Here is a 72,089-nt window from a genome sequence, read left to right as displayed (position 1 = left end):
GGGTGCAGCTTTTTTCGAATCCCCATCACTTTTAAATCGTTGCGCGAATTTAAGTTATCCTTTGTCTTTCCCTTCATATTCAATAAAGTTCCAATAATACTCTCGCAAATGTTTTTCTCAATATGCATCATATCCAAATTGTGGCGCAATAATAAAGTCTGCAACATAGCAAATTACATTAAATTAATACAAAGAAAGCTGTTAATGTATAATATGCAGCATATAAGTGGTGGATGTACTGTGTGAAAGAGAAGAAAAATAAACTGCTAGTTTAATATAAATAAAGCTTTCAATGTATAATATACAGCATTCTACCAATAACATACAGTAACCATATTTTGGAAACACTTTCAAAGTACATTGCTCTACTATGTAACAAGACGTTGCTCTCTCCTTTCAAAGTACATTTTAGTACATTTCAGTAACCATACTCTTTTATAAAATTGGATTGGTAGGTTAGATTAATACAAAGAAAGATATTATTCAGCACTACCATAAACTACACTATAAAAAAGCACAATATCAGCAAGGATTATTTGAAAATTAGATGACAGTAAATAAATTTTACCTCCCAATATGGCAACTCAAAGAATATTGACTTCTTCTTCCATCTCTTTGAAAGTTTTGTAGGATCATCACTATCATACTCATCACCGCTACCATCAATATCATCAGCAAAATCATCAATCACTTCATTCACAACTGATCTTTCACCTTCAGTTCTTTTCCTTTTTCTACCTTCATCTTTGTCAACTTTTTTTCTCTTTTTCTTGGTGCAAGCTTTGTTCTTCTTACCCCAATTATTTTTAATACCCTTCACCACCTGAAATACTTCTGAACCAGTCAACTTTCTAGGCCTCACTCTATCTTCAACAGTACCATCAAACCAAGCCTTATTCTGCCGATATGGATGATCGTGTGCAAGAAATCTCCTATGGCACATGTAAACATGTTTTCGTCCATTTGGCAGCCATTTGGAGGATGTTTGAACACCACATACCGGACAAGCTTTCTTTCCCTTTGTTGAATATCCGGACAGATTTCCATAAGCAGGGAAATCATTTATTGTCCACATCAATACAGCTTTCAAATTGAATACAGACTTGGTAAACGCATCATAAGCACTTACCCCATGGATCCATAGTTCTCTCAGATCTTCAATGAGTGGTTCTAAATACACATCTATGTCATTCCCAGGTTGCTTAGGACCTGGGATGAGCAATGTCAGCATCAAATTTTCCTTGGACATGCACAAAGAGGGAGGGAGGTTATATGCAACCAAAACCACAGGCCAGCAACTATATCTAGAACTAAGATCACCAAAGGGATTAAATCCATCTGATGAAAGACCAAGTCTAAGGTTACGAGGAGCTTTTGCAAATTCAGGCCACTTACTATCAATCTTCTTCCATGCAAGCGAGTCAACAGGATGCCGCATTTTGCCATCCTGACTTCTGTGAGTTTCATGCCAAGTAAGTTGTTCCGCCTTCTCAGCATCCCTAAACATTCTCCTAAATCTAGGGATAATTGGAAAGTACCTCAAGACCTTAGCAGGAACACCTTTCTCAATCTTTTGGGTGAGCTTATTAGCTTTCCATCGAGAGGCACCACATTTCGGACAACTTTCCTTGTGCTCTAGATCCTTTCTAAATAAACAACAATCATTCACACACGCATGAATCTTCTCATAGCCTAGATCAAATGCTTTGAGTAATTTTTTTGTTGAGTATAAGGAACTTGGAAGGATGTTATCTGGAGGTAAAAGACTGCCAACCATCTCAAGAAGTTCATCATAACCATTGTCAGATAGACCATATCTAGCCTTAAACTTGAAAAACTTAATTGTTGCTAACATTTTTGTGGAAGGACAACCCTTATATAGAGGAAGTTCTGCTTCATTTACTAAATGTGTGACATCAGATTCTATATTTTCAGGTGCAGATTCCATGAAATCATCATTTAGCTGTGCATCTATATACATTCTATATGTCTCCAAGTTTTCAAAGTTTTCTATGGTTTCTTCCTGTACAGTAGTTCTTGGCTCATCTCCATGAAATGTCCAATTAATATAACTCTCATATATCCCATTTGAGGTCAGATGATCTAATACAGTACGAGGTGGATAAGACCATACGTTTATGCAACTACTACATGGGCACTGGATCTTTTCAGGATACCCCTTACTTGCATGAATGCTATTAACAAACTTTTTTGCTCCATCATAAAAGGTTCTAGGATTGCTAATAACAAACAACAACAACAACATAAAAGAGTTTACAATACATTTATGAATTATATCATCATAACCTTACAGTTTCTAGTTTTAGATGTAACCTGCTTTTACAATAAGCCCATTCTTTATCCATATTCTTTCAGCTTTGTTTTCCTGGAGCTACTTTTGACCTTATATTTAGACACCAAACATATTGCAATTTAGGTATTATAAATGCAATCAAATAGATTCTTACATCAGAGGTGCAAAAACAAAGAAAATTGGTAGCAAGCAAAAATATCTTCACAAGGAGGTAAACACTCAAGTGATACAAAGGTATATATCATAGAACCATGAACAACAAACAAAGCACAGAAATATAATACATCAGTATTAGGCAGATCTCAAAAAGTTTCATGGAATAAGAAAGAATAAAATTGGTCGAGAAATTCATACCAAGAGTGAGAAGCAGGGTCGTAAGACATGGGATGCAAGTTCAGGTAATAAACCAACCAGTCTCAACTATGAACAACTGGTTTCAGCATCCAATTTATCTATTTTGATCAAATGCAATGATCACCAAACTAGTTAAATAAAACCAAGTTCTGAAATAGATCGACTGAAAGAGTCATAGGCACTGGAGGATGCAGAAATATTTGTCAATGGGGGCTGGGGGAGGACTTTCAATGTGCCAAGAGGTGATAATATCTTGCCATTTGAAATAGATACAAAAAAAGAAAAACAAAAGCAGTACCCCCATCAATACTCTATTGCTATTCAGATGGACTTGAAATTCAAACAACTGTCCCTGAGGAACACCATAGTTGTCAAAGCAGCAGCTAATCTGCAAATAAAAAAGCTCCAGAAAATCAAACAGATCTTAGCACCCCAAAACACACACCAATGTACATCTTGACCTCTAGCAAAAGCTAGACACTACTTTAATTATATTGGCAGTCTCAAAGCTCCAGAGTCCAAACATCGATCTCTAATATGAATTGATTTTGCAAAAACAAATAGTGAGATTGTAAAGCAAACAACAAATACAGATAACAATACCTGGTATGATATCCAAACTTCCTTTAGACCATGGGTGGCAGCAATTATTGTCAACTCTGCACACCTTTCTAATGACACAGGCTTCTGTCAAAACAAATAAGATAACAAGAAATGAACAAAAAGGTAACAAGAAATGTTTTACAAGAGATGTTTAAAGCTCTTTTGACTGCTCAACTACCCCGGATAAAAACAATAAAGCGGTAAGAAAAGGAATGCCCTAGAGATAACATGCACGGCCACACTAAACTACAGATACCACCCCAAGTTATCAAAAAGATGAAATTCATGGGCATGATTGTAAGGAACAGATTTGATACACACACAACATCATTGTAAGAAACTAACCTCAGAAGAAGCTTTATTCTCTGAGATTGCTGCTCCTGTACCATTTGATGTTTCTATTGGACCAGGACAAACAATGGTCACCCCAATTCCTTTATGATAGAGCTGCATTAAAAAAGATAAATTAACACCATTAGGGGAAGCAGAAATTATAGTTGTATCAACAATTTTATCTTGTCTTGATATATTAACTGCTTTACTAAACATGCAATTATTCTTAGTATCTTAAATTTTTATAATTAAGTCTCAATATGATGGAAAACTTTAATTAGTGAGAAATGGAAAACAGCAAATTGCGGCAACAGACTTATACACATTCCTTTTACTCTGGAGATTGGAAAGAAGTTATAATTCTTACCTAGGAACGCAAGGTGTGAAAGTACCCATTTAAGGCATGTTTAGAGGCAAGGTGTGAAAGTACGCAAGGTGTGAAACCACAATTTCAGACAACCCATACAAACCCAAACCAAACACTCACCTCTTTTCCTGCTGAAAACTATCCCCCAAACTCAATCAAATTTCCAGTTTATGCAAAAACATGAAACTTAGTTCCAATCCCCTTATCAAAACATTGAAACTTTACCGAGTTTCTTCCTTTATCTATACATGTCATACAACAATACAGGAATCACTTGCCAATGACCCAAAACAACGACAACAATGACAAAGAAAATCTTCATCTAAAACTCAAATCCATCAACAAGTTCAATACTTGATCAAAGTTTGGAATTCAGAATTCTCACACATTTTCATAAACCAACCGCACAACACAAAATTCAACACTTTTGATTCCTCCATGCTTCTCTTCCCTCAACAACAAACATATACAAAACGATCAATAAGTAAAACAAGTCACAATAGCAAAAGGTGCATCCAAATACAAACTCAGAAAACATGATAAACATAAAAAAAAAAAAATTTCAGGGTCTTTATGAAAACAAACAGAGAGAACAGTATTCAAAAAGAAGAAAGATCCCACCTTTGGTGTGCTCAGATGGTTTTGGGAATTGGGTTTTCACTAAGAGTGTTGGATTGAAGTGAGAAAAGTGAAGCCGGCTATGGTTTCGCACAAGAAGAAAGGCCTGAGTTAGCAGTTAACAGCAGAAGGCATGCACATAGGAAGAAAGCGCTCTGGCTATTTTCAACTTCAAGACCCAGATTCCGGTGGCCCGAATCTCCGAGAGCGGTGATCACTTCAATGTTCTTTAATTTGGAGCTCAATCGATCCACGAAATCTCGATGACAGGAGCAGAAAACGTGGTGGCCGGTGGTGGGAGGTGGCCGGTGACTCGGCAGTGGAGCAAATCCACTGAACGGCGACTCAGCGGTGGGAAGAGACGTGGGGAAGAGATAGGGAAGAGATGGAAAACTGAGGTCTATCGGGGAGAGAGAAAACTTTTGTTTTATGAAATGAAAAAAAATAGAATTAATTAGAAAGTGTAGAAGAAAAAGATGGAGGGAAATAAAATTTTGGTGAAAATTTCGCGCCTTTCAGTTTTACGGCACACATCAATGTAGGCTGTAAAAGACCATATTAAAAACCACATTAACGGCGCACATACTTGCATGCTGTAAAAGACCAAACGAAAATAGACATTAACGGCGTGTATTAATGCATGCCGTAAAAGACCAAACGAAAATAGGCATTAACGGCGTGTATTAGATGCATGCCGTAAAAGACCATATCAAAAAGTATATTAACGGCATGCCTTAAAAGTGCGCCGTAAATGCATGTCTATTACGGCATGCATTGATGCACGCCGTAAAATGTGCGCGGTAAAAGAGTCATTTTCTTGTAGTGTGGGTAATGTAAGGCCATTAGGCACTTTTCATATATATCTCTAAATCTAGATCCCCATAGAGATATGCAGTAACCACATCCATGAGCTGCATTTCCAGTCCTTCGGAAATTACTAAGCTAACTAAGTAGCGGAACGTTATAACGTCCATTATGGGAGAGTATGTCTCCTCGTAGTCAATTCCAGGGCGTTGTGAGAAACCTTGCGCCACAAGGCTAGCCTTGTACCTCAGGACTTCATTCTTCTCATTACGCTTTCTGACAAAGACTTATTTATGTCCTACAGGCTTTACACTTGGTGGGGTTAGCACTACCTGACCAAATACCTGTCTCTTTGTCAAAGAATCTAATTCTACCTGGATTGATTCTTTCCATTTAGGCCAATCTGCTCTTTGTTGACATTTTTCAACAGAGCGTGGTTAGATGTCATCGTGCTCTATGATTCCTTGAGCAACAGTATATATCATCAATGTGTATGGAAGATCTTTCTATCAACTCATACGTACTCTCGCAGTCCTTTGAGATTTCTTTGTTCTCTGGAATCATTTCAAACATCGGAGCGTCCTCCAGTATTGATTCATGGACATAACTATAATCAGAGACAATCTCATGAGAGGGATTCTATACATTGATGATTGGTTTGTGCCTTACTCACCCTCTTCTTCCTTGGGTGAGTGTCAATCGAACCAAGTGACCTCCCCCTCTTCCTTGGGGAGCCACGGCCTCAACCACACCTCCACTAAGTGCGGTTGCAGTGCCTCTATCTGTGGCACCATGCCCCTTGTTAGGGACTTCTAACCTTGCAGGCACATTTGCAGCTGGTATATGTGATCTCGTCACTTTTACGATATTAGTAAACGCATCAGGCATCGAATCTGCTACATTTTGAAGATTGATTATTCTTTTCACTTCACTTTCACTTTATGAAGTGCGAGGATCAAGATGAGACAGAGTGGGGACAAACCACGACAATTCCTGTCGTTCCCTTGGAAAATCCTTTTTCCTATCTCCCCCTAACGACGGGAAGACTGTCTCATCAAAGTGAAAATCCGCAGATCTAGCGGTAGAGAGATCGCCTGTCAAGGGTTCCAAATAGTGGATAATTGTTGGGGATTCGTATCCAACATAAATACTTAATCGTCTCTGAGGACCCATTTTGGTGCGCTGTGGGGGTGCAATAGGCACATATACTGCTCAACCAAATATGCGTAAGTGTGAAGTGTCAGGCTCATATCTAGTTACCAACTGGTATGCAGAAAATGGTTGGCTAGCTGTGGGTCTTAAACGAACAAGTAAAGCTGCGTGCAATATTGCATAACCCCATGCAGATATAGGTAGGTTGGTGCGCATAACCAATGCCCTAGCCACCATCTGTAGCTTTATGATGGTGGCTTCTGCGAGACCATTTTGTGTATGCACATGGGGTATAGGATGCTCTACATCAATCCAAATAGATATGCAATAATCATCAAATCCTTTTGATGTAAACTCTCCAGCATTATCAAGCCTTATAGACTTGATAGGGTGATCAGGGTGGTGAGCCCTTAAACGTATAATCTGTGCTATGAGTATTGCAGCATTTCTTGTGGACAATAAAACGACATGTGACCAGATTGTCGAAGCATCCACCAGAACCATAAAGTACTTGAATGGTCCGCATTCTGGATGGATAGATCCACAGACATCTCTTTGTATCCTTTGTAAGAATGGAATGTTTTGTTTTGTATCTTTAGCATAGGAAGGTCTCGATACTGTTTTTGCTAAAGAGCAGGCTTTGCAAAACAAGTGATGTGCCTTTGAAATAGTCAATGAGGCATAATGGGAGGGAGGTAGTGCTTCTGGTACTTTAGAAAGCAATGACTGCATTTGAGCAATCCTAGAACCGACACCTTGCAGTGTGGCGGATTTTTCTCCCATTTTTCACTCGAAAGAAGGGATGTCTGTGTGAGTTCTTGAAAAAATACGGATCATCATGTCACGACCTCGGTGCCATAGGCGGTCATGCAAAAGCCTGTATGAGTCAGTGTCCCACATTTCATTGTTGGTGACAATATAGGATTCAATGATCCAAATCGTAGTGAGGTACAGTCCACTAAAATGACTCATAAGTTTCTCTAAGATGTGTTTCCTTCCACAGCCATTAGGTGTATTATCAAGGTATTCAGTTCCATTCTCACGGTGTGTTTTTACATGATAACCGTTGGCACAAATTGCTTTGAAACATTAACAAGGTTCGATTAGCTCTTGGTGCATACAGAGTGTTTTTGACTTTAAATATATCTCAGATTCTTTAGAGTAATTTTATTTTAGTAGAATGATAATCTTTTCATTCTAATAATAATTTTTCTCTAGATGTATTGCTTTACATCTTTATATTGCAATTTCGAACCATGTAAGTATGTGTAGGAAATAAATTAGAATAAATTCAGTGCTCAAGAATAAAATTCGAAATTTATTAATGAGCCAACGATAATCAAATCAAGGTCTTGTTCTAATTCATCAAACCATTATTGAAATAACTTTAAGACCAAGTAATTAAATAGTCTAATTAAGAATGAGGCATTATGCCTTCACAACTGTTTTTGGAAAATAAAGTAAATAAAGCAGATCAGTCAAAATCTGGGGCATCGGTTGACTGAGCAAGTTCCTTGTTGCCATTAAAGTCTGCAATTGTGAGGTTGACATCTGGGTCATGACCTCCTTCTTCCATATAGTGAGCCTCTTGTTCTTTAGACTCCCTATACCTCTTGTAATTGGCTGCTACTCTGTTGCTTGCTTGGCAGTTCTTGTACCAATGCCCAATGACTCCACACCTATAGCATGGTTCATTGCCAACTCTATTCTGTTTGACTAAAGGGTTCTTAGGTGCCCTTTGCACCTTGTTTCCATGACCACTAGGGCCATCACCACCATCTCTGCGCCATACATTGGGAGGGCCTCCACGGCCCATATCATGACCCCCATGTCCCTTGCCACGTGGTGCATTTTTGCCACGTGGGTAGGGATCAGCACGTCCAACCCCCTTTGCACTGGGGTTCTGTCCACCTTGCACTTTGCCATAATTAGCCTCAGGAATTTTCTTTGTCCCAAAATGCCTGGCATTGTTGTTCAAAAGAACCTCATTATGCCTCTCAGCCACTTGCAGTAGGTTGATCAGCTTGTTGAAGGTTGTGATTCTTTTGTTATCGTACTCCAGCCTATACTAGTTCGCTAGTATAATTGCTGAAGTAGGAAAAGTGGAAAGAGTCTTTTGGATCATATCATCTTCTGTGAGTTCCTTTCCACAGAAATTTAGACGTGCTTTTAGGCGCAACATATCCTTGTTGAAGTCATTTACCCTTTTATAGTCAAGCAAGAGGATTTTATTCCACTGAACGGTCAGTTCTGGGAGCAATGTGTCATGAATGTTCCCAAAACGTCCCTTAAGAGCATCCCACAGTTCTTTGGGTGTCTTTAACTGAAGGTATTCCCAACGGAGGGTAGGATCAATGTGTCGCCTCAGAAACATTAAGGCATTTGCTTTCACCTTGTCAAACGGTCCATCGTCTTTGGGGTCAGTGGGAGTTTTGATGGTGGCAGTGTATTCTCTTGCCACAAAAGCAGTTTCTACATCGGAAACCCAACGGTGATACTCAAGTCCGTCTGAGTCCAAAATGTCAAACTCAGGTCGAGTTAGATCAGCCATCTACATAAATAAGAGAGAAGAAATAAATTACGCAGTCATAAAGACATCCACGTGAATTATTTTCCAAACGTATGAATTAGATTTCAAGACCAAGATTCGTAATGGTCACATTTTTTCGATGCTATGTGAAAATACTTTATCACAGTAAGTGTGTGTATAATGCGCATGAATTTTCATTATCATGGCCAAACGATATTGATATGTTGCATTAAAAATAATCATAGCACATTTAAATATAGCATATATAAAAAATAAACTACATGGCATGCTCAAATTTCACAAATATACAACAAATTATATACTACACATAATAATAGCAATAATATAGCATGCGTAAAATAAAATATAAATAATAGCATAATTAAAGGCATGCTTAGGGATAACTATATAAGCGTAAATAAAATTCACAAAACATGCTCAGAATTGCATAAATAATATATAACAAAATATATATGGCATGTTCAAAATAAAGTATAAACTATAGCATAATTGAAACATGCTTAAACATAATTATGTAAAACATAAATAACAAAACATGCTTAAAAAGATCAAAATTATCTAACTAAACATGCTCAAAAGTTCTAATTATAAATAATGAAAATATGCCATAGTATGAAAATAAATAAAAGAGAACATACTTGGTCGTGAGAAAATAAAACAATCCTAGCGCACGCGCGTGTTGATGCAGGCGTGCGTAGCGATGTTTTTGAGGGTGAGAAAAACTTGGCTGCTTCCCTTTTTTTTCAACAGTGGGCCTTGTTTTTTTTTTTCTTCTTCTGTTGCTTTTTTTTTTCTGGGCTGCAAGCCTTTTTTCTTTTTTTCTTGTCTGGGCCGCAGGGCCTCTTTTTTTTTTTTTTGTTTGCGTCTTCTTCCTCAATCTGTTCTTCTTCTTTCTGCTTCTGGTTTGCAGATGGGGGTATCTGCAGCGGTGGAGCTCCTTGGGTAGTTTGGAGGTTGGGCCGAGGTTGGGATGATAGGTCGCCTGTGTGAGGTGCAAGGTTGCTGGGACCGGTGGCTGCTGGGAGGACAGGCCGGTCTGGCTGGTCTGGGATCGAGTGCTGCTGGGATCTTCTTCCTCCTCCGTCTGATTGCAGATGGGACTCTGGTGCTGCAGGCAGTGGCGGATTCGAGGTCGAGATCGGGTCTCAAGTGCAGCGCCTGTCAGAGGAGATCAGTTTGGGTGACTTGCGGCCGGTGAGGGGAGCGCCGGTGAGGTGGACGGGGAAGAACTGGGTAGATCGAGGCTGGGTAGCAAGGTCTCCGGCGTGCAGGGCTTCGTGGCTGGGGCCGGTGCTGGGTGCTGCTGCTGTGTGTAGTGGTGAGGCCGGTCTAGCCGGCTGGACGGAAATTTTTTTTTTGTTTTTTTTTTTGTTGAGAATTGTTGTTGTTTGTGGCGGCAGAAAAAGAAATTTTTTTTTTCTTCTAGGGTTTTGATTTGTTTTTCGACAGGAAGAAGAATGAAACTAGAAAATTAGATTTCTTTGGCTATTGGCTCTGAGCGTGCTGATAACGTGTTAAAGTAAAAATGGATTGGAATTGGTCCACTCATTTTATTTCATAACCCCTTTATATAGGGAGAGAATTACAATGGAAAGAACAATTACAATGATGACATTAACTACTGATTGGTTCGTAATCCATGTTGATTGATGTTAATCGGTAATTGCTTGATTCCCTCTCCGTCAATCACTTTGACGAAGATACACAATATGTTTTTCCTTTAACAATATATATATATATATATATATATATATAAGGGTCATCGACGATGCACAAACAAACACTGACTCCTCTTACAAAAACATAAAATAAAAATAAAAATAGATGCTCTTGTTCGAAATAAAAAGTACAATTAAAATTTTTTCCAACTACAATGTACGTACACAAGCCCAAACAACTATGAGTTTATTCATGACACCGTTGAAGACATGAAACCCTAAAGTTTATGCAACCAACGACGGTCTGGTACCGCCCATACCATCATCCTCATCATCTCCTCCTAGGGACAACCAGCTGTATCATCAACTACAATAAGATCAGTTATCTCGGATACTACAGTGTTGTTCATTATACTAGGTTTTTTCAACATGGGCCGGCATCTACTTCAAAGCTGAGTCTGCATATTCTTTTGACCTTAACAATCATAAGCCAGAATGTTCATCATTAAATAGTTTTTTTTTTAATTAAATAAACAACTTATATACAACTAGTATATTGTGAGTCGAACTCATGACCTCCCACTTATAAAGGGGAGACTTATGCCACTAGACCAAATAATATTGGGCATTGAATAGTAATTTCAGAAAATCAAAACTCAAAATTAAAGGATCGAAAACGCCCATTTAAACACCCCAAACTCTACATTGGCTGTTGAAATTATAGTATATGAGAAGAGATATGCAGATCATACCACAGTTTGGTAAATCATTGATCCGATTGAAGATTGCACGTCGATAATTTCTTATGATCTTTAAACAAAATATTCTAACAGTGTTGCTGTAAAAAAAAAATAAATAAATAAATAAACTGTTACAAAGAGAATAAGTAATCCAAGCTCTTATGCCATGGAGAAATGAAATTAGCATCTTACAATTTGGTAGACGTTATGGAATTGAAAACTCGTCACAATTTTTGAGAAAATTGGACGGTGAACTCAAAACCCTCTCGAGTGGCAATTGTTATCACTTGAGGAAATCTAATGGTTGATTAAACAAAAAATTCAATTTCATTTATAGCGAGAATTTTAGTGTCATTATAGAATGTAATTATTACTGTATCCGTTATTGAGATTTATATTACATTATAATAACGGAGTTTATAAATTTAGCTGGATATGAATTCATGTTTTTTTGTTTTTTAGAATGAAAAACCTTTTATTTCAAGATACTAAGACTACATAAGACAGAAATGACCGGTGGTGGACATAAGTTCCCACTTCCCTCCCTAAGAACAACCTCAGTTACGAGTCCGTCAACAACCATGACATCCATTAGCCAAATCGGCCCAACCCCTAACCAAACTAATCGCCCACTTTCTCGGGCTACATAACAATTACCAATCCAGAAGTTTCCATACCTCCCCATAGCCAATCTCAAGAAGAAAAGGACTCCCTTTAACATCGTGACCCAAAAACGCAAGACCACGTGCAAGAGCTCTTCCCCAATAGCTCGACCGTAAGTTGATACCGAGAATAAATCTGATAATCCCTAGGAGTGACACCATAAAAATAACATAACCATACCACTAAGAACACCAAACCCTAGCTCAAGAGACTAGGGACTCAAAAGACCTAGCCAAAAAACTAAAGACAGAAACCTTAAAAAAAAAAAAATAAATAAAAAAATAAAAAGTAACAAGAGATGCCTCTGCTAGCCTTCATCTTCCACAACCAAAGCTTTGACTCCAGCCAGAAAGAAAACCACATAGTGAGGTTGGTGCCCATAATCACATAACCACAAAGCCTTGCCCAAAGGCAAAGGCTGCCGTTGTTGTACGAAAACCTTTCACACATCCACTCCAATAGCAGACCACCATGCACAGCTTGAAGATACCAGACCAAACCAACAATTGTAGACCACGGCGCTGTACACCGCCAACTGCTGTGACATGACCCACCCTGAATTCCACCCTGGAATCAAAAGTGGCCCTGCGGGACCCACCTTTAAAGGAGGTTTACCAAAAAATTTCGGCATAACCTCCCTTAAAAAATGGATAAACCAAAATCCTGCGGAAAACCAAAATTCACTTCTAATAATCCAACCACAACTCCTGGAGCCACCCTGCTCCCATAATTCAACCAATCCCATCTCAAAGCTAATAATATCATACATAATCTCCAAAAGGTAAAAGTTACTACAATCACCAAAGTTAGGTCATAGACCTCAAATATAATTCATACAAGTCTGGGTCACATATCCCGTAGTAATCAGAGCATTCTAGGAATATAAATGGACAAGGAGTGCAGTAGGTTAAATAGGTAACCTACAGAATGTGATGGCGGAAGCAGGTGCGGTCACTATGGCTCACACTCGTACACCGAGCAGCAATACTGCAATCTGGGCATTTGAAACCGAAGGGCCCAGGGAAAAGTATATGAAAACGTTAGCGTGAGTGGACAAAAATAAATAATTGAAAGGAAAAAGGAGTTTATACTTTTCCACATTTATATCAATAAAACTCCCGATGCATGTAATAATTAAGAAAACCACAAGAAGCTCCGCTCAAGCAAAACCGACTAGCCCCGCTAGTCAAGAACAACAACAAAAGGATATGGGGAAAAGAGTTCACCATACGGGAATGGAGCCCCTCAGGCTCTACCTACCCTCGACTGCCACTCACACATAGATTGTGCGAGGAGGAGAACTAATAACCTTAACTACCACTCACACATAGATTGTGCGAGGAGGAGAACATTACCTCGATTACCACCCACGTGAGGAGGAGAAAGCTACCTCAACTGCCACTCACAAACACAAAGTAAGTGAGGAGGAGACCTAATCACATGACCCGCGTATGGTGAGGAAGAAGATCGTCGAAAACCATTAAATCTGTATAGTTTCCCCCACATTTCTCACGAGATAAGAATCTAAGTGTGCAAAGACATGACCCCGCACGCCAAGATCATCTCAAGTTCAAAATAAATAGGATATAAATAAATATAAAGTTTTACTTCATTGAAATCTCATTATAATCTCAATTCGCCGAATATAAATATAATATAAATAGTATAAATTGTGAATCCGCATAAATCAAAGTAATATTAGAAATCAATCATAAATTCGGAAACGTAATACGATAAACAATTTATCATTCATAAGCAATAAATGATTGCATGCATCAATCCTTGAAAATAAAAGTCCACTCACAGTATGCGGTCAATCCTGACGTCGCTCGTGATTTTCCTCGTATGGAGACTCCTCTCGTCCTGTACGAATAGCATTCATAAATATATATATTTCACAAGACGGAAATTTTAACTTTACGATACTTAGAAATGGAAATTCAAAACATCCCCCTTCCAAAAATCCAACTCCTCAACTCTCCACAATATCCATCCTTAATACTCCAACAATAATCTTTCATCGATGTAATATCTAAAGTGAATTCGAAAGAAATTCGGCGATCGAACTCACGAAAATCGATAATTAATCATTTAAACTCAATTCGTAATTCCTCCGATTTCCACCAAACTTCATGTATCAAATTCTACAATCATTATAGGATTTATAGAACTAAAATTACAATTAAAACGCAGCTCTACGCGCCACCACGCGCCACCTACAGTGGCAGCGCGTGGGGTCCACGCGCCGGCGACCACTACCTCCGATGACCACCAAATTCCGGCAATAGCATCAACACAACAGACCCAACAATTTTCCCAACAGCAACACATTCCAATTTTACCTTGAAGTAGTCGAATCAAGCCGGTGAAGAAAAGCCCTGAAACCTCAAGAACTCTAGAAATGCAAAATCGTTAATTCGACCTCTACAATGCAAATTGGAATGAACTACTTTAGGGGAAATGATCTCCATCAAAAACCGAACCTTCGACGTTAACTTGGTGGCCGGAGGTGGCCGGAATTGCCGGAAATCGGCGAAATCCCAAAACTGCAACTAAAGCGAACCTTGCTTCGATCTGGACTTTCACGGCCAAAACTCCAAAATCCCAGGTCACTAGGGTAAAGAGAGGGATGAGGCGCTCCTGTGGTGGCCGGCTGCACGCCGGTTGGTGGCCGGAAAGTGGGGAATCGAAGGGAGGAAGAAAAACCCGAAGGGAAGGGAGAAGAGTCGGGGGAGAGGAGAGAGAGAAAGGGGTGGGTTTCCGGTTTTGGAAACCTACCCGGTAACTTTCCATATTTATCTAAATTTTTACCATGAATAGTAACTTCCGTATTTCACTCATAACTTTTGCATACGAACTCCGATTTTTACGTACCACATATGCACGCGCTCGGTTTAACGTCCTCTACAACTTTCATGAAGGAAATTTTCTCCAATTGTTAACCCATAAAAAGTCAATTTTTAGTCACTCCCCTAAACGTTAAAATTATAACCGTGAATGGTAAACATACAGAAATTCGTGTAACTCAGTAAAAAGGGTACATCAGATGTGGGGTGTAACACGCTGTGCTTACCGTTGCCAATTCTAGTATCCCTTTCTCTCATTAACCCAGCCATTGAAGATTGTCCCTAATTATACAAACCTAGATCCACCCAAAATCATAGAGATTGACCTGATCTGACTCAGATACTAATAAACCTTCAACCATGGCCTAACAATCTGCCATAGAACACCAGACCACCACCACGATCTCTCTGAAGCTACCATCGATTTTGCCTGAGAAGAAAAGAGAAAGCGGCACTGCATCTCCCACCAAGGACTTCGAACCAACAACACCATAGACCGTCCAGCTACACCCATCTCACTTTGACTAGGCAAAGAGCCGTCGTCGTCATGAGGGTGCCGCCGAACAAGTACCACGAGATACTCAGTTTTATCCAAACTCTAAAATGCTCTGACTTGTGCGGAGCTAGTCCCTAACTATTCGAAAGTTCAATACAAATTCATGTTTTACTATGTCCATTGATATTTAAATTAAATTATAATTATAGAGTTTATAAATTTATGAATTAATTTTTTACCTTATCCATTGAGATTTTTATTAAGTAATAATTAGAGAGTTGTTCAAGTAAACCCTAATTTGTGTTTGACCCAAACTCTAGGTTACTTGCTCTAGTGGTAATAGGGTTAAATTAGAAGGATTTAGATTCTTATTCAATGTACGATTACTTTCCTTGTATGATTGAGATTCTATGCATTGTAATCCTCTATATAAATAGACCTATTATCAATAAGAATGCACAGCGATTTCCTCTCAATTTCAGTTTCTCTACAACACGTTATCAGCACGAAGCCCTAACCCTGAAAGAAATAGCCAAACCCTGATTTAAGAAGCTAAAAACCTTGAATCCGAATATAAAACCATGAACCCTTTTCTGCCTCCACCTCACACATTGAAGAAATAGATCCCAAGAGTCCAGAACCGGCGGCCCTACCCTAAGAACTGGCCGGAAACCTACCGAACCAGCCACCGGAAGCTCTATACAACTCGCAACAAATATTCCACCGGTTCACCATCTTCCGGACCTCTAATTTCCACCAAATTTTGGTAGCAGAAGCCGATTGATCTGAAGTTTCAGGAACCGGAAGAAAAAGCAAAAACCGACCTAAAAAGGAGTGAACCGGCCACCTGAGCAGCTGCATCTTGAACCGACAGAAAAGAAGAAGAGAAGAAAAAAAAAAAAAAAAGGGAGAGAGCAAAAGAAGCCCAGAAGGCCAGAAGCCCAAGCCCACTAACTCATACACACCGCCACGTCAGCACCCCGACTGACTACCACGTCAGCACAGGTCAATAGTCAACGGTCAACCCTCTGGTCAACAATTTTCTGGTGACTTTTTCGGCCACTTTTTCTTGTCAAGATTTCCGGCAATTTTTCAAGGTAAACTTTTCTAAAAGCTCCTGTTTTTGAAATTTTTATTACTTTTCTCTTCTTTTTATCGGGGACTTCCAACATCCCTTCTTCTACCCCCATTTCTTCTTCATAGGGGAGACCAAAAAGCCGAACTGTGGGGGGTTCGTGCTCACTCCAAGCTTGGAGCCTGTAGAGTCCTCCAAACTTAGAGTTTGTTGAGAAGAGAACGATCGACCGCAAACATCATTGTTTCGATCTAATCCAACCCCTCTTGGAATCGAATTTCTTGGAAGCGACTACGCTCAGAAATTTTATTTGTTTTTGTGGTAGTCTTTTTCGCTCTGAAACTAACCATAATTTCTTGTTCTCTTTCAGGATGAGTAACCTGAAAAAATTGGACTTTGCTTCATTGGGAACAACTGGCTCTGAATATCACAGGTGGGTTCGTGATATCCTCCAGCATCTCAAGGCCGATGGAATCTTGGATACGATTCTCGAGCCTAGCTAGGACGTGCTAACTATTGAGCAAGTTCAAGCTTTGGAAGCAAATAGAGCAGCCTTAGAGGCAAATAAGGCGAAAGCCATCATCCTAATAACTCATCATATGGATGATTCGCTCCAGTATGAGTGTATGAATGAAGAAGACCCCAAAAGGCTATGGGTTTCACTCGAAGATAGATTTGGCAACGTCCGTGACTCCCTGCTTCCTGACCTAGAAGTGAGATGGCATAGCCTCCGCTTCTGTGATTTCAAGTCAGTTCTTGACTACAACTGGGAAGCACTTCACATTAAATCCTTAATGGAATTCTGTGGTAAAGATATCACAAATGCGATGTTGATTGAGAAGACTCTCTACTTTCCCCATCTCTGCATTGATGGTTGCTAAGAACTATCATGTTATTGCAAGACGAATCACAAGGTTTCATGAGCTCATTAGAGCTATGAATGTCACTGAAAAGCATGACAACATCTTTGTGAAGAACTATAATTCGAGATCCGTGGGAATAGAGCATATTCCGGAATCCAATTACAGTCGCGCCCCAAAGAGAGGGCGCCAAGAGCGAAACCCTAATCTTAGGAATACATTTGGACATTCTGGCCCATATAATCGCTCTACTTGGGAAGGTAATCGCCAAAATAGGCGAACACGGAACCGAAGAGGTAAACGTGGAAAGAGAGAGGGAGGCAACGCCTTTGGCCATGTTGGTGGCACCACTAACACTAAGAGCCATTTAAATGACGCTTTCAAAGCACCTCAATCAATGGAGTTTGAGCAAAGAGATGTATGTTCTCGATGTGGAGTGTCTGATCATTGGGCACACATTTGTAGAGCTCGTGAAGAAATTGTCACCGCCTGCAAAGCATATTGTGAAGCAAGAGAAGCTCACTATATGGAACAAGAAGATCAAGAAGATGATCTAGAGTGAAGGGCTAAAGACTACAAATCTGGCTGGGATCAATAGATCGCCAATTCTGTTTAAGTCTTTATTTTTCCAAGAGATGTAATAGGCAATTACCATATATTTTTTGTAGTAAATGCCAATGGTTTAGCTTTTCTTCAAAGTAGGCTCACTCAAAGTAAGTTTGATGTCTAGGAAGGTTCTGAGATCAGTGGTACTTAAGCGAGCCTTGCTCCACCGACATCTCTCTACTCACCTGGTCACATTTATTTTGGAATTATTGAAAGAAGTTAGATGACTACCATTGTTTTGCATTAGCTATCATCTAGGATTAGATTTTGTTTAGTCAAAGAGACAATGATGTAACTTTGTTGGCTTATGAATAAAATTTTGAGTTCTCTATCACTCCATTTTTCTGAGCATATGACTTTTGTGACAACGATGTCTGGGCCATCAGTATTAATTCAAGGACATGGAATAACCCAAGTTCCACTTGCCAAATGGTACCTTAATTACTATCACAGAAACTCTCTACGCTTCTAGGGCCAATCGCACCTATGAATAGCCAACAGATTCCATGCGAAATCGCATGTAGAGAACGGAAATGAGTTCCTTTGCAATATCTCTAAGGATTGCGAACAAAGGCGCATCTTAGAGAAGTTTATGTGTCTCTCTAGTGGATTCTATGTCACTATTCGAGCTATTAATCCAATAAAGTTATGAGAGAAGATCTCTTGGATTTAGACACATATTAGCTTTGTCACGATAGGATAGATCATCCTAGTCATGATATGATGATCCGTCTACTAAAGACTTCACATGGACATCATTCCTTTCGAGCGAAACGAAGCATGAATCAAAAGTTGATTTCTGGACTAAGTGTGACCGACGTTGCTGCCTAGGGCACCGCCTCCGTCCACCACCAGCCTGGGGCTGGCACAGTCCCTATCCATGACACCATGGATAGCATCCATCATGGTAATGGCACCCCAGGTGACGCTGCAATCACCAACTTGCTTCAAATAGCATTTCAGATGCTCAGGCCTAACCAAATTTCTCATTGGTTGCTTCCAATGCCTCTCGCTCGTTTTACAAAACCTGTTCCTTAGGGAAATTAGGACTAAGACCGTCCTATGCAAAGGAAATGAACATACTCATTTTGTTCTTACATAAAATCCATGGGGATTCTGTGGATTGATTCAACCAACTTGCGGACGCTTATATATTTCATGATGTTGGTTGACATGCAAACACGCTGATCACGTTTTGTGCCATTGTCCACCTATAAATGTTGTTTATGCTACACTCCTAGCACATATCATATGACAACGGGCTCACTCCCCATATCATCCTATTCAGTCAATTGGATTTGACTATGCTAGAGAGTTTACATCGAAAGACTTTCAATGGATATTGCAATGGGACTGATGTTGGACATCATGTTCCCATGTACACACCCAAATGGTCTTGTGGAAACGACTACGATAATAGTCCAGACATTGGTAATGCGCACCAATCTCCTTATATCCGCTTGGGGTGATGCAATATCGCATGCAGCTATGCTAATTCGTCTACAACCTACCACCACTCAATGTACCTTTGCGTTACAGCTAGTGATTGGGTACAAGTATGGTACTTAAGCATATTTGAGTGAGTCATTTGTGTGCCAATTGGGCCGCCACAGCGCTCTATGATGGGTCCTTACAGACGAATGGGCAACTATGTTGGATTGGAGAGAGAAGAAGAAATCAGCGCCAGCAGAGAGAGAGAGAGAAGAGATCGGCGCTAGAATGGAGAGAGAAGAAGAGGTCGGGGCCAGAATGGAGAGAGAAGAAGGAGTCGGCGCCTGTTGAGCAAAAATTGTAAATAAATATACTCAACACAATCTCACTCTATTTCATTAACGGAAATAGAGTTTTATTATGTTAAGTTCGGACCCATTCGAGATAAAGAACATCCCTTAATTACAATCCCTTGCTTCAAGGGAAGACCCTTTGATTCCAAATATGAAGACAAAAATTCCATGGAGAGGAATGTGTTTGTTTGATTTTGCGGCTGTACCCAGAGTGTTTATCAGGCTGCCTACGTACCCCAGAAAGGATCAAGCCACTCGTAGTTCAGATTTTTGGGAAGGTTTGGATGCTTCGATGAGTAAATGACCCACCAAAGAATTTTGGTTAAGTGTTTGGGTGACTTTAAGGTCATTTGAATAAGGAAATTTGGATGACCTTTGTGGTCACAAAGATTTGATGAATTTGGTCTAGAGAAAACCAGGGATTCGGTTAAGGTCGCGGTTGCATCCAGATTTAAATCTAGACTGCCTACATACCCCGTGAAGGGATCAAACCACTGTAGTTCAACGTTTGGGATTTTCGGTTTTGTACCAATTTTTACTCAACGGGTATGTATTTTGAACTCGTCGAGAAAACATATTTTGGTGAACACTCAATAGAGTGTCCACTGATTTGAATTGGGCACCCGAGTGTGCCGAGCTTCATAATAGGCCCTGAAATCTTAAAATGGGCTTTGTGTCGCTTTTTGCTTGTCGATGAATAATTCAGCCGGGCCCGCATTTCTGACTTGGAGTGGGCCTTGTAGAGCTTCGAAACTTGTGGACAAGTGATTTAAGAGAGCCCAAAAGAAAAATCTGCAGCACATAGATTGGTTCAGCCCATTTGATTTACTTTTGCACCCCATAGAGCCCAAAAAGCCTTCACATCGTGAGTTCGGATCTGAACTCTCATGACTTTGAAACTCCGTTGGTGTCTTCCCCCATCTAAAATTCCAGAAGCCAGACGTAATCCCCCTTCTTGGCTGACTTGATAAACCTCGAATCCTTCGGATAATATCTTAGCGTGATCATCAGATTGTGATAGAGATGATATTTAGGATGAAGCTTGGTTCTTATAGTCCAATTCGGAGAAGAAGTCTGGACCTTGGACTCTGTATAAATAGGAACACCCCCCACCTTGATTCTGCATTCTTCACCAAGAATCGTGCATTGGGTAAGGCTTCTTTGACTCAAGGAAATAATTTTCTTTCTTTGAATCAACTCTCTTTATCGCAAATTTGGGCCTCCTTGTTCTTCCCCTCTTTTGTCTCTGCGGTGATTTTTTTTACTGGGTAACTGGTGATTGCATTTGTCTTGTTGCTTCCAGCTCACATGAACCCCCAGTACCTAATTGAGAATTCCTTTTGTGCAGGCATCTCGAGTCGAATTGGACGTGGCTTCTCCCTGGGTTTTGATTAACTGTCTCTGCTGGGATTTTTTTACTCGGTATCTTACATAGATCTTGTTGTCTTGTAGCTACCAGCTCACATGAATCCCCAATATCTAATTGAGACTTCTTTTTTGTGCAGTCATCTTGAGTTGAATTTGGACGTGGCTTCACCTCGAGGTAACTAGCTGCCATACCAGGGAACTTCAATTGTTTATAATTTTATGACAAAAACACCGACTGACTTTTGTGGTTTGAATTACAACCACAAATTTGCTGAATTGCATGTAGCATTTTTTTGTCTTGATGTGCACTAATCGGTTTGTCACCGCCACAGTTACTTTGTTTGTGCAGAGGTCATTTTGAATATTGATTGTAGCTAGACTTTGCTTCTTGGTGTCTGCTCCTTTGTTGTTTAAACTATTTTCAAAAGAAGCTTGCTGGAAACCATACTTTTAATCATGCTTTTTAGGCTTTTGTCTTTAGTTCCCAGAAACAAAGCTACAGATATGCTTTTATTAAACTTGCATTAATTATGTATGTTGGTTTGACTTGCAGCAAACGTGTCCACTCACACATTTTAGAAGCTTTCATTTTGACAAGCTTATGTGTGAAGTTAATTGTAATCATCTCCATGTTTGAGACATTCCTCCACCGTAAAGCTTCGTGGCTGCTTGAGGAGTGATTTCTACTTCTTTAATTAAATGTAATTGCTGCATGCTTCTTGGTCTTTTGTTTTTGGCTTGTTCCGAAAAAGACTTGCAACATAGCTGCCTCAATTATGCATATTCTAAAGCTTTTACTTCTGCTGCAAATGAGTGGAATTAAGCTTCCATTTTTCTCTTTGTGTAGCCGTGACCATGAAACCAAAAGCAAGGACTTCATTCTTCTTTCTTGCTGATCATGAGATTGCTTTTCCATCTTGCAGACACAGTTTTGAAGAAGAGCATCACAGACACCATTTGAACCATCACTCGACAGAGGTAGTCTTAACTTCGCAAGATGTTGCACGTATTTGTCTAGGAGTGAAAAGGCATGGAGCCATTTGTTACCGAAGTTGATCTATGTCTCCACTATTTCTGCCACTATCTTATGCCAGGTAACAAGAATCATACGGCTCCCATCTCTCTTGCGTTTTTGTGGCTGTAACTTAGTGATCGAAGGTGAGCTGAGTGAATGCTGCAAACTCTCTGATCAAGGGTGAGCTAAGTCAAAAACTCTTCCGTAAAAGTAGCAACCTTCGCCTTGTGTGACACCATTTTGATGATAGCTTTGCTGCAGGTGGAGTGATTTCTTCCTTTGGTGTTGAAACTCTGCACGGGGATCATCTTGGAGCAGCTTCCCCACTATTGTGAACCCAAGAACTTTGCAGATTTGTCCTTGGCGTGAACCAACAGCCCGAGGCTTTCACTTGACACTCATCTTTGCCACCCATATGCAGGACGCACCGCAATACAGGCATCAAAGACAAGTGTAGTGAAACTTGGGAACTTCGTAGAGCCGTACTTGGTGTGAACTGGCAGCCCCCCGGGCATTCACTTGACACTCATCTTTGCCACCCATATGCAGGACACACCGCGATACAGGCATCAAAAACAAGTGTAGTGAACCCCTCTGTTTCTCTTCTTTTGCCTTCAGAAAGTTGTCGAAATCCCTTCTCATCTTTGCACGTGCTTCTTTCATTCTCTGAACCTGCACTTGTCGTCAACATAAAAGGTATTTCGAAAATGTTTTCTGGTTGTTGTTTTATGTCCTGATTTCTGGTGGGCAGCAGTAGAGTTTTGGGGTTTTGTGGCTTTTTGGTTGGTGTATTTGGCTTTGGGGATTTCGAGGCTTTTTAGCACGGAGGATTTGTTATCGGTGCTGTTTTGGAAGGGTTATAAAACCCATGTGGAAATAAACAGAGGAAGAACTTTCTGCACTCATGAACCCATCAGCAACAATACAGGAAAAGTACCAATAAAAGACCATGGAGAAATGACCAGCAGGATACCTGAACTTGATGCTCTCCTGTCGTCGGGTTGTAGTCTCCAGGTAACTAAGCACTGTGCACTATTTCTTTCTCTTGAATGCAGCCTCACTCTGATGCACCAATATAACTCACCCTTCTCTCTATTTCTCTCCGTCCCTTTCTTATGCAGCCTTGTGTTTCTTATATAGGGGGCAGTGAAGATTCTAGACGGCGGGATAAACATTTGTTTGAAATTTGAATCTCCCGAAGCTCACGAAGATAAGCTGTTGATCGGAGACTTCGTCTTTGACTTTGAGATTGAACTTGGACGCCCTCTGCCACTTTGTTCTTATCACAATTTGAATGCTTTCTTCTGTTTCTTTTTTTCCGTAGCTTATCCCCACCCAAGCTTGGTCAACCTTTGAATTTGAGAAACAGATAATTTGTAAATAAATATTTGTTTAACTGCTGTCATTATCCTCTTCTCTTTTTTTTTTTTGAATAATTGTGACAGCTACATGCTTTGTACATTGTGGGTATTTTTTTATTATTCAACAGCGCCGGAAGAAAGAGGGAGAAGAAGAAGAAGTCGGCAGAGAGAGAGAGAGAGGGGGAGGAGAGAGAGATTGATGATGAGAGAGAGTGAGAGCCCACAATCGTCATTTAGCTGTTAAATTGGATTAGTAGGAATAAAAATCTCTTGGCGGTGTAAGTGGGCTAAATTTATCTCATTTTAGTGTTATGGGTCAAGTAAAGAGAAATTTATTAAGAATATAAATAAATCAGATCGTAATTCGATCATAATCTTATTTTGTGGTTTTGGATCACATGATACACACCAAAGATATGGTAAATCACGACTTATTCAAAAAATTCAAAAAAAAAGGTACAATCACGACTCAAGGCTTCTTGAATTATTGCCAGCTAGCAAGGACTTTTGCTTCACGGTTTGAATTGGATCACTTCAGGCAAAACCTTCCTAGTTACCCATCTTTCTTGACACAAACTTGAACCGCTGGGTGTCCAGAGATTGATCTGTAGCAGCAGATGCACTTGGACTCGGACTAGGAGGCAAAGGTGCAGAGGCAAAATAAATTGCGAACTTTTGCCCATTCGCGCAGTGCTGACCAAAGCTGCACGTGAAGTAAATTGTGCCACTCACCTCAACTGTAACTCCCCCTGGATTTGGGAACTGAAACAAGGGATTCTTCATGTTGCAGGCGTCGAAGTCTTCCTTGGTTAGTACAGTGATGTCATGCATTCCTTCTTCAAAGTTAAACACTGCAAGCAGAAAGAAACAAGCATGCTTGATCATTACCAAGAAACTAAAAAATAAAATGGAAGAACAATTATTTCAGAGAAATGAAGCACTACTTCACCTAGAGTGTCGTTCTCCACAAAAGAATACTTGGAAACCCATGAAGCATAATAGTCGGGAGTGGGAGGAACCATCCAACCCATGTCGTCTCCTACAGTGTACTCGGCGCCTTCTGCGATTGCTACAATTGCTATGACAAGCACGATCATATACTTCATACTCATCATGGTTTGATTTGGTTAATTAACTTCCAATCCTTCCAATCCTTATGTTTTGTGTAGAAATGGTAAGTTGAATGAGTTTAGATGTGGCAGTGTCCGCGAATTTATTCATGGAGAACTCTTGGATTTTAGGAAGTGGTTCACTGACACCTAGCCAAATTTCACATAGATATCATCCTAAGATGTATGCTTTGTGTTTGACATCCGGCCTGCCGGAAATTGCAGGCTCTGCCTGTATATAAATTAATGTTGTGCATTACTAGATTCAAAATTAATTATATATATGATCTTAATAGCATTGATATTAGTTATGTCAAAAAAGTAACCCATACTAAGTTGGCTAGTATTTTGTAGGGATAATGACCACTTATCCATAGAATACCAAATACAACCTCATACACTCCACCAACTTATTTTCAACCTCACTCACACAAAAGTTTTCTCTTTTTCTCCCAACTATTCTTTTCACTTAATGATTATCCCATTAATACCCCTCTCTCTTGTTTTTACTATTATGGTTTCCTTTAATTTTCCTTTGATGAAACGTGGTGGGCCCATCTCAAAATTATTTATCTAGATATAATTGCAGCTGAATTGCATCCTCTACTCGACGGTAAACAGTAAACTTTACTATTCATAATTTCGATCGTTGACAGACTAGAATTAGTTGCTATTTGTAAGAATACTAGCAAAGAATTGAAAAAAAGAAAAAGAAAAATTGAAAAAACTGAAAGACTAGAGAGATAGTCTTAACAGAGAAACTCCCAACTACTGGGATATCATTTATAGACTCCAAACTAGGATCTATAAAATAGAAGAAGATATCGATAATCTTCTATATGTTCTAGAAATAGAACAACAACCACTTGATTATTTGAGCATTGGTTAGATCCGCACATCACTGGTATCAGAGCCTGTAAATTAGCTCAAAGGAGAACCCCTCCTTAATGGGGACAATGTCAGAATTGTTATTAGAGAAAATAAATTCTCTACTCAAAACTTCTGATGAGAAATATCAGAAGCTGCTACTAGAAATATCTAGATGTCAAACTCATCTGGAAAAATTACCTGCTACAATCCACCAATTGGAAAGATTGGAAAACAAACTGGATTATATCAAGGAACTTCCAAAACGGAAGAAGAAAAGCTGACAGTTGTCAGTAGAAAAATCAATGAACAGCAAAAAACGCTGGACTCTATGAAAAATATACTGAAGGACAAGAAAATGCCTACAGTAAAAAAGAAAACTAATGGATTCAAACCATTAGAAAAACCAGACACAAATCGTGTTCCAAACATGATTTTTCTGGAACCATCTACTAGTCAGAATAGTATCCGGTATGAAAACCTCGAAAAAAGAGAAATGAAGATGTTAAGCATCTTTGGAAAAAAGAAAGGAGTACAACTCCTAAATGCTGAAGAATTTGAGTTCAATGAGATTGAACAAGAAGTAAAAAATTCCTCAATCCCAAAGTTAGATTTCAAACAGATCTATAAAAGAGGAAAGTTTGATTTAATGGACAGCCATTATTTTAAACTACTGGAGATTACAACCCCAGCAACAGCAGGTGCAGAGACTGATCTTCTACTAATCACTCCAGCAGAAGTAGCCAGAGCTCAAGCAAAGAAATATCAATTTATGCATATTGGAGCAGTCCAAGTAGGCATAAATCTACTTGCACGTGAAGGAATAACTGTTCGGTCCTATGTGTTCTACAGGACAACAGGTTAACAGACTTCCAAGCTAGTCTGTTGGGAACGCTCGAAGCATCCTTATGCGACCAAGTGGCATATTTCAACTGCTTCCCCAACTTCACCACCAGCTTGAAAGATGCAACTCACTGCCTCAGACTGAGAGTCAAGACAGATGGCATATCCATGAAAGAAGACATGCAAGAACTCGCAATAGTATACAGGATATACTATAAATTGATGAGTACCACAGTAGCCCCTAAGACAAGGATAACAAATATCCCAGGTCTTACTACTAGATTCCTCACCAATCAGAAGAACCATTCACAGCAGATCCACAAAGTTACTTGGAATGAAGTAACATTTCCTATTGAATGGAAATTATCCGATCCAAAAAAGCAACCGGAAAGAGCAAAAGCAAAAATCTACGAGAGTAGAAGAACTGGAGAAATCAGCCTCAACTTTGACAATCACAGGAAAAGTGATGTCTGTCCTGAGAACCTCAGGATAAACAGCAGTCTTCTGAGAAGAAGCTACAGCACCAGAGAAGCTAGTGTTAGTGGTACAAAACCCACTATTGAAGAGCCAATATCAGAAGAAGATCTGGAAGCTGATCTATGCAGACCAGTCCATATGCTCAGAGCTAAGAAGCTCTATGATCTCTATAAAGAAGCTGAGAATTGTGAAAGTCCTGAACGATTAGAAAAACTAATCGAAGAAATGAAAGAATTCAAATTCAGAAAGACGAGAAAAGTCTTTCCTTACCAAGATCTTGAAATGGAAGATGGAGAGAGCTCCAGAACTTTCATTAGCAGAGAAAAAGGGAAAGTAAAACTCCCATCTCAGAAAGCCCCCACGGGTAAAAAAGGGAAAAGAAATTCCCAAATATTTGTCCCAGAAGACAATCTGCCAAGAGTTCCGATCACGAACTATGGCATCTGGTTAAATCTAGACAAGAGTCTAGACAAAAGAAAAACCATTGACCAATGGGTAGATAGCCTGATGATGGCCTCTGCACTTACCCTTGGCAAATTTGAAGCACCAGATTTGCAGGTGTACTATGAAACTACTCTCACAGGAGTAGCAAAAAAGTACTACCTATCCTTCAAAGAAACTGCCAAAGGAAGAGACTGGCTTGAAGAAATCAAAAATTTAAAGTCTCCGTATGATTTTGCAGTACCACTGTATGATCAGTTCTGTGGAGATCTTTCAAATCTGAGTAAGAAAGCCAATCTTAGAGCTAAGATGGCCAAAAAACAACTCAAAGGAGTTGAAAATTTCTGTTATGGAATATTAGATATGCCCACGAACTGGGGATGTCATGAGTCCAAATTCCACAGAAAAAAGAAAGAAAAATATTACTCTAAAAAATTCAAAAAGAGTAATCAAAAAAGGGATTGGAAATTCAAGAGGAGTTCCAATTATAAGAAACAAAAGGATGAAGATCCTAAAAAGAAATTCTTCAAGAAAAAGAAGAATACTCATCAGCATAAACAACCAAGCAAGAAAGCTTGCAGATGTTGGTTATGTAAAGCTAAAGGGCACTATGCCAAAGAATGCCCTGAGAAGAGTAAAAGATCTACTAAAGCTCTCTTTGAAGAATATGAGCAAATAGTAGAAGTAGCAAATATGAAAGGCTACGAAATAGCCTATTCTGATGATGAAGATGATGACATGTCAGTCTACTCTGCCTGGTCTGAAGAAGAAGAATCATCAGAAGAGTCTGAGATAGATTCTGAAGTAGAGTACTTCGAATCCAGACAAATGAATGTTTTGAAAATCAAAAATTGGGAAGAAAGCAAGACAGAAGCATTAATGTCTTCTTATCAGGTGAACCCTGGTACATTCGTTTGTGACTATTGCTTATGTCACGAAAAGAATGGTCTCCCTATGTTCTGTGAAGAATCTAAGAAGACTTATCACAAAGAATGCTTCATAGCTGAAGCAAGAAGAAAAACCAAGAATGGCCTTGTCAGCCAATTGGTTGAACAAGAATATGAAGAATATTTCTCTGAACAAAAAGAGAAAGAAGAAGAAAAAGAGGTAGAAACTCTGTTCCAAAAAATTATAGAACCTTCTCCTCCTCCTTCCTCGAAAAAGGAAGAAATCATCGATGAAGAAGAAGTCGATGAAGATGTTGAACTGGTTGAAATACCAGAAAATGTTGAACTGATGAAACCACCAGAAACTGTTCATCTCTTAGAACGACAAGAGATAGCTGTGGCTGCGGATACTGAAACATGGGATCTACTTGGCGAACCATCCGGCAAGTTTGACTATAAAGTCAGATATGACCCTCCGTCACGGCTCAGTAATCCAGACATCAAAGAGATAATTCCTACAGATTGGGATGATGATGTAGATAAATCTCCCACTCAGGAACATGTTCCAGAAGAATGTAAACCATTCATTCCAACGGAACAAGCTCAAGAAAATGAGCTTCATCAATCGAAGGTCGTCTCTACCAGTAGATACAGCAACTACATAGAGATCGGGCTAAAATTCCCGGATCATAGAAAATATCATCTACATGCCTTTGTAGATAATGGATCGGGATTTACTGTTGCAAAGAGATTTGGAATTCCAGATGAACTCTGGAAAGAAGACAAGAAAAAGTCAGCTACTGGTGTTACATTTGATGGGAGCCATCTCACCATGAAAAAAGTAGCAAAAAATGTTCATATCACCATTGGTGGAGGAACATTTATCATCCAGAATGTTTGGCAATCTGAAGGCCAAGGATCTGATTTCTTGCTGGGAAATGATTTTATTCTCCAACAAAGATTCATTCAGGATGAAGAAGCGATAGGCTTCAGAAAAGGAGAACGGGTGTTCTGGGCAGACCGTCTCACACAAGCCAAGAGTGTCGTCGGTCCCGGTTTTACTACTCAATATCAGAGATCGCAACAGAATAGTGGTGATCTTACCCCCTACAAACCCAAATTTGAGCCCATACTCCAAATCAAACAACAAGAAGAACTGCTTGTTGAAGACTCTTCAGAAGAAGAAGAAGAAGAAGAAGAAACTAGTAAAGATGAACTACTCGAGCAGAATGTGGATACAAATCCTCAAAAGTTTTGGGAAAAAGACCCAGTGGTCTGTGAATTGAGATTGCATGACATGAACGCTATCTGTCATGGCAAAGCCATTCCTCAGTACAAAGAAGAAGATCAGAAGGAATTCAGAAAAGATATTGAAGATCTCCTGAAAAAGAGATTAATTCAACCTTCCACTAGCCCTCATCATGCTCCAGCATTCTACGTGAGAAATCATGCAGAAAACCTACGAGGAAAAGCTAGAATGGTTATTGACTACAGAGACGTCAATAAGAAGACTGTCAAAGAAGGTTATCAAATTGCTCAAGTAAGAGTATTGATTAACCAGCTCAGAGGAGCCAAAGTCTTTTCGAAATTCGATGCAAAGTCGGGTTTCTGGCAGGTCAAGATGCATCCTGAGAGCATTCCTCTCACTGCATTTGGAACACCACAAGGCCATTACGAATGGTTAGTAATGCCCTTTGGTCTAAAGCAAGCTCCCTCAATCTTCCAAAGAAAGATGGACAACATCTTCAAGCATGTGGCGGAGTTCTGTGTCGTCTACATAGATGACATCCTGGTCTTCTCCAAAAACAGAGAAGAACACATGAGACACCTCCACGAGGTAGTAAAGCTGATAGTTCAACATGGGATTATCCTAGGAGAAAAGAAAATCTTCTTTATCCTCGATGAAGTTGATTTCCTAGGAATTAACATTAAGAATGGAGTCATAAAACTCCAACCTCATATCCTTGAGAAGATCTGGAAATTTCCAGATAGAATTCCTGATGCTAAGAGTCTAGAGAGATTCCTTGGTGTCATAAACTATGGGAGAGATTTCATTCCCAAAATCTCGGGGTTAACAACGATGTTATCTCCTAAGACAAGTTCCAAAAGAAAATGGAACTTCACAGAAGATAATGAAAAGATCGTGAAGCAGATAAAAAATCTCTGCAAAAACCTCCCTCCTCTTCAACAACCAGAAGAGAATGATGAAATTATCCTCCAGACAGATGCGAGCGATAATTATTGGTCCGGTGTGGTTCTGGCAAAAACGCCTGGAACTAACATTGAAAAGATCTGCAAATTTTGTAGTGGCAAGTTCAGCCCTGCAGAACTGAATTATCCCACAGGGGAAAAAGAAATTTTGGCTGTCAAGAAAACGATTTTAAATTCTCCAGCTTTTCTTGGAAAACCCTTTACTGTCCGCACCGATTGTGCCTGAGTAAAGAATTTCAAAAACTTCAAACTTGATAAAGCTGCTGATAGAGGAAGATTAGCAGACTGGCAATTATTTCTTAACCAATATGATTATAATGTTGAATTAATTGCAGGAAACAAGAATTATCTTCCAGACGCATTGACCAGGGAAATGGCAATGTTCAACCAAAAAGAAGACGACGAAGGTCGTAATCCCAGAAGCAGAAGAACTGGGAAAGAACATGAACCTCAAGAAGATCCTATGGAAACCAAAGAAAAGGTTCTTAAAAGGTTTCTGCTAAGTCCTAAAGGATTAGCCTCAACTGATCAATCCCAGGGTAAAGGATTGGCTAGCCCGTCTCAAACGGCAGACGGTAAAGGCTCATCAAGACCGTTGATGGCTGCTGCTTTGGCAAAAAGCAGACCAACTCCAACTGGAGTCATAAATGTTTTTAATTATGAATTAAGAACTTTTGATACTCCTGTGTTCAGAACTGGCAGGAGACTAGCTTATCACCAGAAGGCAATCCTAGACAATCTCTTATTTGCCTTTCAAGAAAGAAGCAGTGGTCTAATGTTCCCGGCACTCTTTGCACTAGCTGAAGAACTATATGAGAATGCCAGACCACAATTTGAAGAAAGTCAGATACAGCAGAGTGCTGTAAGAAAAGAAAAAATTCTCTTCCTTGAAAGTCCAGAAAGTGCTAGGGTTCCAGTCATGGCGCTTAATGAATCAGACTGGCATGAATTCCATAGTCTGATAGGAAGACATAATCCAGAAGACCTGGTTCCTCCAACTCTCTTTATCGTTTCAGGTCCTTATGTTGGAAGATACCTGGTTAATGTTCAGAGTGAACATCCTCAAGAACACAAGCTTTGGCTTGTTGAAAATGGTTTTGTCCATAATCTGTGGACTAAAACAAATGATGATCTAAAAAGTTTGCCGCCTATCATTGTCAACACAGTCAAAAATGTAAGAAAGAATGACTGTATGCTTCGATTGAAGTTCAGATCCACTCCTCCAGAATGGATCCATAAGGCAAACGGTGAAGTTGAATACATTCCTCCTTATCATTATGTAAGAATTATTCAAAGGAAATATCTTCAACCAGCCTGTGTAGGGTACAATGGCCAACCAAACTCAAGCATCCGGTGGATGAAGGCCATGACTCTAGAGTATATCAAAAAGATCATCTCTGAAGATACCTATAATACCTTCCTGGCAGCAGGAGAGAAAATTATCATCACTGCTTACGATCATCCTGACGTAGTCAGCAGTGACTTATTCATATCTCTTACCAGAAAGGAGATAGATTACACTGGCATGCTTACGATGGGTGGAAAAGCTTGAAACAGACAACCACTACAAGATGTATGTTGATACAGATGTCGAAGACAATACAACAACAGCAAGGATGGCCCAGGCAAATAACGACTCGTTTGTCCTCGGTCACAACTCAGAAACCGACGAGAACATGTGAAGCAACAGGTGTAGAAAACACCGAAAGTTCTTTTGGACTCTTCCCAAAAGTGACTTTTGCTTTTCAAAAAGCAGGTGAAAAACATTTCACCTAAAAGAATCTGCTTTTCCCCGGTCGACCTCCACCAGCAGGAGCACTAAGGAAAGCAGGAAATCACGGGGTCGTTCTGTACATTTTGTTGTTTTGAATTGTAATTTGAGTTCCGCTCCCTATATAAGGAGCTTTAGCTTCTTTTAGAAGGCATTCGAAAATTTCGATATCAGTTCAGATTAGTTCTAGTAGCAGAGTGATTTTCCTTCCTGCCTGTGTGAAGAAGTGTGCTTTCATTTCAAGTAAGTACTGTAATCATTCTTATGGATAGCTAAACAGCTTCTTAGCTGTTTACCTGAGAATGAGGCTCTGAAATTTTAGCTTTGTAATTATGTTTATATAAATAATTTCAGTGTGTTCACCCACTTCATCAGTTTTTAAGTTAGCAAGTCAAGTTTTCTGTTATGTTCTTATCTTTAATCATGTTCAGCCAGTATCTTATACTTTCTTTAAGTTCAGAATTCCTGGTTTTTTAGAAAAAACTTGCCACAGCTTAGGATAGAAACAAGCAGCAGTGATTCCGCCTGTTAAAGTAACCGTTAGGCAGGAGGCCGTTAGGTGAAAAACTTGGGCATGTTGAAGGCTAGTTTTGTTTTTCTCAGAAGTTGGAACAGGATTTTCTAAGAAAAAATGAGTTTTGGACCCAAAAGTCAGCATAGGATACACTAGGCACTACTTAGAAAGGACTACCCTTATGAGTCTTTTCACCTAAAAGTTGTGTAAATGGGCAAAATACAAGGATGTTGGATTGATTGGGCAAAATACCATGAGTTTTTGGGCAAACGGGCACAACCCCTATTTTGTATTCTAAATTGGACCTTTAAGCTCTGCATATATGTATGTCTATGGTGTTTTTACATAACACATGCATGCTGGGCCCAACAGTTACAGTTTCGTTTTAAATATAACCAAAAATAATATTTTAACTTGATCATGATATTTGAAAGTGATTTGAAATCATGGCGCATGGATCACTTTAGTACTTAATTAACATTGTAACACCAATCAGAATTAAAGTTACATGCAAATTAATAATGTTAACAATATAATCTTTATATTTCGGGCAAATATTATAAATGGTTCATGTGGTTTTGAGTCATGTTTTGTGAATCTTATTAATCATGGTCTAATAGTTGATGTTCATCCATAAACAAAGCATGTGTGAATCATGTAATAGGTAAATTCGTCATTTTACATATTAGAAGCACACTGCAAGTTTTCTACCAAAAAATCTTTAGGCCCAGGGCTCTGAAAATTAACACTTTTTCTCTACCTATTCTAAGTAATTGAAAATTTCCACAAATCTAGGAAAAATGCCAATGGAAGCAACGTCTTGTTATCCAATTTGCAAGTTTCAATCCCGCATGTGATAAAGTATGAAATTTTCAGCACATAGCAAGTTCGAATTCAGAACTAATTAATTAACAGTTGAATCAATCTAAAACTAATCATTCATGTGTTTTCTCTCTCTAATTTGTGTTATTGGTTTTCGGATCAACCTACATATCAATTATCATTCGGGGATTCTATCATGGGTCATAAGGCACTCTATCAGATTTGTCTTGTTTATAAGCCATTGTCTAGCCAAAAGTATATTATTATGCAATGAATTAGTTCAGGTTGCGATCGATTCGACCTTGGCTTGAATTTTCAGAAGCTTTGAGGCTTCTTGGCAAAACTTTTTTTCTTTTTGGAAGAGAAAAAAAAAATGAAAATGACATACTTAACCGTCACTTGATGTGCATATTTTGTTGATGGAGTTGAGCGAAAATTCACTATTGGGCCAATATTAATTGGTTTCACAATAATAGACATTTTAAAACTATGCAGACAAGAATAAACATGACCTCAAACCAGAGGAACCATTTATAATATTATATATATCTATACTATTATTAAGAGAAGAGAGCTTGCACTCCATAACTGATCTTTTTTATGATCATAACCCTGAAATATTAATAAATTTTAACATTAAATTAATTATGAAGGACAATATCGTCAATACAGAAAATAGAAATATAAAATAAAAAGAAATCAAATGGAAACATGACAGAAAAAAACTTCCCACTACATATCTCTCCACACACATAGGGTGTGTGACGTGCTAGTGTGTGTTTGTGCCTTTATATATAGGGTTAATGCTCATACACCCCAAATTTGGGAAAATACTTCTCATACACCCCAGTGTATTATTTTTGTTCTCTTTTACACAACTTTTTCTCACTTTCTTTCCTACCTACCCGTCTTTTTAAAATCCCTACCATTAATACCCCTTTGTTGTTTTGGTCTATTAGCGTCTGCATCTGCATATGTCTCTTTCATAAATCTATATATAATGTTTTAGAAACGTGGTGGGCCCATCAGAGTTTGTTTCATTTGAACATATATATGAAGCTGACAGTCATCCTCTAATTCGAAAGGTAAACAGTACAATTTACTATTCATAATTTCAATCATAGACAGACTTGAGCTTGTTGCTATATGCAAACATACTACTAAAGAACTGCAGAAAGAGAGAGAAAAACTGAGAAAATTAAAAACCTATCGGGACAGCCTTGATAGAGATTTTCCCAATTACTGGGATATTATTTATAGACTTCAAACTAGAATCTATAAAATAGAAGAAGAGATAGAAAATCTCCTATATGTTCTAGAAGAGGAACAAAAACCTCTGAATTATTTGAGCATTGGTTAGATCCGCACCTCACTGGTATCAGAGCTTGTAAAAGGCTCAAAGGAGAACCCCTCCTTAATGGGGACAATGTCCGAATTGTTACTAGAGAAAATAAATTCTCTACTAAAAGCTTCTGATGAGAAATATCAGAAGATGTTACTAGAAATATCTAGATGTCAGTCGACACTAGAAACAATACCTGCTATAATCCACCAATTAGAAAGATTGGAAAACAAACTGGATTATATCAAAGATCTTCCAAAAACGGAAGAAGAAAGACTGACAAGTGTCAGTAGAAAAATCAAAGAACAGCAAAAAACGCTGGAATCTATACTGAAGGACAAGAAATTGCCTACAGTAAAAAAGAAGACTAATGGGTTCAAACCATTAGAGAAACCAGACTCAAATCGTGTTCCTAACATGATTTTTCTGGAACCATCTACTAGTCAGACTAGTATCCGGTATGAAAATCCGGAGAATACAGAAAAAAGAGAAATGAAGATGTTAAGCATCTTTGGAAAAAAGAAAGGAGTTCAACTCCTAAATTCTGAAGAATTTGAATACAATGAAATCGAGCATGAGGTAAAAAACTCCTCAATTCCAAAGCTAGATTTCAAACAGATCTACCGACGGGGAACATTTGACCTGATGGACAGCCATCATTTCAAAATACTTGAATTCACAACCCCCTCAACAACAGGAGAAACAGATCTCTTGATGATCACCCCTGCTGAAGTTGCCAGAGCACAAGCAAAGCAATACCAATTTATGCACATTGGAGCAGTCCAAGTCGGCATAAAACTATTGGCAAGAGAAGGCATCAACTGTTCAATCCTATGTGTCCTGCAAGACAACAGATTGACAGACTTCCAAGCTAGTCTGTTTGGGACTCTAGAAGCATCACTATGCAACCAGGTAGCATATTTCAACTGCTTCCCCAACTTTTCAACCAGCTTGAAAGATGCAGCCCACTGCCTCAGACTGAGAGTCAAGACAGATGGGATCTCAATGAAAGAAGAAATGCAAGAATTGGCAATAGTATACAGAGTGTACTATAAACTGATGAGCACCACAGTGGAACCAAAGACAAGGATCTCCAACATCCCTGGTCTCACTACTGGATTCCTCACCAACCAGAAGAACCATTCACAGCAGATTCACAAGGTTGCTTGGAACGAAGTAACTTTTCCTCTTGAATGGAAACTGTCCGGTCCAAAAAAGCTGCCGGAAAGAGCAAAAGCAAAGATCTACGAGAGTAGACGCACTGGAGAAATCAGCCTCAACTTTGAAGATCACAGGAAAAGTGATGTCTGTCCTGAAAACATCAGGATAAACAGCAATCTTCTGAGAAGAAGCTACAGCACCAGAGAAGCCGGTGTCAGTGGTACAAAACCCACTGTTGAAGAATCAATATCAGAAGAAGATCTGGAAGCTGATCTATGCAGACCAGTCCATATGCTCAGAGCTGAGAAGCTCTATGATCTTTACAAAGAAGCTGAGAATTGCGAAAGTCTTGAACGATTAGAAAAACTAATCGAGGAAATGAAAGAATTCAAATGCAGAAAGACAAGAAAAGTCTTTCCTTACCAAGATGTTGAAATGGAAGAAGGAGGAAGCTCCAGAACTTTCATAAAAAAAGAAACAAGGGAAATGAAACTCCCAGTTCAGAAAGCCCCCACGGGTAAAAAAGGAGAAAGAAATTCTCAAAGATTCGTCCCCGAGGACAATCTGCCAAGAGTTCCGATCACGAACTATGGCATCTGGCTGAATCTAGACAAGAGTCTAGACAAAAGAAAAACCATTGACCAATGGGTAGATAGCCTGATGATGGCTTCTGCACTGACCCTTGGAAAATTTGAAGCACCAGATTTGCAGGTGTACTATGAAACTACTCTCACCGGAGTAGCAAAAAAGTACTACCTATCTTTCAAGGAAACTACCAGAGGAAGAGACTGGCTTGAAGAGATAAAAAATTCAAAGTCTCCGTATGATTTTGCAGTACCCCTGTACGATCAATTCTGTGGAGATCTCTCAAATCTGAGTGAGAAAGCCAAAGAAACGGCAAAGTCGAATATCTATGCTCTCAAGATCTGTGACATGAGATATTTCGAAGAATACCTGAATGAATTTCAGGAATATTACTGTACAATTGGTGAACTAGAGAATACTGATCTAGTTAATCTGTTGCACAGAAAGCTCCCTGAACCATGGAGAACAGCTGTGAGAGAAAGCATAGCTGAAAAACCAATTGAACGATTTTCAGTTGGAGGAATTGCCGACAGAATCCGGCAACTACTGAAAGAGCAATGCAAAGCCAATCTTAGAGCTAAGATGGCCAAGAAACAACTCAAAGGAGTTGAAAATTTCTGTTACGGAATACTGGATATGCCCACAAACTGGGGATGTCATGAATCTAAATTCCACAGAAAGAAGAAAAAAGAAAAATATTACTCTAAAAAATTCAAAAAGAGTAATCAGAGAAAAAATTGGAGATTCAAGAAGAGCTCCAATTACAAGAAGCAACAGGATGAAGATCCAAAAAAGAAATTCTTCAAAAAGAAGAATACTCAGCAGCATAAACAACCTAGCAAGAAAGCTTGCAGATGTTGGTTGTGTAAAGCTGAAGGGCACTATGCCAATGAATGCCCGGAAAAGGGTAACAGATCTACTAAAGCTCTCTTTGAAGAATATGAGCAAATAGTAGAGGTAGCAAACATGAAAGGCTACGAAATAGCCTATTCTGATGAAGAAGATGACGACAGGTCAGTCTATTCTGCCTGGTCTGAAGAAGAAGAAAGTTCATCAGAAGAGTCTGAGATAGATTCTGAAGTAGAGTACTTCGAATCCAGACAAATGAACGTTTTGAAAGTCAAAAACTGGGAAGAAAGCAAGACAGAATCCTTCATGTCTTCTTATCAGGTCAACCCTGGTTCGTTCGTCTGTGACTACTGTTTATGTCACGAGAAGAATGGTCTCCCTATGTTCTGCGAAGAGTCTAAGAAGACTTATCACAAAGAATGCTTCATAGCTGAAGCAAGAAGAAAAACCAAGAATGGTCTTGTCAGCCAATGGGTTGAGCAAGAATATGAAGAGTATTTCGCTGAGAAAAAAGCGAAAGAAGTTGAAACTCTGTTCCAGGAAACCATGGAACAAGCAAAGAATGTTGCAGCAACTGTAGTCCAAGAAACGACTATGGAACAACCATCTTCCTCAGAAATAAAGGAAGAAATCATCGGTGAAGAAACAATCGATGAAGATATTGAACTGGTTGAAATACCAGAAAATATCCATCTCTTAGACAGACAAGAGATAGCTGCGGATACTAATACATGGGATCTACTTGGCCAACCTTCCGGCAAGTTTGATTACAAAGTCAGATATGATCCTCCCCCCCTGGTTTAGTAATCCAGACAGCAAGGAGATAACTCCTACAGATTGGGATGATGATGACAAATCACCCACTCAGAATGTTCCAGAAGAATGTAAACCATTCATTCCAACGGAACAAGCTCAAGAAAAGGAGCCTCACCAATCGAAAGTCGTCTCTACAAGTAGATACAGCAACTACATAGAGATCGGACTCAAGTTCCCTGATCACAGGAAATATCATCTACATGCTTTTGTAGATAATGGATCAGGCTTTACTGTTGCAAAGAGATTTGCAATTCCAGAAGAACTCTGGAACGAAGACAAGAAAAAGTCAGCTACTGGTGTTACATTTGATGGAAGCCATCTCACCATGAAGAAGGTAGCAAAAAATGTTCATATCACCATTGGTGGAGGAACATTTATCATCCAGAATGTTTGGCAATCTGAAGGCCAAGGATCTGATTTCTTGTTGGGCAATGATTTTATTCTCCAACAAAGATTCATTCAGGATGAAGAAGCGATAGGCTTCAGAAAAGGAGAACGGGTGTTCTGGGCTGACCGCCTCACACATGCATTCAGTGTAGTCGGTCCCGGTTTTACTACTCAGTATCAGAGATCGCAACAGAATAGTGGTGATCTTACCCCCTACAAACCCAAATTTCAACCCATACTCCAAATCAAACAACAAGAAGAACTGCTTGTTGAAGAATCTTCAGAAGAAGAAGAAGAAGCTAGTGAAGATGAAGAAGCTAGTTTCATCCATGAGCACAACCTCAAGCACTTTCAGAACAAGCTTGAGTCTCAACAAACTCCCACTCTTGACAAAATCAAGAAACTACTCGAGCAGAATGTGGATACAAATCCGCAGAAGTTTTGGGAAAAAGACCCAGTGGTCTGTGAATTGAGATTGCATGACATGAATGCTATCTGCCATGTCAAAGCCATTCCTCAGTACAAAGAGGAAGATCAAAAAGAATTCAGAAGTGATATTGAAGATCTCCTGAAAAAGAGATTAATTCAACCTTCCACTAGCCCTCATCATGCTCCAGCATTCTACGTGAGAAATCATGCAGAGAATCTAAGAGGAAAAGCTAGAATGGTTATTGACTATAGAGATGTCAATAAGAAGACTGTCAAAGACGGATATCAGATCGCTCAAGTCAGAGTCCTGATCAACCAGCTCAGAGGAGCTAAAGTCTTTTCGAAATTCGATGCAAAGTCGGGTTTCTGGCAGGTCAAGATGCATCCTGAGAGTGTACCTCTCACTGCATTTGGAACACCACAAGGTCATTACGAGTGGCTAGTAATGCCTTTTGGTCTCAAGCAAGCTCCCTCAATCTTTCAAAGAAAGATGGACAACATCTTCAAGCATGTAGCGGAGTTCTGCGTCGTCTACATAGATGACATCCTGGTCTTCTCCAAAAACAGAGAAGAACACATGAAGCACCTCCACGAGGTAACAAAGCTGATAGTCCAGCATGGAATTATCCTAGGTGAGAAGAAAATCTTCTTTATCCTCGATGAAGTTGATTTCCTAGGAATAAACATCAAGAATGGAGTCATAAAGCTCCAACCTCACATCCTTGAAAAGATCTGGAAGTTCCCAGACAAAATCCCTGATGCTAAGAGTCTAGAGAGATTCCTTGGTGTCATAAATTATGGGAGAGATTTCATCCCTAGAATCTCAGGGTTAACAGCAATGTTATCTCCCAAGACAAGTTCCAAAAGAAAATGGAACTTCACAGAAGATGATGAAAAGATCGTGAAGCAGATAAAAGACCTCTGCAAGAACCTCCCTCCTCTTCAACAACCAGAAGAGAATGATGAAATTATCCTCCAGACAGATGCGAGTGATAATTACTGGTCCGGTGTTGTTCTGGCGAGAGCGCCTGGAACTAACATTGAAAAGATCTGCAAATTTTGTAGTGGCAAGTTCAGCCCTGCAGAACTGAATTATCCCACAGGGGAAAAGAGATTTTAGCTGTCAAGAAAACAATTTTAAATTCTCCAGCTTATCTGGGAAAAACCTTTACTGTCCGCACCGATTGTGCTAGAGTAAAGAATTTTAAAAATTTTAAACTTGACAAAGCTGCTGATAGAGGAAGATTAGCCAACTGGAAATTGTTTCTTAACCAATATGATTACACTGTTGAATTAATTGCAGGAAACAAGAACTATCTTCCAGACGCATTGACCAGAGAACTGGCAATGTTCAGCCAAAGAGAAGACGACGAAGGTCGTAATCCCAGAAGCAGAAGGACTGGGAAAGAACAGGAATCTGAAGAAGATCCAAAAGAAACCAAGGAGAAAATCCTTAAAAGGTTTCTGCTAAGCTCAAAAGGCTTGGCCTCAACTGATCAATCCCAGGGTAAAGGATTGGCTAGCCCGTCTCAAACGGCAGACGGTAAAGGCACATCAAGACCGTTGACGGCTGCTGCTTTGCCAAAAAGCAGACCAACTCCTAGTGGAGTTATAAATGTTTTTAATTACGAATTAAGAACTTTTGATACTCCTGTGTTCAGAACTGGCAGGAGACTAGCGTATCACCAGAAGGCAATCCTGGACAATCTCTTATTTGCCTTTCAAGAAAGAAGCAGTGGATTAATGTTCCCAGCTCTGTTTGCATTAGCTGAAGAACTCTACGAGAATGGTAGACCACAAGGTGAAGAGCTTCATACACAGCAGAGTGCTGTAAGGAAAGAAAAACTATCCTTCCTTGAAAGTCCAGAAAGTGCTAGGGTCCCTATCATAGCACTCAATGAATCAGACTGGTATGAATTCCATAATCTGATAGGAAGGCACAATCCTGAAAACCTAGTTCCTCCAACCCTCTTTATTGTCTCAGGACCATATGTTGGAAGATACCTGGTAAATGTTCAGAGTGAACATCCTCAAGAACACAAGCTATGGCTTGTTGAAAATGGTTTTGTCCATAATTTATGGACTAAAACTAATGATGATCTGAGAGGCTTGCCGCCTATTATTGTCAACACGGTCAAGAACATCAGAAAAGACAACTGTATGCTTCGTCTGAAGTTCAGATCAACACCTCCTGAATGGATCCAGAAGACAGATGGTGAAGTTGAATATATTCCTCCGTATCATTATGTGAGAATTATTCAAAGAAGATATCTTCAACCAGCCTGTGTAGCATACAACGGCCAACCAAATTCTAGCATTCCCTGGATGAAGGCCATGGCTCTTGACTACATCAAAAAGATCATCTCTGAAGACATCAACAACACATTCCTGGCAGCAGGAGAAAAGACAATTATCACTGCTTACGACCATCCTGACGTAGTCAGCAGCGATATATTCCTATCTCTAACCAGAAAAGAGATAGACTCGACAATGGCATGCATGCGTTGGGTGGAAAAGCTTGAAAATGACAACCACTACAAGATGTATGTTGATACAGACGTCGAGGATAATGCAACAACAACTCGCATGGCCCAGGCAGACAACAACTCCTTTGTCTTTGGCCACCATTCTGAAACGGACGAGAACATGTGAAGCTACAGGTGAAGAATCAGCACCAAAATAGCAACTGTAGAACTTTAGACTTTTCTAAAGCTACTTTTGCTTTTTCCTTTTCAAAAAGAAAAGGTTAAGTGAAAAACATTTCACTTTTTCCTTTTGCTTTTCCCTGACCGACCTCCACCAGCAGGAGCACTAAGAAAAGCAGAAGTCACGGAGTTGTCCTGTACATTTTTGTAATTTGAATTCTAGTTTGAGTTCCGCTCCCTATATATGGAGCTTCAGCTTCTCTTAGAAGGCATTCGAAAAAGAAGATTCGAAAAATAATATTCGAAAGAAGAGAGATTCGAAAATTAGATCAGAAAAACCTCTCAAAAAAAAAAAAAAATAGAATAGCAGTGTGCTTCCTTTCCTGTTTAGGTGTGAAGTAGTGTGCTTCCAATACAAGTAAGTAACTGTTCTCATTCTTATGGATAGCTAAACAGCTTTTGCTGTTTACCTGAGAATGAGGCTCTGATTGTTCAAAGTTTTATATATATATTTGAATAAATAAATTCAGATGGATGTTCACCCACTTCTTTAATTTATAAAATGTTTATGTCATTATCTTTACATATTGTAATCATCTTTATCATGCATAGTCTACTATGTTAAAGTTTGAACATTCGAATGCATGCATCCCATGGAAAGCTAAAGTTCTAAAGCCTTACTGTTCAGCCAAAAGAATCAGTTTTAAAACAGAAAAATTAGGACAAGCAGCAGTGATTCCGCCCTGTGAGTAGCCGTTTAGACAGGAAGTCGTTAGGCGAAATGTGGCATGTTGAAGGCTAGTCTTGTTTTTGTTTTAATGTTTTTGCTGTTTCCTTTTGACTGAATAAGAACGGTAGAAGAATCTAAGGTCAACATAGGATACAAATGGCATTTGTTTGTTAAAACTATCCCTGTTAGTCTTTGACTTTTGTCAATAGTGAAATACCAAAGTGTTGGGCAGTTGGGAAAAATACCAAGGATTTTTGGGTATGCGGGAATAACCCCTTATATATATATATATATATATATATATATATATATATATATATATATACAGATCATATCTAGAGCGGAGCTCCGCTTTAAAATTAACGTGTGAAGTTCAAGTTTTTGGTCACTTTTAAGTCGCATATCCACATTTCGACCGTTCAGTTTTTAGGTACTCTCTGCAAATTTTTAGCCAAATTGATGATCGTTAAGGTATCTAACTCGCTTAAACCAATGGAAGGACTGAATCTGACAACCTGAACCATACTAGCTTTAAGGCAGTTATCAATACCTTAACGATCATCAATTTGGTTGAAAATTTGCAGAGATGATCTATGCACTAGTATCTAAAAACTGAACGGTCGAGATGTGGATATGAGACCGAAAAGTAACCAAAAACTCGAACTTCACACGTTAATTTCAAAGCGGAGCTCCGCTCTGGATATGATCTGTATATATATAATTCAAAGCAATACATAAAAATAAACAATCACAGGAAAATGCAATATAAAGTGGTGTATAAGCCCAACTAGAAGAAAACGAGCTAGTAGGCCAATAAATGGACATAAAAATACAAGTAGGGAATGCATCATGAAGCTTGAACGACAACGAGTTATGTGGTGAAGATCCAAGAGGAAGATGGATATGAAGTATGTGATCGTGCTTGTCATGCATCATGAAGCTCTGCTCATGTGATCACATTAAACCATGACAAGCATGAAAAGCACGATCGCGTACTTCATATTCCACCAACTAGGGTTGGCTTTAGGGTTAGAGCTTTAGGTCTAGGAGCAGCACTACTACCATGAGCAGGAGCTTATGTATGTGACGTTTTGAATGGCTAGCTCCTGTCCACGGTGGCAGTGGTAGAGGCACTGCAACCACACTTAGTAGAGGTGTGGTTGAGGCCGTGGCTCCCCAAAGGAAGAGGGGGAGGCCATTTGGTTCGATTGGCACTCACCCGAGGAAAAAATGGCGAGTAAGGCACAAACCGATCCATTAATCATCAATGTAGAGAATCCCTCTTATGAGATTGTCTCTTATTGTAGTTATGTCCATGAATCAATACTGAAGGACGCTTCGATGTTTGAAATGATTCCAGAAAACAAAGAAATCTCAATGGATTATGAGAGTGCGTATGATTTGATAGAAAGATCTTCCATACACATTGATGTTGTATTTGCATACACTGTTGCTCAAGAAATCATAGAGCATGATGATATTGAACCACGCCATGTTGCAGAATGTCAACAAAGAGAAGATTGGCCTAAATGGAAAGAAGTAATCCAGGCAGAACTAGATTCTTTGACAAAGAAACAGGTATTTGGTCTGGTAGTGCTAACCCTACCAAGTGTAAAGCCTGTAGGACATAAATAGGTCTTTGTCAGAAAATGTAATGAGAAGAATGAAGTCCTGAGGTACAAGGCTCGCCTTGTGGCACAAACTTTCTCACAACGCCCTGAAATTGACTACGAGGAGACATACTCGCCCGTAATGGAGGTTATAACATTCCACTACTTAGTTAGCTTAGTAGTTTTCGAAGGACTGGAAATGCAGCTCATGGATGTGGTTACTGCATATTTCTATGGGGATCTAGATTCAGAGAGAGAGAGAGAGAGAGAGAGAGAGAGATATATATATATATATATATATATATGAAAGTGCCTGATGGCCTTACATTATCTAAGTCAAGTGACTCTAAACCACGGAGTGCATTTACAATTAGGTTGAAACGCTCATTTTACGGATGGAAACAATCCGGGCGGATGTGGTTTACCCGTCTAAGTGACTACTTGATTGGGAAGGGATATAAGAACAATGAATTATGCCCCTGCGTATTCGTAAAGAAAACAAGTTCCGGATTTGCAATTGTAGCACTATATGTCGATGGTATGAACATAATAGGTACTCTTGATGAAATAAGAAAAACCGCGAGCCATTTGAAATCCGAATTTGAGATGAAGGATCTTGAGAAAACTCGATTCTATCTAGGCCTTGAACTAGAACACCGAGTTTGTGGAATACTAATCCACCAGTCTGGGTATGCTCAGGCGATTTAACATGGACAAAGCGCATCCTACTAGCACTCCCATGATCGGTCGAAGTTTGAATGCAAGGAAAGATCCATTTCGTCCAAAAGAAGATGACGAAGAAGTGTTGGGAGCTAAAATTCCCTATCTAAGTGCAATAGGCACATTATTGTACTTAGCCCAATGTACTAGACCAGACATTGCATTCTCAGTGAACTTGTTAGCTAGATTTAGCTCAGTGCCAATGCATCATCACTGAAATGGTATCAAGAACATTTTTAGATATCTAAAAGGAACCATTGACTTGGGACTGTTCTTTCCCTACAAAGAGACAAGAGGGACCGCAGATGGAACTGTAATTTGTAAAGAAAATGTTGATGGCGAAAGCGCCACTCACTACACTGAAACGCCAAATGACGTTTTTATTGGTTTTGCTTATGCCGGGTAGCTCTTTGACCCACATAAAGGTCGTTCCCAAACTGATTATGTATTTACCATTGGGAATACGGAGATATCTTGGAGATCAACCAAGCAAACCCTTGTGGCTACTCCTCGAACCACTCAGAGATCATTGCTATACATGAGGTGGTCCGTGAGTGTATATGGTTAAGAGCTATCATTACACATATTCGAGCGTCTAGTGGTTTGAGTTCTACCACTGAAGAGCCTACTTGCATTTATGAAGATAATGCAGCTTACATCGAACAGATGAAGCTAGGATATATTAAGGGTGGTAATACAAAACACATATCGCCAAAGTTTTTCTACAATCAGCAATAACAGGCTCTCCTCAAGATTCAAGTGAATCAAATAAGGTTTGAGGAGAATGTGGCATATTTGTTCACCAAATCACTGCCTAAGGCCACATTTGAGAAACATTTGAAAAGCATAGGAATGCGAAGACTTTCCATGCTCACTTGATTAATGTAAAGATCAGGGGGAGGTGTAGACGTCAGGGGGAGTCTAACACACACATATCATTCTCAATTGTAGAAGGTGTGATGTGCTCTTTTCCTTCGACCAAGGTTTATTTTTTGTCCCACATGATTTTTATTGTTACTTGGCAAGGTTTTTAGTGAGGCAACAACTCATGCAACATTTCGTCTTTGACTTGGCACAAGGGGGAGTGTTAAAGGAAAAACATATTGTGTGCCCTCGTCAAAGCGACTGACGGAGAGGGAATCAAGGAATCAGTGATTACCATCAATCAACACGATTACGGATCAATCAGCATTTAATGTCATCATTGTAATTGATATTTCCGTTGTAATACTCTCCCTATATAAAAGGACTATGAAATGAAATGAGTAGACCAATTCCAATTCCATTTTACTTTTACAAAATCCATTAGAATCAATCAAAATCTTTTAAAATCTAAATTGAATACACCCCCTTTGGTTTCTTTCTGTTTTTTTAATTTCTTTTCTGGGTCTTTGACCCCATTGTACAAAAAAAAAAAAAACGTGTACAGGATGCATAAAAGAGTTATTCTAAAGCCTCCATTCAATTTAAAAACCCATAATATGCTTTCCAATGCCTACCGTGGGGCTCGAACCCACAACCACAAGGTTAAGAGCCTTGCGCTCTACCAACTGAGCTAGACGGGCTTCTTGTGAGAACTGTGCCGGAACTCTTACAAGTCAGAGAATGTTTCAATCACATTGACAGATGATTTATCTTAGTAGTTAACAACTCACCATGACTTGCATGCCAACAATGTGGCATTGAGGTTCCGGTGGCTGTGACAGTCCCCTACTGTAGTTTCCAATTCGTAAGAATCGAATGTTTAAGATCATAGCAATTCGTTGAGAAGATGATGTTGCGATTGCTCTTTTTGTTGAAATCCTCTGGATGTTTTACAATTCATCTTTTTATCCCACATCGAGATGTTAGACTGAATGAGCAAAATCAAATCCATGATCAATTCACAATAGCATAAACACACTGAATATTAATCAAGACCACATGAACCAAAATACAAGTTTATATACTAACCTTCTTCAGTATTAGGAGCCATTGCAGTAGCACTAAACGAACTTGACAATGAACGCGGATTGACCTTCTCCTCAGCTCTGGATTCAAGCTCCTTTCTATGGGGCAGGACTTAATGCTTTGTAACAGAGAGAGAAGGGACCAACACTTCTATATATATTGGTTATGACCCTAAGAATCCTCCCATAAAGATGTTTCTTAGAAACCAAGTCACCAACAACTTAGAAAACCTAATGCAACACTGAATCGAATTACAATGTAATTCGACTAATGGATTCCTAACCAATGAGCTGATATAATTGTCTCAATAGGTTTCTAGGTACTGTACTTAGCTTACAACTCCTATTAATGAATCAAGTTATAATCTAATTTGCATTCGGCATAATAGATGATAGGTCCATTTATGTTCTAACATTCTCCCACTTAGATCATCATAGTCTATTCACAAATTGAACCAAAAAAATTTCCAGAAATAGCTGAAGTGTGCACTGAGATGTAAGTGTACTTTAAATCCATTCAACTCTATCAAAATGCAGAACCATTGCAGAATCAAGAAATAGATATGTTCAAATGAGCATACTCGTTCCAGACCACAAAACAACAATTTATGTACTTCACATGAGTTCAAACTTAATGTGATGCAATCAAATAACATTATATATCAAACTGTAGTTGTTATTTGATAACAGCCCAACCTAAGCATTTTGAATATCAAAAATTACAATGCAAACATAATTTCTATACACACAGTGGATCAATGTTTGCTTCTAACTGAATATATGCATATATTACAATCCACCTGATGAACTGATAAGATAAAACTACAACAACCATAAATTTATCAAAATGAATAAAGCTGTCAAAACATAAACTAAAAATATACCCCATTCCATTAAATCAAAACATGAAGTACAAAGTTTCTGTTACATAACTCAAAACAGAAAATCAAGAACTAAACCAAAACAAAACTAAACTGAAGAAACAATTTTCTCAAAACATTTTGCTCCCACTGAACTTAAGCATCTTCAAAACTCGACAAAATTCCCATGTTCCTGGAATGCTCCTTAAAGGCTGCTACTGACAATGCTTTAGTAAATGGATCTGCCAGTTGATCCCTTGTCTTGACTCCAGAAATCTCAACTTCACCATCTTGAACTCTCTTTTTGATACTATAGAATTTTAAATCTATGTGCTTAGAGTTAGTTGATCTCTTACTATTCTTACTGAAGAACACTGCAGCCTCATTATCACAAAACACCTTCAAACTTCCAGTAACAAGATCACTCAACACTTTAGTCTCCAAAATAAAATTTCTAATCCATAATCCCTCACACACTCCTTCATATATAGCTATCAACTCTGCCTGTATGGTGGAAGTAGCTATCAATAACTGCTTTTGTTTTCCAAGCTACTGCACCACCTGCTAGCATATAAACATAACCACAGGTCGACTTCATAGATGTAGGATAGTTTCTAGCAAAGTCAGAATCAGTAAAGCCAACTAAATCAAGCTTTTTCACACGTTTATACACAAGCATATGGTCTTTGGTCCTTTGCAGGTACCTTAGAACCTTCTTACCAGCTGTCCAATGCTCATGTCCAGGATTTGACTGAAATCTGGATAGCATACCTACTGCAAAAGACAAGTCTGGTCTTGTGAATTGTGCATACATTAAACTCCCTACTAGCCTAGCATATGGTATCGACTCCATCTCAGTTTTCTCAATATCAGTTTTAGGACACTGATTTTTAGTTAGTTTATCTCCCTTAGACATTGGAACTTCACCATTAGCACGGGTTTCCATTCCAAATTTTTTCAGAATTTTTGAAATATAATTTTGTTGAGACAATCCCAACAGTCCCTGCTTTCTATCTCTCTTAATCTCAATTCCTAGCACATATAATGCTTCTCCCAGGTCCTTCATGTCAAAATTATTTGACAAGAAGGCTTTAGTATCTTTAAGCAATTTTACATTACTGCTAGCAAGGAGAATGTCATCTACATACAGGATAAGAAAGATAAAATTGTTTCCAACAACTTTAAGATAAACACACTCATCGACAAGATTTTCAGAAAATCCAAAAGATGAAACCACTGAGTCAAATTTCTGATACCAATGCCTACTAGCTTGTTTGAGTCCATAAATGGATTTCTTAAGTCTACAGACCATATTTTCTTTCCCTACCTCAATAAAACCTTCAGGTTGTACCATGAAGATTTCTTCCTCCAGTTCCCCATTCAGGAAGGCTGTTTTTACATCCATTTGATGTAATTCCATGTCATAATGAGCTACTAGAACCATTATGATTCTAAATGAATCTTTAGTTGAAACAGGTGAGAAAGTTTCTGTAAATCTATTCCTTCCTTCTGTGTGAAACCTTTAGCAACTAGTCTACCTTTATGTCTCTCTATGTTTCCACTGACATCTCTTTTGATTTTAAAAATCCACTTGCAGCTAATAGGCTTGTGATTTTCTTTTGGCTTCACAAACTCCCATACACCATTTTTATACATTGAATCAAGCTCTGCAATCATAGCTTGAGTCCAGGCATCAGAATCATTACTTCCAGTTGCTTGTTTAAAACTAGTGGGATCATTGTCATCAGATAATGTAGATTCTACTTCATTTAAATAAACTTCATAAATATCATCCTCCCCTCCAAACCTTGGTTTCCTCACTCTCTGTGATCTTCTAGGTTGCACAACTTGATTTTGTTGTGACTCAGGTTGAGGTTCAGGTTGAGGTTCAAGTACATGCTCTCAAGTTATGGTCCAGTTTGAGGTTCAGTTGGAATTTCTTGTACTTGCTCCTGCTCTAAGTTTGGTTCAGCCATTTCAGAATCATGGTCACTAGCCTCAAAAACATTATCTACTGCATTTTGACCTTCAACTAGATTTTGGCTTTGAACTAATCTTGAACTTAATGAATTATTTTGAATGCTTGGCATTACTGCTATATTATCCACATTCTCTACAATTTCTTCAAAATCTGAAGACAAGTCCTCAAAATTTGTATTGCAGACACTTTCACCTAAAAATTTAACTTGATGAGTTTCAAAAACTCTGGGTGAATGATGAGGTGAATAAAGTTTATAACCCTTAGACTTTTCACAGTAGCCAATAAAATGACAAGTTACAGACCTTGGATCAAGCTTTCCTAAATTTGGATTATAAATCCTTGCTTCAGCTTTGCATCCCCAGACATGACAATGGTGTAAACTTGGTTGCCTACCACGCCATAATTCAAATGATGTTTTATCTACAACTTTGCTTGGGGATCTGTTGCAAAGGTAATTTGCAGTTCTTAAGGCTTCTCCCCAAAGCATCTTTGGCAATCCTGAAGTACACATCATACTTCTTACCATGTTTAATAGAGTTCTATTTTTCCTCTCAGCTACCCCATTTTGTTGGGGATTATATGGTGTTGTATACTGAGCCTTTATGCCTACATTTTGCAGATATAATGCAAAATGACCCTTTTGTTGTCCTTGCTCAGTATATTTGCCATAAAACTCTCCCCCCCCTATCAGACCTCACAACCTTAATCTTCAAATCCAGTTGATGTTCAACCTCAGTTTTGAAAATCTTAAAAGCCTCAAGTGATTGTGATTTTTCTGACAGTAAGTAAATGTAGCTATACCTGGAAAAATCATCTATAAAAGTAATGAAGTAGATATTTCCACATATTGTCTTATGTCTAAATGGTCCACATATATCTGTATGGATTAATTCCAATAGTTTCTTGCTTCTGTTGGCATTTTTCTTTCTTAAGTTCGTCATTTTTCCTTTATAACATTTAATACAATTCTCAAGATCATCAAAGTCTAATTCCGAAAGTGTTTTATTTTTCACAAGTACTTTCAATCTATCTTTTGATATGTGGCCAAGTCTCCTGTGCCACAAATATGTAGATTTTTCATTGTGTAGAGTTCTTTTGACACTAGTAATGGTGTTTATGCTTGATGTGTTATTGTTATTTTCAACAAGTAAAGTTTCTTGTTGACCTAATGAACAATTCAATCTTAAATAATCATTCACAATAATACCATAACCAAAAATAGAATAATCTTTAGGTAAGAGATCAAGAGAATCCTTGAAAATTTTTATTCCATCAGAACCAATGTAAAAATTACATCCACTTTTAACCAAAAGACTAACTGAAAGCAAATTCCTCTTAATTGAGGGAATATAATAAACACTATCTAAAACCAGCAAATTTCCTAATCCCAAATCTAGTCTTAAAGATCCTACTGCCTTGACTGCAACCCTCATTCCATTACCAACGCAGATGTTAGCTTCATCACTTCTTGGCTTCCTCTTCCTTATGAATCACTGCAAAGAATTCGTAATATGTAAGGGACTGCCACTATCTAACCAATAAGAAGGAGGTTCTATGTTAACAAAATTAACTTCTAATGAAAAAGTTTCTAAATGGTCAAATAAATCAATCTTACCCTTTTTCACAAGCCATGCCTTAAATCTTGTACAGTCCTTCTTCATGTGTCCTACTTTCTTACAAAAGTAGCACTTGAACTTAAATGGCTTGTTGACCTTAGCTGCTGCAATACTTCCTGATGGCTTAGCAATAGTTTTCTTAGGCTTAAACTTGTTCTGTTTCTTTGGCTTCTTAACTAGGTTGACAGAGGTGGAGGGCTGCTTCTCTTTTTTCATCCTACTCTCCTCATCCACGCAGATGGCAATGAGCTCATTCAAGGTCCAGTTCTCCTTCTGTGCATTGTAGCTAGTCCTCAGGGTGTTAAAACTAGGTGGCAGGGAGTCTAAGGCATTGTGAACAGGTTGGTCATCCTTAACCCCCATATCGAGATCCCTGAGCCTAGCATTTAATTTAGTAAGCTTCAAAATGTGATGCCTAACTCCTCCACTACTAGTGTATTTTAATTCATTCATCTCCTTATTGAGTCTTGCTGCTTCAGCCTTATTGCTCTCCTTGAATTTCTCAGCTATAGCATCCATATAATCAACTGCTAAGGTTGGTTCATCTATGCTACCCCTCACAGTATCAGACATGGTGGTCCTCATTACATTCTTAGCCCTATAATTTGCTCTATGCCAATCTCGATAATATTTCTTCTCATCAGGTGAGCTATTGGCATCTATTCCATAGGGTTCTGTATCAGTAAAACACAGATCCATGTTCTCATGCATCATGAGATAAAACTCCACACCACTTTTCCAGGCCTTAAAATTTGATCCAGTAAGCATCTGGATGTTATTCAGGTTCATGTAGGTGATTCCTTGGGAGCAAAGCAAAGGCAAAATAAGTTTTAGTTTTCAACAGTTCTCAATAACAAGTTTTGTCAAAAATGTTCTGCATATATGTGTTAATTGTAAAGCAGTTCAAGTAAACACACAAGCAAAACAAAACATCTAACAAAACAAACAATACCAAAACAAGGTAATTTTAGCCCCAATTCTGCAGTCAATATCAAGTATCACTTTTTTACCAGAAAACATGATATTCAAAAAATTTCTCAATCATTATGCCACAACAGTGAATTCAATTTATTCTAAAGGCAATCAACATCTTTATGACAGAAGAAAAGTCTCTAGAATCCCCAGCTGAATCCAAAATTATGCATAATGCTGCTTATCAAGTAAACCATACAATCCACACTTCTTTGGAAGACAATATATGCACAGTTTAAAAAGCAAGCACAAAATCAGGTCCTTTATTGACTCAATGAATTTTAACTGATAGATAGACAACTGCTTTGTGCAACATGTCTTCTTGATTCTTTAAAATTCTCAGACCATGAAGAAGTTTCTTTCAAAAATTTCTTTCTTAAAAACAATGTACTGTCAGTCGAATTTTTTTTTTTTGGTTCAGTCTGCAATTTTAACACAACAAGCATGTACCGAAAAATCACAGATCATCAAAGCATAGAACCTTCTTCTTCAGTGTGCAAAACAATCACATCGAAAACATCAAGATATTCACACACATATCCCAAAATCATCATATCATAGAATCTGAAAATTAAGTTTCATCCGGTCACCATCTACTCTAGCCTAGGTGCACGCCGGGAATGCCTCTATTGTTCTTGTACAAAACGATGATAAAAAATATCCCAGATTTAAAAACCCAAAATTTCCAGAAATTCTAACCTTGTTTTTCTTAATTTGCTACAAAACTTTATCGCGAAAGCATGATTTTCAATTAAAACAGCAATCAATCAGTTCGGCTTCTTAATCCGCAGAATTTGGTGTCTTGATTTCCATAGAGGACATAAACATCCCCTTCGCTTTCAATCCCGGATAGAAACCTAATTCCCAAATCAAATATTACCGTTGGAATACAACGGTCATCTGCAAGGGTTCTAAATGGTCGGATCCGGGTAAGCTTTTCTGCGGGTTTGGGCCGAACGATTTTATAAAAACTGGCCCATTCATGGCCTTTTCTTTAGCAAGGTTTTAGAATAAATTTTATAGGTTTTTGCTGAAACTAAAATTTTGGTTCTCCTAAAAATTGATCAATCAAAATTGATTTATGTTTGTGAAAACCTGATGCTCTGATACCATTTGTTAGACTGAATGAGCAAAACCAAATCCATGATCAATTCACAATAGCATAAACACACTGAATATTAATCAAGACCACATGAACCAAAATACAAGTTTATATACTAACCTTCTTCAGTATTAGGAGCCATTGCAGTAGCACTAAACGAACTTTACAACGAATGCGGATTGACCTTCTCCTCAGCTCTGGATCCAAGCTCCTTTCTATGGAGCAGGACTTAATGCTTTGTAACAGAGAGAGCAGGGACCAACACTTCTACATATATTGGTTATGACCCTAAGAATCCTCCCATAAAGATGTTTCTTATAAACCAAGTCACCAACAACTTAGAAAACCTAATGCAACACTTAATCGGATTACAATGTAATCCGACTAATGGATTCCTAACCAATGAGCTGATATAATTGTCTCAATAGATTTCTAGGTACTGTACTTAGCTTACAACTCCTATTAATGAATCAAGTTATAATCCAATTTGCATTCTGCATGATAGATGATGATAGGTCCATTTATGTTCTAACACGAGAAACTATATATAATCCTTATAAATATTAATATTCTATAAAGATTTGGATTCTCGACCATCAAGCAAACTCACATGTATTTTTTTGGTACAATGGGAGCACAAGACGAAACTAAAAAACCAAGTAGTACTAGGCTACTAGCTGCAGTAAGTCTGCACATGCCTAATTCTCGGTCGCTTTTCTCTGCATGCAAGACCATCACTTGTATTTTTTCGATCAGCTAAGAGAAAAACAAGCCAATGAAGCCATGCATATCATCCTTTTGGACTTGAATTAGCAATTCCCAGCAACTGGAATCCCTAAAAGCCAGCCTCAATTGGTTCACATTATGAAAAACAGGGAGATGCCAATCCTTAGGGAGATGCAAATCCTTGGGGAAAGATACAAGTATTGATCAGACAAAAACACAAATTACCAAGAAATAATGAGTACAAAGAAAGCATAAGTAAGGGCAACAAATACTTGGGACATGGATTACTGAATGACTCTTGAGAGACATGGATGTGTCATATAAATTCAAAGGCCAAGGAAGTGCAGAAATCTTCGTATAGTGCAGTAAGAAGTGACTGAAAGGTGACAATCTGCTATTCGTCTTCTATTTCGATTTCATACCAAAACCAAATCAGTAATTATATATTAAAAATCAATTTCTCTCATTCATTTGGTCAACTTATCCAACTTTAAAGGGGATTGAAAGTCATTTCGTTTTAATATTCGGAGCCAATGTATCGTAGAAGTTCAAAACTTTGAATATGAGTATCTGCAAGCAATGATGCGAAAGAGATAGAGATTTTACATTAGAAACTCAATCAAGAAGCTGAAAACTGCAACCATACATATAGCACATATATGCAATCACTCACAAATATACATAAACACTAATTATAACATAGCTTGATCCATGAACTGGTGTTTGGAGTTTAATATGATAATGACCTGAAGCCATTTGATTTCTTGAAGCAACAATCTTCTGCACTACTCTCAGGATCTTGGTTGTCTCTATGGGGCAAGACTCTTGTAACTCAGTGTAGAGAGAGTGCAGGGACTATGCCTTTATATAGGAGCAGAAAACACAGTCCTCTTCCCATAAGAGTGTTTGTGTTTTACTAGGTTGCTCATCTTTTGCATCCATATCTATACTCAACTAATATATCAGATAAGCAAACGGTTTTCCATCGAATATCTTGTCAGAAACATCTAAGATATCTTTACAAGAATTAGAGTCCTATGCCGCACCAATTGCTTCTCTTAATCCTCTAGTTGTTGTCTTAAGTAAATATGTGATAAGGTCCAATACATTCTTTCAGAAGCGCCATTACAAAGGAGTAAAGATCAAGCTTTTTGTCTACTTTAAATGGTTCCTGAAGTATTGCCTAGCAATTTTGTAATCCCGATAAAGGAATCTCCAACCCCCTTAATTGAAAGCCATAGCGGCATAGCCATTTTAGAATTCGACACTCCAGTGTTATTACTATTAATTCATATTTTACATCTCCAACCCCCTTTAATCAAAAGTCATAACCATTTCAGAATCTTAATCATTTTAGATAATTATTTAACTACAATATGAATATATATACATACATATATATATATATATATATCATACTGTTTAAGGACACCTAATTTGTGTGTCTGGCCCAAATTCTAGTTACTTGTCTGAGTTGTAATAGCGTTAGTCTTATAAATATTCTCAGAGATATTATTGTACGATTCAGTTTTCTTGTAAGACGCAGACTCTTTGCTTGTAATCCTCAATATAAAGAGCCTCAGGTAGTACAGCTGTATGGTCTTCAAAATTTGACTTAAATGACATGAAAACTCAAGATTTATGTTTGTACATATGATTGATACTTTGGTAGTCTCTTAATCTTCTATTTGAAGTTTTGAACTCTCACATGCTGGACTGATGGAGATAATAATGTCCAAAGATGGACTACTGCTAATACCAGTGGCCTGACCTCTGCGCAAAGGACTACTGCGAGTTTGCATTGGGAGAAACCCCCAATGAATTGGATTAAACTTAATGTTGATGGTGCTAGAAATCATGCAGGTATGATTAGTGCTGGTGGAGTTATAAGGGATCATTCTGGGTCTTGGTTGTGTGGGTTCTTTGCTAACTCCGGGTGTGGTACTGTGCTGCAAGCTGAATTCTGGGGCCTCCTACTTGGTCTCAAAATGTCCATGTGTTGGTTGAATCTAATTCTGAAGTTGTTGTACTATATATATATATATATATATATATATATATATATAGGCCGGTTCCGAGGGTACTATTGCTACTGTTCATAAGGGGCGGAAATGATGGTTTTGCGTTGCCATTCATTTCTACCTGTTTTCTTCTTTCGCTCTCCTCCACTGTCTCCCCTTCAGAGTCCAGATAAAATGAAAATGAAGCCTCAAGATGATTCTGGATTGCAAGCAAACAGTATTCAGAAGGGATTAACTCAAGGATTACATTTTTGCCCTGAGTACCTTGCCTTGCTATAAAATCGACGTCTCCCAACTCTTTTTCATCTCGAGAAGCCTCCATCAAGGTCAACACCCACCGTTCGCCGATATCAGGCTTATCCATCGCAATCAACATCGGCAGAACCTTGGTAAAATTTCGCTTTGATAAAATCAGTTGATTTCGTTTACCATCTTATCTACCTTTATCTTTCTACCCAGATGGATCAATTTTTTCATCTATGTAAACCATATGTTTACAACAACTTCTTATTTTTTCTGATCTCGAAAACTTTGTTCCTTATGATAGTATTTGTTTTTGTTTTTCAAGAATTGGGAAACTGAAATTTTGTTATTAATCTGACAAAATAGAGTTACAGTAGAAACAAATAGAAGAAACTTGATTTCTAATGAAACTCTGTTTTGCCTATTATTCTATTAGTTTTTATGTATTTACGGCTTCTATTAGATTATCTATTGTTCTCAGTTTTGAACTGATACCAGTTTTTATCTTCTACAGATTCTGTTTGCTCTGCAATTTCACATCTAGGTGGTTAATTACAGCAACTTCAAGGTATGCTTTTGATCTGTCACAATTTCAACTTTTTCACTACTGATCTATAGCATCTGCCCTGTACTCTTAATTTCAATAATTCAATTATCTTCCAGTAAAACTAATTGTCTTCCAATGTTTTTTTTTTTTTTTTTTCCAGATTGATGTAAACTTTAGGCACTTAGTTTCTATGGATGTATACTTTAGTTCATAGATTGTTTTGAGTTCTTCAGATTTATACTTTCTCAATTTGTCAAGCAAAGTTTTAAATTATTAACGTTGACCATTATGAAAACTTGGTGACATTTCAGTTTAGTAGAATCAATAAGAATACACTCTAAATTGATTTGATTTCTTGGATGAGATTTGATCCAAACCCTTTACACAGTTGGACAACTGAGTTAAGTTCTTAGTTGTTTTAAGAAAGTGAAGATATAAGATTTTAGGTTTTGGTTTTATTGTTTATTGGCAGTCTAAGAAAGTCATGGTGAATAAAGTCATATAGTTTGTTTCTTTGTGAATGGTTTCTGTGCCTTTGTTCTCTGATCAAGTTGCTTTAGTGTAAACAGGAAGTGTCTTCTGGGTGATTAAGCAAAGAAGAAAAAGACAATTCTGTGTCTTTATTTATTTGGGAATCGTTTCAAACACATTTCTGTCTAAATTAATCAGGTTATTAAATAGTAACTTTATGTTTCATATTGGATTGCTAGGAAAAATATCAAGATGCTGCTATTTCATGAGTTCAGAGGTTATCGTCCTTAAACACTACTAGATCATAGAACAAGTTCATATGTCATGAAATAGATACTGTTATTACGTATATATACACAAAAGATTCAAGTACATTTCTTGAAAATTGAAAAAGTGATAACTCTGTTTTGATGGAAAGATCAAAATGTTTAGCAGTTGTTGAATGTATCGTATTAAACCTCAAAATTTAAGGAATTTTTCTCAAATCTGAAATCGGTTGGATACTCTAAGAGGACATCCATTTTTTTTTTTTTACTTGAATCAACTATAGATTTGCTTGAGTGAACTGTTGATAACTTATACAGTATATTTAATAAACTACTTCGTTTATTCTCTCCTGTGATGATGAAAGAAGTCGTATTGTTTCTTTATGAATAGTTTCTAACTTTCTATACTTTTGTTGTGTCATCAAGCTGCTTTGGTGTAAACAGGAAGTGCCTTCTCGTTGATTGATCAAACAAAAAGGAGACAACTTTGTGTCTTTGTTTGTTTGGCTATTGTTAATCAGACACATTGCTGTCTAGGTTAATCAGGTAATTAAATATGTATTTTTCTTTTTCAAATTTAGTAGTCTTCAAGAATAGATTTTCATTTCATTTGTTTTTGGTTATATGTGATTTTTATAAAATTTGTTCTTAGTTTGTTACACTATTCTACACCTTCTTACATGTGATTTTTATTTGATCTATAATATCAGATTCATATTTAATGTATTTGCTATACATTAATAATTATTTCTTGCATACATTAATTTTATGATTGTCAATAGGACAAATCAATCTTTGTTTGTTGGAAAAGGTAGATATCATGATTTCGATTGATAACATTGTTTAGAACAGATTGAATGTCCTTACCTTGATACTACTTAAATTCTGAACTTTAACAGTGTGAAAACAAAAACCTCTGTTGTTTCTTTGTTTTCTTAATTAAACGTAGTTTAATTCAATCGTTTATATATGAAATTTAGTCCGATTCTGTAGCTTTCGCTCTACTTTTTGAATACTTCCAACAACTAAACTCTTTTGGTACTGTTAAACACAACAAAATAAACTAAAAGAAATAAAAAAAGGTCTAGTTTTTAATCTGATTTATGTTTGTTATCATTTACTAAACTATGATTCTTTTCTAATGCAGCTTCTGTTGTGTTTCTTGGACTGTTTGGATTTGGTCAGAGGAACTTTGTGATAACCAAGTTATAATTTGAAAACAGGTAAGAACATTGCTCAATCTGTCATTTTCATGGATCAATTCTGGTCTCAGGTTTTCAATTGAATTAATGGTTAGGTATCTTCACTTTTTAGCCAACATTGAGATTTTTGTTCATTTATGTACAACGATGGTACTTATGCTTGCATTTTGTTTAAGATTCTCAAAAAATATGTACCCCCATCCCAGCAAAGAAGAAAAGTATATATGTGTATAATGAACATGAGAGAGCAGATGATCAACGAAACTGTATTAGTTACCTTTAGCAGGAGGGAAGGTAGTCACAGTAGCACTCATAATGTTAGTGAGCTCTCTTTTACCATCTCACAGTGTTTCGCCCTTCAAAAATTTGTACCACAATAACATAAATGTGTATGCATTTTCATCTATTTGATTAGTTCTCAGGTCCCAGGAATCAGTGTACTTTTGGTAATTGGTAATTCTAAGTGTTAAATAAATTGGGGATGTGGTAAGTGGTAATGTCCCTTTCCTACCAAAATTACTGTCACTATCATCACCATCTCTCTTTTAATGACAAAAGTTAGGAAAAAAAAAGCTCATGCCCTCCTCATGACTCTCTGCTTTTTGGGTTTGAGAGAGAGAGAGAGAGAGTCTTTTAGAGATTAGAGTAAGGGCAGATATCAGATTACTATATGCATTAAACGAAATGAATATTCCTTCTTTTTCTCTTTCTAATTCTGACTCTTTATGTAAACTTTACAGGTATACAGAATTTGCTGGGCCAGTTCCTACTAGACCTGCACAGGACTTGGCATTTTCAGTTGCAAGGTTTATACAAAATGGTGGTTCTTTTGCCAACTACTACATGGTACTTGTTCTCCTCCTTTATATCAAACAGCTAATTTTATCTTTACTGATGTTCGTAAAATTATCTTATTTAACCATCTTTTACTCTGATTTTGTTACAATACCATGGAGGAACAAATTTTGGCCGAACTGCTGGCGGTCCCTTCATTATAACTAGCTATGACTATGATGCATCTCTAGATGAATGTGGTATGCAAATAGGGGATTAGCATCTTGACCAGGTTCTTTGTAAATTTTGGCTCATAACCCTTGCTTTACACATTATAACATCATCTTACATGAAGTCTATTCCTTACCTAACACACGCTTTTTCCTATTTATTCCAGGACTACCAAGAGAACCAAAATATAGCCATTTGAAATATCTGCACAAAGCCATCAAATTAGCTGAGCCAGCTTTAGTGGCTACTGATGAGCTAATAAAATTTATCTATGATAGGTATGTAATTAGCTGAGCCAATGTGGGATAAAGTCCTTTCACTGTTGAGGACTTTATCTATGAAGGACTTTATCTATCTCTGATGGCTAATAAAATTTATCTATGATAGGTATATAATTTACCGTCTTTATTAAATGTTTTGGTTTCTTAGCATTAATCTGCAACTCGGACATGGAATGTTCATAGTTGTTAATATAACGATCGTGTCAACTATATTTTGTATGCTTTTGAATTTAATCCTTAAATAATATTGTGTTAGCTCTAAAATCTTTGGGAAAGTGCGGGCACAATTTCTAATTATACTATATATAAAAGATGAGTTCACTGTTCATTCCGCGTTACTGTTTATTCAGAGGAGAAAAGACTATTATGCCCTCATTTGGATTTTTTTCACGCCTCTGCCACTTAGCTATTTTTTTACTCTCTCCTCCTCGGTTCCTCCAGAAGCCTCCAGAACTCTTTCCTTCCTCCTGCTTCCTAAACCGCCTCCTTCACTCTCTCAGACGACTGGCTCCTCAACTGCGGCTCTTCCTCCAACGCCACCTTCTTCAGCCGTTTCTTCATTGGAGATTTCAATTTCAGGTCGGGTGTTGTCTCCACAGGCTGGCCTATTTCAGTCAGGAACAACAAAATCCTACCTTCAAACTCACTCTTCTTACCACACAGCAAGAGTGTTCACAACTGCTTCAACCCTTCAAGCTATAGTTTAAGCATCAAGAAAATCGGAACTCACTTGGTAAGTTTTCATTCGTCACCGTTTTCGGTTGTGGGTCTTGATTCGGTTGAAAACCCTTTGTTTTCTTTGTTGAAAAGCGTTGTGGGTTTTAGTTTTCTTGGCTATTGCTTATGATGTGTGTGAAAGTTTGAATCTTTGGGGATCTTTGATTGAGATGAGCTCGAATTTTGATTGAGATTGGAGATGGATGGGGGTTTTAGTTGGTAAATCTGAAATTTTTCTTTCAAGTAGGTGTTCTATTTGATTTATATATATGTGATTTTGTATGATTACATGCTTGACTTTGCGATTGATTTGAGAATTTCATTGTTGTTCTGTTTGCCTTTTGCAGGTTTGATGCGAAAAAGTGTGCAACTGATTGTTTCGGCGCTGTTCCTTTGTCTGTTGAAGGTGGGTATTTTAATTAGCGGTTTCTGTTTTGGTTAGGTTTTAAGTTATTTAAGTTTCTATGTTTTAGAGGTGTTTGTGCTTAAAAGAAAGATCAAAGTCAGTAAATCTTGCGTTCTTGGTTAGTTGAATTGATGGTTTTTGATGTGGATAAGTTTTTATTTATTTGGGTTTCTATGTTTTACGTGTGTTTTTTCTGTGTTTTATGGTAAGAGGTATCAAAAGTCTTTTATTTGTTTCTTTGTTTAAGGAAAACAGTCCGAATCTAATTGTTGTCTTCATGATAACATTTGCTTCTTACTTCTCAACAGCTCCCACAGTTAGAATCTGTTCCTCAGTTGACAGTACAAACTTCTGTGGAAAATAGGTAAAAGATTTTTCAATCTTTAATGAAAAGCTCTTTAGTTTACTTTTGCGTCAATTTTTACATAGCACTTTCCATCTAACATCAAACTTTCTCAGTTTCTCTTATGCAGATTCTATTTGTTCCCCGATTTCATATCTGGATAAGTCACTGCTGCTATTTCAAGGTATAGCTATCAATTTTCATCATTTCCAATCAATTACTAACTTCTATATCAATTGTCTTTATCTTCATATTATCCAGTTCCTATTTTTGTAAACTAATCATGATAACTTCTGAATACTCATGAAAAATATTCCTATTGGTCTTTGATACGTGAATATAAAAAATTATAGAACAATACGTGAATATAAAAAATTATAGAACAATCGTTTTTCTTGGTCAGCAGTTTACTTTCCTCTTTATACATGAACAATTTATATATAAAGTCTTCATTTTTAGTTATTATGCAGTTCAAATTAACACCTTCATTCAACAGTTGTGTATATTTGTTCTCCTTTGTCTGTTTCTTTCCTTTTATTTAACAACACTATTTGTACGATCTCTGTTATAGTCATTTTGAATTCTAAAGTAATGGTGACTGATAAGGTTGTAAGTTTCTGTTGATGTGAGAGTTTGTTTATAGTGAATTGTTCTTCATCAATCGTGTGTTTGATTTGTTCTCATATATGAAATTCATTCAAGTCTTTCAGTTTTGGATTGTACAAAAAAAAAAAAAAAGTAAAAACTGGGTTCTGAGTGGTTAGTCAATTTGTCTTGAAAATTGAGGTTTGATTGAACAGTACTCTTGAAGTGATTTGACAGAAAACCACACTAACAGAAACTTCCAAAAGACTTTAGACACTCTTAAGCAGATATTACTGTTGTAGTGGTTTTTAACTTTCAGAGTTAATTTTTATGTGTAGTTTATGTTCAGAAGTTTCTGGTGATCTATTTATCGGTTTAAATTTGTCTTTCTGAGCTATCCTTTTAGTACATGGCAGTATGATATATTTGTTGTGTTTTCTGAATGGATCATCTTCGGGGTTGTTTTAGCTAAAGTAGCTATTATTACAATTTGCTATTACAATGTTTACAGCTCAAATGTCCGTTGATTGATTCTTTTGTATATTCTTCCACTTTGATCACTTCCAGTTAATTATATTTACATTCTTTTTCCTACATTCAGTTTCCAGAGATGATCAGACGCACATTAATATGTGAAATAAGAGCTTTTCAAATCAAGATTCGTGTTTTCAGAATCTGGGGACCAAGGAAGTACAACAATGAGATGTACAATGGTCTCCATTATGTGTTAGTTGATAAAGAGGTAACTTTTTTACAAATTGTTTAAAATCAATTCAATTTGAAATACATTTGAATCATCAACCTTATGACTGATCCTTCAATTTAATTGAACACAGGGAAATACGATTCATGCTATAATTGATGAATCTGATTATCCTTATGTGTTGTCATGATGGAACAAGGACAGATCTATGACATCACCCATTTCTCCAAACGGAGACACGTATCCAAATACAAAGTTGTAGATCATGATGCTCAGCTGTATTTCAAAGAGTCAACGAAATTCGAACCAGTGGAACATACGTTGCCTCCAATTCCGCAGTATGCATTTCATCTTCTTGATTTTAATTAAAAGGTAATTAAAATATTCAATTTTATTTCATCTGGTTTCCACTTATATTTACATACCATTAAATAATAACTCAGTTTGATGATGTTTGTTTAGAAGTTATTCACTACACGACAGTTTGTTTTTATTTGAAAATGTTTGCGTTATTTATGCTAAGCACTTTTGTTCTGCATATACTCTTTACTTTAGTGTTGATGTGTTCGAATACAGCTTTTTGGAGCGGTCTCCTATTGAAATAGATGTCTCTGCTTTCTGAATCTTGGTTGATAACTAAATCAATGCTCCCACATCTATTTAGTTTCTGTTTCATAAAACTACAGAATTTGAATGGACTTATACATGAGTATGTTTATCTTATGCTCAATCTCATATTTTCCAGCTATTTACACTAGCATTTGTGTTTAATATATAAGCAAAACTGTCCACGCTTCCCATTTTCCATTGATATCGATATCAAGCTTTCTGATATTGTGCACAAAATTGAATGATAATAGATCAGATTGTTGCTTCATCTGCGAAGGATCTAATTAAATGATAATTCATTATGTTCTAAGTTCGAACAGATTAATCAAAATAATTGGTATAATGCTATTTTATATAAATCAAGAAATGAAGCACAGATTACGCTCTTCTTTATATATTTTCTCTGTTCATGTTTCAATGCATTGTCTAAAACTAGGCTATGGTTCCATGTTTTACGATATTTCAGACTTTGACATCAGTAAAGAGCTTTCTCTTTGTTTCTGCCATCAACTAATCACTAAAGCAATGTTGGTTTTTGTTCTAATGCTATTACATGTTTTGCTGATAGTCATGCTTTATCTATTACATTACACAGATATAGCTAATCCAATTTGGTAATCTTATATGTTGTTTCACTAACAATATACTAATAACATCTGCTATAGATACATTATTTCTATGAACTTTCCAACTTTTCCTTCACAGGTATGAAAAAGTTGCACTTGAGTACTGATGTTGGTCAACCTGAGTTTAGTCCTCCTGAGTTTTCTCTGTCTGTCTGCTACACGAAGTTACTCCAGCTAATTATTGTTATTGTTGTTGTTGTTGTTGTTGTTGTTATTATTATTATTATTATTATTATTATTATTATTATTATTTTCCTTCATATAGTGTGGACTGCATATCTTTCTTGATATGGTTTTTAACTTGAAACTGGATTGCTTATGATTTTTACTACTGCAGTGGACCTATTCTGTATAATAGATTACTGTTTTTCTAAATGCATTTTAAAACTGAGACAGGTTCATCAAATTTTTGGTTACTCCATCAAAAGGTCTTTGTGGATATTGTTATCTAATATGGAAATACTGTCGTATTTAGTCAAGCAATTTTTCTATTAATATGCTTTTTGATGTCAATGTTTTAGACCGAAGCTGAAAAAGCATCAAGTATTATGCGGATCATCCTGAAGAAATCAACAAAGCTTCCAAAAACGAAGGCTCAATTATCCGGGTCTTAGGATCCAAAATTAGAATGTTGTATAACATTTGGAACTTAGTAACTCAAGTTACAACCAGATTCTGCATGCTTCTCAAAAATGTTCCACCACCAACTGTAACAAACTGCAATAATGAAAACTCCCATTTCAAATTTATGGAAAACAATTATCGTTACAATTTTCACGAAGCGCGGGCACTATTGCCAGTGCATATAAAAGCATCGTTTGAGTAAATACTAGATGACCATTCGTATTCAAACTTGGCACGTAATTGAAAATTCTGGAGAGTTCAGTTTTGGCCATGTAGGACTGTATGTGCCACAAGTACATGCATCGAGCCAACTCAAATGCATGATTTCTTGAAGAGATTTATCATCTATGGCTCCAGCACCATGACCAATAATTCACCATTCGTATCCAAACTTGGCACGTAAATGAAAATTCTAGATAGTTCAGTTTTGGCCATGTACGGCTGTACGTGCCACGTACAGTGGTTATTCACCATTCGTATCCAAACTTGGCATGTAAATGAAAATTCTAGATAGTTCAGTTTTGGCCATGTACGGCTGCATGTGCCACGTACAGTGGTTATCCATGTATCTTAGTGGTTATCCATATATCTTACTAGTGCTATAAATGTGATGGATATCTTAGTGGTTACTAGTGCTATAAATGTAAATGTGATGGATATCGAAGTGGTTATCCATATATCTTACTAGTGCTATAAATGTGATGGATATCTTAGTGGTTATCCATTATCTTACTGGTGCTAAGTTGTGGGTTTGTGAAGGAGCAAAGTTTGGTCACACAAGACCAAAGCTGCCCACATCTTTCCACCCTAGCTAGCTAGCAATCTATAATTATATGTATAAGTTGTAATGGATTTTCTCATTCCCTACCTGAAGAATTCTATCACGGTTGGATTGCTCGCAATAATAACCATTTCCTTTTGTTTAATCTCAAGGGGTTGGAGAGCTTCCAAGGGCAAAACAGCTCCTGAAGCCAAGGGTGCATGGCCTTTATTTGGTCACCTTCCCTTATTAGGAAGGTCGACCAAGCCTCTTCACATAGCCTTGGGAAACATGGCTGACAAATACGGACCCCTTTTCACCATCCGGCTCGGGGTGCATCAATCTTTGGTGGTGAGTAGTAGTGAGATGGCAAAGGAGTGCTTTACGATCAAAGACACGTGCTTGTCCTCCCGACCGAAAATGGCAGCTGCAAAGCACATTGGCTATAACTACGCAATGTTTGGGTTTGCACCCTACGGACCATACTGGCGAGAAATGCGTAAGATTACCATTTTAGAGTTGCTTTCCAAGCGCCGACTCGAGCTGCTCAAACAAATTCGAGTCTCAGAGGTGAGCACCTTTTTGAAAGATATGTACAAAACTTGGAGCAGTAGAGCAAACGAAAAAAAGGGCTCGGACAGTGACCAAGTGTTGGTGGAGTTAAAACAATGGTTCGGGGACCTCACTCTAAACGTGATTCTCAGGATAGTGGCTGGAAAACGTTACTCTATTGCTATCGACGAGGAAGAGAAGAATGAAGCACATCGAGTCCAGAAGGCAGTGAAGGAGTTCTTTAACTTTGTGGGGATGTTATTGGTCGGCGATGTGATTCCTCATCTTCGATGGTTGGATTTAGGTGGACATGAGAAAGCCATGAAGAAAACGGGAAAAGAATTGGACGCCATTGTTGGAAAATGGGTGGAAGAGCATAAGCAAAAGAGAATACTAGAAGGCGATGATACTCATAATTGTAAAGGGGAGCAAGACTTCATAGACATCATGATTTCGATACTTGAAGGTGTAGACCTTGGCAGTTTTGATGCAGATACCATCAACAAAGCCACAAGCTTGGTACTTACTACTATGCAACTATATATGCACTCAAAGTTTTAACATTTTTCATTTACATCTTTTCTATTCAATAACCTCTTTGTGTTTTGCTCAGACTATGATTGCAGGAGGTAGCGATACCACCATGGTAACTTTAACATGGGCAATAGCATTACTGTTAAACAACCCTCACAAGTTGAAAAGAGCCCAAGATGAACTAGACGCCGAGATAGGAAGAGGGAGATTTGTGAGTGAGTCAGATATGAGCAAACTGGTCTATATCCAAGCCATAGTGAAAGAGACGCTTCGGTTATACCCGGCAGCACCACTATCGGGTCCACGTGAATTCAACCAGGACAGCACCATAGGTGGCTACTATGTCCCAAAGGGTACCCGGTTGATCACAAACCTATGGAAGATCCAAACTAACCCAAAAACATGGCCCGATGACCCACTAGGGTTCAAGCCGGAGAGATTTCTAACCACCCATAAAGATGTCGATGTTAGGGGTCAACATTTTGAGTTAATTCCGTTTGGAAGTGGAAGAAGAGCATGCCCTGGACTAGATTTTGGCATTCAAATGGTGCAATTTACATTGGCCAGCTTCCTACATGCATTCCAAGTTTCAACTCTCTCTGGTAATGCACCAATTGATATGACCGAGAGTTTTGGGCTCACAAACGTCAAAGCTACTCCACTTGAAGTTCTCATCAAACCTCGTTTATCTCATAAAGTTTATGGGTAAAAAAATTGTTTACTATATAATCTAAGTTACTAAGTAAAAATGATCGATCAATCGATCATGGGTTGTGATATTATAATATGTAGTAGGTTGGGTTGTTTATATTATAACTTTTCAGCAAAATAGAAAATAACAGATGTGTCACTGAGTTACTCTACCATGTCCATGCTAGTGCTGATGTCACTCCATCAAAATATATAGTTTCTTTTTTTTAAAAATCAAATATAAGCTTTCACTAATATAAAATGGTCAATACAACCTTTGGGGTTAAGGTGGCCTCGCTCAGTGATTTAAAAGGCGCGCCTCTTGAGGCGTAAAAGGCGTGAGGCGTACGGTAAACTGAGTGTGTTTTGCTGCTGAGGCAACCAGGCACCAAAGACGTTAATCAAGACGCCAAAGGCGCGTAAGGCACAGCTGAAGGCGTGAAAAGTGTACGCCCAGAAAAGGAAAAAAGAAAAAAAAAAAACATAAGGTTCATGAGAGAAGCGTACTTACATTAAGCAACAGTACTGTTGTGATAATTTGTTGGATCCTTAAGCAATGAGTGTGTTCATTTCTTTTGATAGCTATCGTCAATGCATGATTTTAAAGATATCTTGGTGCAGACATGTCTGTGTGTGGGAGAGAGGGTTGTCGCAGAGGGATTAATGGTTGTGAATTTGGAGATGAAGAGAGATATAGAATTGTCGCAGGGGGATGGTTGTGAATCTAGAGATGAAGTTTATCTAAGGTTCATGAATACTATTGAAGTTTATCTTTATTTATCAATCTCCCACTTTTTTTTAAAACTCTTATATATAATTAGAGGCACACTAAAATACTAACACGTTACAATTAACAATGGATTTTTTTTTTTTACTCACTCTTAATAGCCTTATTCTATATTTTGAAATGCAAAATTAGAACCCTAAACGAAGACAACAACATACCTGATCTTATTGGAGTCTAGAATGTCTCGCACAACTGGAACCCTAGCGGTGCCGACTGAAGGCGCTGAACATGACGATGGAGCTCTCGGCCGTCCCCGTATGACAAGCCAGGCTCGTTCTGGCGTTGGCTTTCTTCCCATGATCTTTCTATGGATGTTTTGTCAAAACCGGGTTCTGTTTTCGATCGGATCTCTCCCCTCCCTTATCGCATATCCATTCTTGAGGGTGAGTAGTTATGCTGGTAAGTGCCTGGCCTCTTGGGCTGCTGATGGTGGGACGGCGTGTGCCATCTCGGTGTGGCCTCCCTGCAATTTGGCTCGATGGTGTACGACGGGCCTTGGCGGATTCAATTTGTTTATTCCTAATTTTGACGAAGGAGGTGCCGTGATTGGGGTGCAAGCATCGAATCATGGTGGCAATGAACAGCCAGATTGGATGGAGCTCTGCGTCGTGAGACAGAATTGTTTGATGTAGGGGATCCGATCTGAGAGGTTGGAGGCACCGGTGGGGGCATCGAGGCGAAACAAACCTAACTCGGGCTATGATGGTGCAGGTCTCCAGCGACTTGCAACAACAGGACGAGGGCTGAGTCAAGACTCTGTAGCACCGACGGTGGCTGGGACTGGTATGCTCGAGATCAGAGCGGCGGCGAGTCGTGGGCAAGAAGACGGCCCGAAAAAATTGGCAGGAAACCCTAGTTTTGCACTAGGGTCGACCGTTTGTTTGACTTAGCTGATTTTTGGGCCGAGGATGATTGGGCTGAAGGCAGGGACTGGGCCTATTTGGCCCAAATATGAAAGTGGGGGCTATATGTTGCAAACTCTCAAGAAGAGCCCAAGGAGCAACCTGATGCCAAGGTTGTCGGCTACGAAGGAGGCTGCATATGGTGCTGGTTCCAACTCTATGGGGAAGGGACTCGCACTTTTGTAAGTTCTCAAAGCTTTTAGACATTCTGGACTCAAGCCTTTTGAAGTAGGGGTAATTTCTATAAGCTTTTCTAAGACGTTTCTAGTTGATATTTGTACCACAATTGCGTGCTTGCCAGATTAGACTAGATGAATATTTTTCCTTAGAGAGCAAGATTATTCTTGCATAGATTAGGCTTGCTGTTCAGCGAGCGTCCCTTTAGACTTTAATGAGTTTAGTTGTGGCTTAGATAGGTTACCCGGTTTGTCCCGGGATTTCTTATGTAAGTTCTGTTAGACTCTGATTTGTTTTCATGGCTTGATTACTAATGCAATCAATTCCTATTAAAAAAAAAACCTTCCTTTCAAAAAAAAAAAAAAAAAAGAAGCCTTATTCTATATGTTTAACTTATAATTACATACATCTTATATAATTAAGCCAATTCTTGAGGGAATGGTTAAATTTTTGAAGTACCATATATGCCCTCACATACTGTAAATATTAATCAATAAATTATTTCTATATGAGGATAAGATAGTCAATAAACTATATTATATTTGAAAAAATTGCAATACCTCCCATGAAAAAAGGAGAAGCTTCCCCAAAATTAGAAGAGAAATTGTAGTAATTTTTTTAATTAAAAATAAAAACAAATAAAAGCCAATTGACATATGCGGAGCACATGTTAAGGGGCTAGTATATTTTTGGAAAATGATTTGTGGCCTCAATGAGGCCTAAGATTTGTGGCCTCAATTTTAGGTGTCATGCCATGTCATCTACACAAATCACCTATTTGTCAAATCATGCCATGTCATTATTGAGAAAAAGACCATCTTATCCTTCAAAAATCTAATGACTCTAAATTATTTTGGCTTTCTTCTAAAAAAAAATTTGGCTTTCTTTCATTTTTTTTTTCATTACACTCATGCTTAGATTTAAACAACAATTTTTTTTCTTCAATCAAGAGTAGAAAAAATTTCATGGAACTCAGTTAATAGATTTGCACGTACATTCGATTAATAGATTTGTATAACACATGTATATGAATTCAACTTTTGTTAGGTTCCTGCAAATTTTGAAAATATAAGGTGAAAAATACATATTCATATGATTGTATTTATTCTTTTGTTCATTGTTTTCTCTTTATGTAGCTAGGGTTTAAACGTTAAATCTGAATTTATTATTTTTTGTTTGTCTTTCCCTTATATTTAGATTGCAGATGTTAATTAATGGCTGCTAACGTGTAATTTGTTCGTACCTCTTAATTTAGACATACGTATTTCTCAAATTCAATTAACTAATGCTATATTTTTGTGGATGAAATTAATCAATATTTGGAAAGAAAAGTTAACGTCTATTTCTTGACACATAATTCAATATATTAATGCCATTTGGGAAGAAAAATTAAAGGAAATAATTTAATTAAATGAAGAAAAATATTGATCAAAGAATCTGTAGACATATCTCTTAAATTAATATATAATTAATAGCTGATATTTTTTTTTGTCACCTAATTAAATTCATTAATGTAATTGATTCACCCCCTAATTAACATCTAAAAGGAAATGTAAAAGGGTAAAGTTGGTGTTGAAATAGTATGATGTGGCAAGATATATTATATGGAATTGAAAATAAATTTTTATTTACTTATATGGCATGACACCTAGGATTTGAGGCCACAAATCTTAGGCTTCATTGAGGCCCTATATCATTGCCCTATATTTTTATAATATAAGGCTAACGCTTTATGCCTCAAGGCTTACGCCTTATTGAGGTTTTCCCGAAAACGCCTCGGTTACGCTTTAACGTTTTAAAACATTGACCTCGCTAAAAACTCTGCTTGATCAAAGCAAGTAAAAAAGAGTACCATCCCCCTAGAACCAATTTATACAATCAGCTACTAAGACCTCATAAAGCCATGGTGGACGTGCTTGCTTTCAAAATCTATCCTGTCCAGCTGCAATTACTTCTTTAGCCGAAGTGTAAGTTGCCATGTTCCCTTCTCTAGGCACCTTCTTCCACGAGACAAAGTCAAAGGCTGCCGCAATAAATCTAATATCATCAAAAACTCCACCCTCCACACTGAAGCCTAGTTCCTTTTTGCTCAAAGCAGCAATGACTCCTCTACCTGTTTAAAGCCTTCTTGAATACACATTTTTAGCCCTTGATAAAATAGCTAACGCCTCGGCAACAACAACTGATGGGTTACCGGGGATTGCTACATCGCTTGTACTCCTCAAGTTACCTTCACCATCACGTACGTATAATCATGCCCAGACCAGACTTCTTGTTTTGACGGTCTAGCGTTGCATCCACATTAGCTTTAGAAATGGAGCTGCCGGTGGGCACCACTTTGCTATACCAAAAGACTTTTTTGAATTCCTACATGCCTTTACACCTCCAGCTTGTACTCCTCTAAAATTACTCAACCATTCTGTTGCGTTCCAAATAATCTGCCTGCCATCCTCCACCAACCCTTCATGCTTAAACTTATTTCTACTCTTCCAAATTAGCTACAGATAACCCCAAACAATTGAAGCTCCTCCAAAGAAGACGTATTGTGCACATGCGTAAATAGGTCAACAAAAGTGGGCTCTCTCCAATCTTTATAAACTCCGTTCAGAAATGAAAACTTCCAAATTTTCTTAGACCACATACAACCCATAATGTATTCTCCTTTTCCTTCCCATAGTGGCAACACAAATCAGAGTCTCCAATGTGCCTTCTGAACAAGTTTGAGGCACAAGGTAAGAAACCCTTACAAGCCCGCCAGAGAAAAAGCTTCGCCTTGTTGACTACCCTTAACCTCCGTAAGGCATCCCAAACTAGACTTACACCCCCCCCCCCCCCCCCCCCCCCGCCCCTATTATTGTTACTACAACCAACAGAGCCATTTTGAACATTCTGTAGCTCAGAAGCTAGCCAACAACCAGATTTCACTGCATATCTAACATCTTTAGTATAGTGTCATCTCTTCTCCCCGTAACAATTGGAATTGATAGAATTAATTCAACTTCATAAGGTAGAAAGAGAGTGTTGATTAATCCATCATTCCACATGCCA

General features: G+C 38.0%; 2 protein-coding genes, 4 long non-coding RNA genes and 1 other non-coding gene across 12 annotated transcripts; 4 read left to right on the top strand and 3 right to left on the bottom strand.

The window, feature by feature from the left end:
• Window positions 1–20,832: 20,832 nt before the first annotated feature.
• On the top strand, window positions 20,833–22,609 carry LOC112201777. 3 transcript variants are annotated; one of them, XR_005810962.1, is made up of 6 exons: window positions 20,833–20,974; window positions 21,173–21,246; window positions 21,330–21,367; window positions 22,116–22,170; window positions 22,287–22,387; window positions 22,469–22,609. It is a non-coding gene; the product is annotated as an uncharacterized LOC112201777 (long non-coding RNA). The 3 variants fall into 3 exon arrangements; XR_005810963.1 differs by adding an exon at window positions 21,746–21,893 and having other exon boundaries at window positions 22,116–22,387; XR_005810961.1 differs by having other exon boundaries at window positions 22,116–22,387.
• On the bottom strand, window positions 21,490–23,354 carry LOC121053177. Its single transcript, XR_005810965.1, has 2 exons — window positions 23,181–23,354; window positions 21,490–22,879 (listed from the first exon to the last, which is right to left on the bottom strand). It is a non-coding gene; the product is annotated as an uncharacterized LOC121053177 (long non-coding RNA).
• Window positions 22,878–23,668, top strand: LOC121053176. The gene is made up of 2 exons (XR_005810964.1): window positions 22,878–23,221; window positions 23,329–23,668. It is a non-coding gene; the product is annotated as an uncharacterized LOC121053176 (long non-coding RNA).
• A 292-nt stretch (window positions 23,669–23,960) lies between these two features.
• Window positions 23,961–24,898, bottom strand: LOC112167699 (umecyanin). Its single transcript, XM_024304744.2, has 2 exons — window positions 24,518–24,898; window positions 23,961–24,419 (listed from the first exon to the last, which is right to left on the bottom strand). The coding sequence occupies exons 1-2, from the start codon at window positions 24,681–24,683 to the stop codon at window positions 24,118–24,120; spliced, it is 468 nt and encodes a 155-aa protein (XP_024160512.1). The 5' UTR covers window positions 24,684–24,898; the 3' UTR covers window positions 23,961–24,117.
• Window positions 24,899–46,276: 21,378 nt separating this feature from the next.
• Window positions 46,277–46,349, bottom strand: TRNAK-CUU. Its single transcript has one exon. It is a non-coding gene; the product is annotated as a tRNA-Lys (tRNA).
• Window positions 46,350–56,244: 9,895 nt separating this feature from the next.
• Window positions 56,245–65,025, top strand: LOC112167195. Of its 4 annotated transcripts, XR_005800687.1 has the most exons (14): window positions 56,245–56,400; window positions 56,769–56,822; window positions 57,983–58,084; window positions 58,686–58,761; window positions 59,481–59,586; window positions 59,697–59,806; window positions 59,912–60,023; window positions 60,468–60,759; window positions 61,091–61,149; window positions 61,458–61,513; window positions 61,609–61,676; window positions 62,679–62,819; window positions 62,914–63,152; window positions 64,095–64,247. It is a non-coding gene; the product is annotated as an uncharacterized LOC112167195 (long non-coding RNA). The 4 variants fall into 4 exon arrangements; XR_005800688.1 differs by lacking the exon at window positions 64,095–64,247 and adding an exon at window positions 64,537–65,025 and having other exon boundaries at window positions 59,481–59,806; XR_005800689.1 differs by having other exon boundaries at window positions 59,481–59,774; window positions 64,095–64,250.
• A 250-nt stretch (window positions 65,026–65,275) lies between these two features.
• Window positions 65,276–67,357, top strand: LOC112164994 (cytochrome P450 CYP82D47). The gene is made up of 2 exons (XM_024301372.2): window positions 65,276–66,470; window positions 66,565–67,357. The coding sequence occupies exons 1-2, from the start codon at window positions 65,487–65,489 to the stop codon at window positions 67,192–67,194; spliced, it is 1,614 nt and encodes a 537-aa protein (XP_024157140.1). The 5' UTR covers window positions 65,276–65,486; the 3' UTR covers window positions 67,195–67,357.
• Window positions 67,358–72,089: the final 4,732 nt, after the last annotated feature.

This window comes from Rosa chinensis, chromosome 5 (assembly GCF_002994745.2).
Source record: "Rosa chinensis cultivar Old Blush chromosome 5, RchiOBHm-V2, whole genome shotgun sequence".
Classification (NCBI taxonomy): Eukaryota; Viridiplantae; Streptophyta; class Magnoliopsida; order Rosales; family Rosaceae; genus Rosa; species Rosa chinensis.
This window is presented reverse-complemented; position numbering and strand designations above follow the sequence as displayed.

What these genes read in the sequence shown, in the direction of transcription:
- LOC112167699 (XM_024304744.2), bottom strand. Translation starts at nt 24,683, where the DNA reads ATGATGAGTATGAAGTATATGATCGTGCTTGTCATAGCAATTGTAGCA. An exon ending in TGTGGAGAACGACACTCTAG is followed by an intron (nt 24,420 to 24,517) that starts GTGAAGTAGTGC and finishes TTCTGCTTGCAG; the next exon opens with TGTTTAACTTTGAAGAAGGA.
- LOC112164994 (XM_024301372.2), top strand. Translation starts at nt 65,487, where the DNA reads ATGGATTTTCTCATTCCCTACCTGAAGAATTCTATCACGGTTGGATTG. An exon ending in TCAACAAAGCCACAAGCTTG is followed by an intron (nt 66,471 to 66,564) that starts GTACTTACTACT and finishes TGTTTTGCTCAG; the next exon opens with ACTATGATTGCAGGAGGTAG.